Below are 72,089 nucleotides of genomic sequence, written 5' to 3'. Positions count from 1 at the left end.
TCCCGCTGTGTCTAGATGGCCCCGTGCTGCCTCCCGCTGTGTATAGATGGCTACGTGCGGCCCCCCGCTGTTTAGATGGCGCCGTGCCGCCTCCTGCTGTGTCTAGATGGCTAAGTGCGGCCTCCCGCTGTGTATAGATGGCTACGTGCGGCCCCCCGCTGTGTCTAGATGGCGCCGTGCCGCCTCCTGCTGTGTCTAGATGGCTAAGTGCGGCCTCCTGCTGTGTATAGCAGGATTGTGGCAGCTCATATTGTGTGTAGGGTCTCATACTGTATATAGGGGATGTCAGCATACTTAATTGTGCTCAATATTAAGTCATACAATTAATGTAAAAAAAATTATTATAATTAATATATTAATATTGTGGCAAATTAATTTCACGTGAACTATCACATGATCTATCACAGGGGATCATGTGACATGTCACATGATACATCAGTTGTGTGTGTGTGGGGGGAGGTTTCATTTACTTTAAAATGTCTCCATAGTAATGTAGCACTTCTGCATCGTAATCATTGTTAATGGAACCCATTACTGACACGTTCCTTGTCCTGGTGCCAGTGCTTGCAATATTTGCCAGGTTTTACTTCTCATAAGCAGTGAAGCCTGAAAGTGACCAACGCTTGGATCATACAGTATAAAAATCTCATAAAAAAATATAATTACTGATGGATTGTCAACCTACTTCCTATCTTCACAGAAAAGAATAGGGGAGGTTTGCATCCAAATAACCTATGCATATGGTGCCGCTGTGCCCGCCATTGTTTGCCTCACATGTAGTGTTGAGCGATACCTTCCGATATCGGGAAATATCGGATCGGATTGGATCGGACCGATACCGAAAAAGTATCGGATATCGCCGATTCCGATACCGGAAACCAATGCAAGTCAATGGGACATAAATATCGGAATTAAAATAAACCCTTTCTTTCCTTGTAGGTTATTTCTACATGAAGGAAAACAACTAAGAATAATGTAGAATGTATTGGGGGAGGTGGGGGAGACAATAAAGGCATAGAGGTTTAGCCCAGTCAAATGGAATAGCAGGAATTAATATTTTTTTATTATGTTCTGAGTTACGGAAATATTAACTATGTTAAGTATTTTTATATTTTGTCAGATATTTATGTTTCACTACTTCCATGCTCTTCACCTTCTTTTTTACTTCTCCCACACTTTCTCCTTCATCATCCTCAGCATCTTTTTCATCCACTTCTTCTTCACCTTCTTCTTCTTCACCTTCTTCGTATTATTCTTTTTTTTACATTCTTCATATTCTACTTCTTCATCTTCTTCATATTCTTCTTCTTCATCATATTCTTATTTGTGACAGGCATTCCTGTAGTTGTTATCTATAAAAGGTTGGACATTACACCTTTCGTTCTGCCCGTCACAAAAGATTTACAACAGGATTTGTCCGCGTTCAGTTTGGCCTGCAGCAGCAGGTCTTTTCCAGGGGCACCACGAGGAGGAACGGACTCACCCCCATACACTGCTTAGTCATCTTCTGCTTATAATTTAGATATTATCTTTTGCTCTGATTTTTAGTCTTATGCTTAATGTTCTTCCGCTTTTTGTTCTGCAGCTTCTTGTATTTCTGCTTCTTGGTTTTCTGTCTCTTGTTTTTCTGTATCTTGGTGCTTGTCTTCTCTTCTTTGTCTTCTTGGTCAACTTCTTCAGGGTCATCTTCTTGGTCTTCTTCGGGGTGGTCTTCAGGGTCGTCGTCTTCGGGGGTCCTCGTCTTCGGGGTCCTCGTCTTCTTCGGGTTGGTCTTCTGGGTCCTCGTCTTCGGGGTCCTCGTCTTCTTCGGGGTGGTCTTCAGGGTCCTCGTCTTCTTCGGGGTGGTCTTCAGGGTCCTCGTCTTCTTCGGGGTGGTCTTCAGGGTCCTCGTCTTCAGGGTCATTGTCTTCGGGGTCCTCGTCTTCTTAGGGTTGGTCTTCAGGGTCATCGTCTTCAGGGTCCTCGTCAGGGAGATCCAGAGTGATTACCAAGAACCATTTCAAAAAGCTTGAACTTGGAAATGTAGCAGAAGGTACAAGAAAGCTGAGGAACTACCGAGGACCAGCTGACGGTACTGGAACCCGGATGGATAGCAGAAGGTACAAGAGCCAATGGAACTACCGAGGACCAGCTGATGTTACTGGAACTCGGTTACTAAGCAGGAGGTACCTGTGCCAGAAAGCACTACCAAGGACCAGCAGACGTTGGTGGAACTTGGATACCGAGAAGGAGGCACCTAATCCAAAGGCACTGCCGAGAACCAGCTGACGGTACTGGAACCCGGATGGGTAGCAGAAGGTACCCATGTAAAAAAAAAGTTCAAGGCCGCGAGTCGGCCGCAGTTACCAAAACCCACAGTCCTACAGAGGGTGCTTGTCCTATTGGCACTATGGAACCAGCCTTCATTGCCAGATCCCGCAGCCCACATAGGAGTCACCTAAACTGCAGGCACCATAGAGTCGGCTAACCCGACCGCAACACGACAGGACAACGCATTGGAGGCAAAGTGACGTTGACACTACCCGGAAACAGCTGGCGTGCTGGAACCAGGCTGGGCAGGAGGGAGTACCCGTGCCAAAGACACTGCCGAGAACCAGCTGACGGTACTGGAACCCGGATGGGTAGCAGAAGATACAAGAGCAAATGGAACTACCGAGGACCAGCTGACGGTACTGGAACCCGGATGGATAGCAGAAGGTACAAGAGCCAATGGAACTACCGAGGACCAGCTGATGTTACTGGAACTCGGTTACTAAGCAGGAGGTACCTGTGCCAGAAAGCACTACCAAGGACCAGCAGACGTTGGTGGAACTTGGATACCGAGAAGGAGGCACCTAATCCAAAGGCACTGCCGAGAACCAGCTGACGGTACTGGAACCCGGATGGGTAGCAGAAGGTACAAGAGCCAATGGAACTACCGAGGACCAGCTGATGTTACTGGAACCCGGATGGGTAGCAGAAGGTACAAGAGCCAATGGAACTACCGAGGACCAGCTGATGTTACTGGAACTCGGTTACTAAGCAGGAGGTACCTGTGCCAGAAAGCACTACCAAGGACCAGCAGACGTTGGTGTAACTTGGATACCGAGAAGGAGGCACCTAATCCAAAGGCACTGCCGAGAACCAGCTGACGGTACTGGAACCCGGATGGGTAGCAGAAGGTACCCATGTAAAAAAAAAGTTCAAGGCCGCGAGCCGGCCGCAGTTACCAAAACCCACAGTCCTACAGAGGGTGCTTGTCCTATTGGCACTATGGAACCAGCCTTCATTGCCAGATCCCGCAGCCCACATAGGAGTCACCTAAACTGCAGGCACCATAGAGTCGGCTAACCCGACCGCAACACGACAGGACAACGCATTGGAGGCAAAGTGACGTTGACACTACCCGGAAACAGCTGGCGTGCTGGAACCAGGCTGGGCAGGAGGGAGTACCCGTGCCAAAGACACTGCCGAGAACCAGCTGACGGTACTGGAACCCGGATGGGTAGCAGAAGGTACAAGAGCCAATGGAACTACCGAGGACCAGCTGATGTTACTGGAACTCGGTTACCAAGCAGGAGGTACCTGTGCCAGAAAGCACTACCAAGGACCAGCAGACGTTGGTGGAACTTGGATACCGAGAAGGAGGCACCTAATCCAAAGGCACTGCCGAGAACCAGCTGACGGTACTGGAACCCGGATGGGTAGCAGAAGGTACCCATGTAAAAAAAAAGTTCAAGGCCGCGAGCCGGCCGCAGTTACCAAAACCCACAGTCCTACAGAGGGTGCTTGTCCTATTGGCACTATGGAACCAGCCTTCATTGCCAGATCCCGCAGCCCACATAGGAGTCACCTAAACTGCAGGCACCATAGAGTCGGCTAACCCGACCGCAACACGACAGGACAACGCATTGGAGGCAAAGTGACGTTGACACTACCCGGAAACAGCTGGCGTGCTGGAACCAGGCTGGGCAGGAGGGAGTACCCGTGCCAAAGACACTGCCGAGAACCAGCTGACGGTACTGGAACCCGGATGGGTAGCAGAAGATACAAGAGCAAATGGAACTACCGAGGACCAGCTGACGGTACTGGAACCCGGATGGGTAGCAGAAGGTACAAGAGCCAATGGAACTACCGAGGACCAGCTGATGTTACTGGAACTCGGTTACTAAGCAGGAGGTACCTGTGCCAGAAAGCACTACCAAGGACCAGCAGACGTTGGTGGAACTTGGATACCGAGAAGGAGGCACCTAATCCAAAGGCACTGCCGAGAACCAGCTGACGGTACTGGAACCCGGATGGGTAGCAGAAGGTACCCATGTAAAAAAAAAGTTCAAGGCCGCGAGCCGGCCGCAGTTACCAAAACCCACAGTCCTACAGAGGGTGCTTGTCCTATTGGCACTATGGAACCAGCCTTCATTGCCAGATCCCGCAGCCCACATAGGAGTCACCTAAACTGCAGGCACCATAGAGTCGGCTAACCCGACCGCAACACGACAGGACAACGCATTGGAGGCAAAGTGACGTTGACACTACCCGGAAACAGCTGGCGTGCTGGAACCAGGCTGGGCAGGAGGGAGTACCCGTGCCAAAGACACTGCCGAGAACCAGCTGACGGTACTGGAACCCGGATGGGTAGCAGAAGGTACAAGAGCCAATGGAACTGCCGAGAACCAGCTGGCGGTGCTGGAGCCCAGGGTAAATACTAAAAACAGAAGAGCCAGAGGTGTATTTGGAGGAGGTTTTAAATCCGTACTACAGTGGATGTGGACAAAGCAGGAGAATTTGCCGGACACACAGCTGGGGATCAGCTGACGTTACTGAATCCCAATAACACTGGAGCAAGCGTTGACTGTGCAGACGGCACTTCTGAGCAGCAACTAGCGGTATTGGAGCCCAGGGTAAATACTAAAAACGGAGGAGCCAGAGGTGTAATTGGAGCAAGTTTTAAATAAGTAGCACAGTGAATATGGACAGAGCAGGAGAAATTGCCGTGAACACAGCAGGGGAACAGCTGACGTTACCGAACCCCAATAACACCGCAGCAAGTGTTGACTGTGCAGACGGCACTTCCGAGCGCCAACTGGCGGTGCTGGAGCCCAGGGATAAGAATGAAAACAGAGGAGCCAGAGGTGTAATTCGAGCAACTTTAAAATGTGTAGTACAGTGGATGTGGACAAAGCAGGAGAAATTGCCGTCCGCACAGCAGGAGAAACAGCTGACGTTACTGAACCCCAATAACATGGTAGCAAGTGTTGACTGTGCAGACAGCACTTCCGAGCGCCAACTGGCGGTGCTGGAGCCCAGGGATAAGAATGAAAACAGAGGAGCCAGAGGTGTAATTGGAGCAACTTTAAAATCTGTAGTAGTGAGAATGTGGACAGAGCAGGAGAAATTGCCGTCCGCACAGCAGGGGAACAGCTGACGTTACTGAACCCCAATAACATGGTAGCAAGTGTTGACTGTGCAGACAGCACTTCCGAGCGCCAACTGGCGGTGCTGGAGCCCAGGGATAAGAATGAAAACAGAGGAGCCAGAGGTGTAATTGGAGCAACTTTAAAATCTGTAGTAGTGAGAATGTGGACAGAGCAGGAGAAATTTCCGTCCGCACAGCAGGGGAACAGCTGACGTTACTGAACCCCAATAACATGGTAGCAAGTGTTGACTGTGCAGACAGCACTTCCGAGCGCCAACTGGCGGTGCTGGAGCCCAGGGATAAGAATGAAAACAGAGGAGCCAGAGGTGTAATTCGAGCAACTTTAAAATGTGTAGTACAGTGGATGTGGACAAAGCAGGAGAAATTGCCGTCCGCACAGCAGGAGAACAGCTGACGTTACTGAACCCCAATAACACGGCAGCAAGTGTTGACTGTGCAGACAGCACTTCCGAGCGCCAACTGGCGGTGTTGGAGCCCAGGGTAAATACTAAAAACGGAGGAGCCAGAGGTGTAATTGGAGCAAGTTTTAAATAAGTAGCACAGTGAATATGGACAGAGCAGGAGAAATTGCCGTGAACACAGCAGGGGAACAGCTGACGTTACCGAACCCCAATAACACCGCAGCAAGTGTTGACTGTGCAGACGGCACTTCCGAGCGCCAACTGGCGGTGCTGGAGCCCAGGGATAAGAATGAAAACAGAGGAGCCAGAGGTGTAATTCGAGCAACTTTAAAATGTGTAGTACAGTGGATTTGGACAAAGCAGGAGAAATTGCCGTCCGCACAGCAGGGGAACAGCTGACGTTACTGAACCCCAATAACATGGTAGCAAGTGTTGACTGTGCAGACAGCACTTCCGAGCGCCAACTGGCGGTGCTGGAGCCCAGGGATAAGAATGAAAACAGAGGAGCCAGAGGAGTAATTGGAGCAACTTTAAAATGTGTAGTACAGTGGATGTGGACAAATCAGGAGAAATTGCCGTCCGCACAGCAGGAGAACAGCTGACGTTACTGAACCCCAATAACACGGCAGCAAGTGTTGACTGTGCAGACGGCACTTCCGAGCGCCAACTGGCGGTGTTGGAGCTCAGGGATTACAGTTCAGGTGGTAGAAACATGAACAGAACAGGAGACCTGGATACTGTTGCCAACCAATTATTTATTCTGGAAGAGGACTGGCAAATTCATGAGAGATCCAGGCCTTGTTCATTTTGAGAAAAGTAAGCCGGTCAACGTTATCGGAGGATAGTCGCATGCGACGGTCTGTTAGTACACCACCTGCGGCACTAAAGACGCGTTCCGATAATACACTAGCAGCAGGGCAAGCTAGCACCTCCAGTGCATACTGACTAAGCTCTGGCCATGTATCCAGCTTACAGACCCAAAACTTGAAGGGAGAAGAGCCGTCTGGGAGTACACTAAGAGGGCAAGACATGTAGTCTGTCACCATCTGACGGAAACGTTGCCTCCTGCTGACTGGAGCTGTCTGTGATGGTGTAGACATTTGTGGCGGCGGGGACACAAAACTTTGCCACATTTCGGCCATACTGGTCTTGCCTTGTGCTGAGGCGCTGCTTCTGCTCCCTCTTTGTGCAGAGCTTCCTCCACTGCCTCGACGCACTGAGCTGCTTTGTAAAGCACTAGCAGCACTGCTCTCGGTTGGAATGGAGAACATGATGGAATGCACCAGTGCATCTTGGTACTCCCGCATTTTACGCTCCCGGTTCAATGGTGTTATGAGGCTTTGTAAGTTGTCCCGGTAGCGAGGATCTAGGAGGGTGGACACCCAATAATCAGCCGTGTTGAGAATGTGGGCGATGCGGCGGTCGTTTCTGAGGCACTGCAGCATGAAATCAACCATGTGCTGCAGACTGCCAACTGGCCAAGAAACGCTGTCCCCTGCTTGAGGCGTGATCTCTGCCTGCTCTGCATCACCCCACCCTCGCTCTAGATACTGACTACTAGAGCATTGTGTACCTCCCTCCTCTGGACAGATGTCTTCCTCATCCATTGACTCCTCCTCATCCTCCTCACAAAGTGTCCCCTGCCTAGGCCTTTGTGAGGAACCACGTTGCGCAGACTGTAGAGAAGCAGATGGCATTTGTGACTCCTCATCCTCCACCTCTTCCAAAACCTCGTCCCTTAGTGCTTGCAGTGTTTTTTCAAGCAGGCAGATAAGGGGGATAGTCATGCTGACTAGTGCATCATCTGCACTCGCCATCCGCGTGGAATAATCGAAGGCACGCAAAACGTGGCAAATGTCCTTCATAGAGGCCCACTCAGTGGTGGTGAAGTGTGAACGGCGCGCACTGCGACTTGTTTGCGCCTGCTGCAGCTGGTACTCCATTACTGCTGCCTGCTGCTCACACAACCTCTCCAACATATGTAACGTTGAATTCCACCTGGTGGGTAGGTCACATATGATGCGATGTTCCGGAAGACATAATCGGCGCTGCAGAGCTGCAATGCGTGATCTTGCATTGCTGGAACGCCGCAAGTGAGCGCACTCTATGCGGACCTTGTGAAGCAGTGCATCAAGATCCGGATAGTCCCTCAAAAAACTCTGCACGACCAAGTTGAGCACATGTGCCAGACATGGGATGTGAGTGAGGTTGCCTAGGCCCAGAGCTGCCACCAGATTTCGGCCATTGTCACACACTACCATGCCTGGCTGGAGATTCGCTGGCACAAACCACACGTCACTCTGCTGCTTGATGGCATTCCAGAGCTCCTGCGCTGTGTGGCTTCGATTCCCCAAAGAAATTAATTTTAATACGGCCTGTTGACGTTTGGCCACGGCTGTGCTCATATCGGTCATCATAACAGGTAACCGTTCACGGGTCGATGTGGAGGTAGACCGTGACGGCTCCTGCAGCGCTGATTCAGAGGAACTGGAGTATGAGGAGGAGTCAATGTGTACAGACTGGATTCCTGCAATCCTTGGAGTTGGCAGAACACGTACAGCGCCACTCTCAAGATCTGTACCCGGCTCCACAACATTTACCCAATGGGCAGTGAGGGAAAGGTATCGTCCCTGTCCATGCTTACTGGTCCACGCATCAGTGGTCAGGTGGACCTTGCTACTGACGGCGTTTTGTAGCGCATGTTTAATTTTTCCCTCCACATGATGTTGCAGGGCAGGGACGGCTTGCCTGCTGAAATAAAAGCGGCTGGGCACGTTGTATTGTGGGACTGCCAATGCCATAAAGTTACGGAATGTGTCAGTCTCCACCAGCCTGAATGATAGCATTTCAAGGGCCAGTAGTTTAGCAATGCCAGCATTCAGAGCCTGTGCTCGGGGGTGGTTTGCCGAGTATGGGCGCCTTTTCTCCCATGCCTGTGCTAACGATGGCTGTAGACTGGCCTGGGAGTGTGAGGATGACTGGGAAAGTGGTGCTGTGGGTGGAATTACACTGTGTCTCTGTACAACAGTGCCAGAGATTCTTCCATGGCGATCCTGTGAGGAAGCCGAACCAGCTGTGTGTGAGCTGGAGGAAGAGGCTACAACACGAGCTGAAGAGGTGGTAGGTGGCGCTGTAGGTTGGCCTAGGTCTTCAGTGTGTTTGTGTAACTCCACCACGTGCTTGGTCCGCACATGTTTCCACATATTTGTGGTATTGAGGTTGCTGACACTTTTCCCTCTTTTCACCTTCTGATTACACAGCTTGCATTTGACAAAGCAAATGTCATCTGCAACTGTGTCAAAAAAGGACCAGGCACTGCAAGTCTTGGGAGCGCCCGCTTTGGATTTTGGAAGAGCCATGCTCCTAATGGGTGCCGAAGTGGAGGCTACAGGCAACCAAGTCTGCCCCCTCCCTCTCCCTCCTTTTTGGGCCGTTCGGGGAATCTCTTCCTCAGAGCTGCTCCCACCACCTTCCTGTCCCTCACGCCATGATGGGTCAAGGACCTCATCATCTACACCACCCTCTTCAAACAACTGCTTCTCCTGGGTAGTCTCGACAGCACAGTACGCACCAGAAAGTGGCACCTGAGTCTCATCATCAGATGCGTACTGAGGTGTGCTGCTGACCATAGGCACTGGCCCACCCGCCTCTTCAGATTCAGAGAGACAAAACGGTTGCGCATCACTGCATACTACCTCTTCTTCAAATTCTCGAATTCTGCTTGGCTGGCCCCCTCTTTCCAAGCCAAGAGATTCAGAGAACAGAAGTAGAGATGGCTCCTGTCCAGGGCTCTCTGACTGCCTGGGCAATTTGGCAGGTGGTGAAGAGACAGATGGGTGCTCTTCAGTGCTCAGGACCTGAGAGGATCTGGAACTAATTGAAGTCGATGCGTTAGCTGCCATCCATCCGACAACGGCTTCAATTTGGTCCTCGCGCAGCAGTGGGGTACGGCTAGCTCCTACAAAGCTGCGCATAAAGGACTGTTCCCTGGTAAAACTGGGGGATGCTGAGTCACTGGTGCCCGCAGCAGGCACAGAATCCCCACGTCCTCTCCCTGCAGGCACAGAATCCTCACGTCCTCTCCCTGCAGAAACTCCACGCCCACGCCCACGACCACGACCACATGCCTTACTCCCTGCCTTCTTCATCTTGGTAGACTGATAAAGATAGGCAGAAAAGTACTAAGGGCTTAGTGTGCTTATTCCTGAACAGCTGCTAACAGGTATAAGAAACACTAATTTTATAAAGTGTGGACTAGACTTTAATATGAGCTAATGTGGCCTACACAACTGTAAAGTGGAGTGTTTGGTGAACTTTATTTAGGTTTTTTTTGTCACAAAAAGACACTGGATGTGCCTAAAGATGTAATAACGATAGTATCACAAACTTTTTGTAGCTATTACAATGTAGGAAGGTAACCTACAATGCAATAGATGAGGCTGCAAAAAATAGGCTAATACTAATCTGGCTGGGGCTGCAGGGCCCAATGCTGCAGAAAGGCTCCTCTATCTACTCCTATATAGTGTGTTTGGAATCAATTTAGCTGAATATGGATGGAACCACCACACTAATAGGAGATATCAGGAAAAATTATGAATTGGCAATAAAGGACAATGTATGAGGCAGTGACACACACTGAGTGCACTACAACCAGACGGGGTTGAAGCACACACTACAGGGTGAGCTGCACTCACACACCAGACCTTGCAGACAGCGGTGAACAGTACAGATGCAGAGCACTGTGCACTAGTGCTGCAAGACGGAAAAAAAATTCTCTATCTACTCCTATATAGTGTGTTTGGAACCAATTTAGCTGAATACAGATGGAACCACCACACTAATAGGAGATATCAGGAAAAATTATGAATTGGCAATAAAGGACAATGTATGAGGCAGTGACACACACTGAGTGCACTACAACCAGACGGGGTTGAAGCACACACTACAGGGTGAGCTGCACTCACACACCAGACCTTGCAGACAGCGGTGAACAGTACAGATGCAGAGCACTGTGCACTAGTGCTGCAAGACGGAAAAAAATTTCTCTATCTACTCCTATATAGTGTGTTTGGAACCAATTTAGCTGAATACAGATGGAACCACCACACTAATAGGAGATATCAGGAAAAATTATGAATTGGCAAAAAAGGACAATGTATGAGGCAGTGACACACACTGAGTGCACTACAACCAGACTTGGCTGAAGCACACACTACAGGGTGAGCTGCACTCACACACACAGACCTTGCAGATAGCGGTGAACAGCACAGGGAACTGTGCACTAGCACTGCAAGGCACAGTGATTTAGAAAGTAGCTTGGGTAAAGCAGTATAGAGCAAATAGGTAGCTAAAACTGTCCCTCAGAACAACAGCGTCCTATCCCTAACTGAATTCACAGCAGAGTGAGCTCAAAATGGCAGCGGTGGCTTTTATAGTGCATCATGACATCATTTCAGCAGCCAATCACAGCCATGCCATTAGTTAAGATGCCTACATGCCTAACAGGATGTGCCCACACTTCTTAGGATCCTCATTGGCTGAATAAAATGAAAATGTCTCATTGCATTATGGGAACTTCCGATTCCGGTATACGATATTGCAATAGTATCGGAATTAAGTATCGGAATTCCGATACCGCGAATATCGGCCGATACCCGATATTTCAGTATCGGAATGCTCAACACTACTCACATGTTCTTTAAATAATGGCTGCCCCATCAATTTCAAATGTTTTCTTTGCCACAACAAAGTTTCTCTTTCTCTACCTTTATGAAGCACAAGCAATAATTGGCATCAAGTAATGAGACATATTACATTTATATACAAAAGCTTAGGTGAATGTGTTAATGAAATGGTTTTTTTTTGTTACACAAGTTACACATATAGAAGCAAGGAGTAAAGAAACACATTCCTCAAGGTACCTCTTTTTACTCTGATGACAGCTTTACACCCCCTTGTATTCTCTCAAGCAACTTCATCAGGTCGTCACCTGAAATGGCATCGAGCAGCCTTGAAGGCATTCCTAGTGGTGCTAAGCACTTGTTGGCTGCTTAGTCTTCACTCTTCGGCGCAACTCTTCCCAACCCATCTGTCACGGTGTAGGGGGAATGCTGGTGAGGAAAAGGCAGATACGGGCAGGGTGTACAGGGAAAACTAGTCTGTCCCTAGACTGGGAACCATGAATAGCCCTGACCCCAAAGGTATCTCTGATGGTGAGAAGGTTCGGGTCTCCACCCTAAGCTCTAACTCCTCCACAAGCCCTGTGCTAATCCCCCTCATCTCCCTCCACTGAAAAGGTACAGCAACTTCGAAAGGAAAGGACTTCAGCGGCACAAACAAACAGGTCAGCACAGCACGGCATGGCTTCCAGGTATAGAATGAAACTCTATCAGCAGCACCACCTGGTGGAAGGAGAGGCTACTTAAAGGCTAGGGGGAGGAGACTCACACATTAACTCATGCAGTACTAGGGGAAATAACACAGTTAAAGTTAGAGCAGCATCTAGAATAGACCACAGATACTTAGCACTAAACAGCGTGTGACAGTACCCCGTCTTTTAAGAGGCCTCCGGACTCGAAACCGTACACGTCCGGAAAAGGTCCACATTTCCTGAGTGACGAGATATGGAAAACGTTACGGGTTTCCAACACTGGGGGTAGTTCGAGTTGGTATAACACAGGGTTATAAATGGCCGATATCCTAAATGGACCAGTAACCCCGGAGCTAGGACCCCCAGCAGCACGCTTCCACCTGACGTGCTTGGACAACACCCACACATACTCGTTCACTCTAAGGTCTGGAGCTGCACATTTATTTCCACATCTGCGGTTACAGCGAGGGCACACACTCAGAACGGCAAAGAGCAGCAGTGTCCTCTCGGGACCCAGTGCTCCCTCCCCTGGAGAGCACAGTAGGAAGCTCCGTCCCTCCCCGTTCCCTCCTCCTGGAACGACGCCTAGACCCACCATTAATCTGAGGCGCAGTCCGGACTCCACCCCCTTTTCCAGGCTCACTCCCAAACACTTCTGGTAGTGGAGTAGGAGTTGATGCAACCAGTACAGTAGAAATAGTTGTAGCTAGGCAATTACTCACGCAAAAAGCCCCCCAACTTACAACTTTTCTGGCCCTCCAGTCAACCACCGGGTTGTGTTTCTCCAGCCAGGGAAGGCCAAATACAATGGGAGTGGGTAGGTTCTCCAAGAGGTGACAGGACAGGAGCTCCTGGTGGAGAGTTCCTATGCTCAGGTTCACATTATGCACCACTTGGGAGAGGACCTTCTGACTGAGAGGAACTGAGTCGATTGAATCGATGGGAATGGGTCTCACTAAAGCACTGCTGGCGAGACCATGAACCCGAGCAAAACGAGAATCCATCAAATTGACACCCGCTCCGCTATCGACTAGTACTGGTACAGTCTCGGTTTTACCACCCACCACAACCTCGGCAGATAGTGTGAATGGAGACCTAGCGAGGAAGGAAATATAAACCTTCTGGTCGTCTCCTCCTGAACGACCTGAGGTAGGCTGCTTCTGAGACTGCTTGGTTGTCTTGGAGCAAAGTGGACAAAATGTAATAAAATGGTCAGATTTTCCACAGAAAAAACAAGCTCCACCCACTTGAGGAACAGTAGCCACAGGAGGTTTAACACGAGAACCTACTACCCCCAACTGCATGGGTTCATCGGGTATAGTCTCCTCAGCAGGGATAGGAACAGGAGACAAAGTGGGTCTCGGTCTCTCCCTCAGGCGTCTGTCAACCCGTATGACTAGGGACATCGCAGCCTCCAATGACTCAGGTGCAGTGTACTGAACCAGAGTGTCTTGCAGTCTAGCTGACAAACCCAAGCTGAACTGACTCCTGAGGGCTGGGTCGTTCCACTGGGTGTCGGTCGCCCATCTCCGAAACTCCAAGCAGTACTCCTCCACTTCTCGTGTTCCCTGCTTGAGTTTATGGAGATTAGACTCGGCAAAGGTCACCCTATCAGGTTCACCATACACCTGAGCCAGGGCAGCAAGAAACCCGTCCACCGACCGCAGCGATGGTGAGTCGGCCGGAAGGGAGAAGGCCCAGGTCTGGGGGTCCCCCTTAAGAAGAGAGACTATAATCCCCACCCGCTGTTCCTCACAGATGAGCGGGGCCGGAGCCTGACATAAAGCTTACAGGCTTCACGGAAAACAAAAACTTTGTCTCGTTCCCCAGAAAACCTATCTGGAAGAGAGACCTTGGGTTCTGGCACTGCCTGAGCATGAGCCGATGACAGGTAACCCACAATTTACTGCAGCTGTTGCACTACCTGAGTTCGCAGACCAGCTACCTCTTCAGAGATGGTCTGCATCAGGCTAGAAAATGCATCAGCTGAGGCAGTCTGAGCTGAGACATAGTGACTCAAGGAAAATGGTAAGGCTGCTGATAATGTCATGGTGTAGGGGGAATGCTGGTGAGGAAAAGGCAGATACAGGCAGGGTGAGCAGGGAAAACTAGTCTGTCCCTAGACTGGAAACCCTGAATAGCCCTGACCCCGAAGGTATCTCTGATGGTGAGAAGGTTCGGGTCTCCACCCTAAGCCCTAACTCCTCCACAAGCCATGTGCTAATCCCCCTCACCTCCCTCCACTGAAAAGGTACAGCAACTTCAAAGGAACAAACAAACAGGTCAGCACAGCATGGCTTCCAGGTATAGAGTGAAACTATCAGCAGCACCACCTGGTGGAAGAAGAGGCTATGTAAAGGCTAAGGGGAGGAGACTCACACATTAACTCATGCAGTACTAGGGGAAATAACACAGTTAAAGTTACAGCAGCATCAAGAATAGACCGCAGATACTTAGCGCTAGACAGCTCGTGACACCATCTCAGTTGGGTTGAGGTCCGGTGATTTTAGACGCCATGTAATCTGATGCCACACTCCATCCTTCTCCTTCTGGGTCACACAGGACTTACATAGCCTGGTGCTCTGTTTTGGGTCATTGTTTTGTTGCATCACAAATAATGGTCCCTGAGGGCAAACCAGATAGGATGGCATGCTGTTGCAGAATTCCATGGTAGCCATGCTAAGTAAGTGTGCCTTAAGTTTGGAATAAATCACAAACAGTGTCACCAACAAAGCACCGTTACGGTATTACACCTCCTTCTCCATACTTCATGGTGGGCACTACACATGTAGAATCCATCCACTCACATTTTCCGTATCTCAGAAAGACATGGCGGCGGTTACAAAAACATAGTACAAGACCACAGTACAGATTTTCACTGATATAATGTCTAGTCCTTGTGTTGCTTGGCCCAAACACATCTCTTCTTTTTCTTTACAGTCCTTAGTAGTGGCATCTTTGCAGTAATTTTAACAAAAAAGGCTGCATCTCGCAGTCTTCTCCAGACAGTTGATGTTGAAATATGTCTGCTATTTGATTTCTGCATTATTTACGAGGGCTGTTATCTGAGGTACTCTCAATTTTCATTTTCTGAGGTTGGAAACTTTGATGAACTTATCCTCTGCAGCAAAGGTAATTCTTTGGCTTTCTTTTCCTGGGGCAGGCCTCAGGAGAGCCAGTTTAAATGCAGAGATTGACAGTTTTCATGACTGCAACTGAGGATACCTTCAATGTTCTAGCAATATAAAGAATTGAGTGACTTTTATGTCTTAAAGTAATGATAGACTGCCATTTCTTTTACTTGCTTGAGTGGCTCTTGCCACATTCAGTTGTGAAATAGGCTCAGCACTATAAGGCACTGTTTACCAGCAGTGCCTCTGCAAAACACATCTGATGGTTTCCAAAACTTTCCGAAGGCCGGTGATTGCACAAATGAACTCTAGATGAAGCGTATCTGTTCATTGTAAGCCATCCCAGGTGATGACAGGATGATGCTGCTTGAGTGAATTCTAAGAGGGTATAATGTGTCATCAGAGTATAAAGGGTGTACATGAGAAATCTAAAATATAACACATATTCTGGTTTGTTTCTGTAACGGGTCTGGGAGGTGGAACCTCAGTGCAACTATACAAGGGGGCAGTCCTTGTAAGGAAGCGGGTGGCTCCCAGGGAAGACGGGCAGGTAGTCACGGCAAGTGACAGGGACAGTCTCTGGGTAGAGGGGCAGGTAGTCACGGAAAGTGACAGGGACAGTCTCTGGGTAGAGGGGCAGGTAGTCACGGCAAGTGACAGGGACAGTCTCTGGGTAAAAGGACGGGTACTCACGGCAAGTGACAGGGACAGTCTCTGGGTAGAAGGACAGCAGGCAGGTGGCTGGTGAGCGCTCCCAGGTGAGCGGGCGAGAGTCTCTGGACGAGCAGGTGGTCACGGCAAGTGACGGCAGAGCCTCCAGGTAGGCTAGCAGACAGGTAGCAGGTGAGCGCTCCCAGGTGAGCAGGCAAGAGTCTCTGGACAGGCAGGTGGTCACGGCAAGTGACGGCGGAGCCTCCAGGTAGGCTAGCAGGCAGGCAGCAGATGAGCGCTCCCAGGTGAGCGGGCAGGCTGGTCCATAGACAGACTGACAGGTGTCGGAAAGCAGACCGTCGGACCGCAGGCTTGCAAGCAGGTAAACGGATATCAGGCAGGTATCAAGCAGGAATCTGACAGGTAACTGGCAGGTAACAGGCAGGAATCCGGCAGGTGACTGGCAGGTAACAAGTAGGAATCTGGCAGGTAACTGGTAACGGGACCTGAGGGCTGAAGCAGAGTGAAGGCTTTGCAACAACATTGCTCGGGCACCTCCATTTTGGAGGAGGTGCCTTAAATATGGGAGGTCCTCCGGCAATTGGCCGGGGACTCCTTAGGACGGCGCGCGCGGTCCCTTTAAGAGAGGGGGAGCGCGCGCGCGCGCCCTAAGCACACTGCCGGGGAAGGAGCGCGTGCCGGAAGCAGCGGGGAGAGAAGCGCTGGAGGACGCCGCGCCAGGAGCGGGGAGGTGAGAGGGACGGCGTCTCTGCCTAGTACGGGGCAGAGACGCCGATGCTACAGTACCCCCCCCTTTAGGCCCCCTCTTTTTTTGGCCAGAAAGAAATTTTTCAAGGAGAAGCGGGGCGTTGATGTTCTCCCTGGGTTCCCAAGTTCTCTCCTCAGGACCAAACCCCCTCCAATCTACCAGAAAAAAGGTCTTTCCTCTTACCCTCTTGGAGGCCAGAATACTCTCTACCTCAAAGACGTCATCAGCGGAAACCGGAGCAGGAGGGGCACCTGGATTATTGGAAAAAGAGTTAAAGACAACGGGTTTGAGGAGAGATACGTGGAAGGAGTTGGGAATCCGTAGGGTGGCGGGAGTTTTAATTTGTAGGCCACAGGGTTAATTTGCCTGAGGACTTCGAAGGGACCGATGAATCGAGGGCCCAACTTGAAGGAGGGTACTTTGAGCCGCACATGTTTGGACGAGAGCCAAACCTTGTCTCCCGGACGGAATTGAGGCGGATCCAGACGTCTCTTATCAGCATATCTCTTCATCCGCTCAGAGGACAGAAGAAGAGCGGACCTGGTACTCTCCCAAATAGTAGAAAATTCGCCGACAAGAGACTCCGCAGCAGGGTTGTCCACAGAAACGGAGACAGGGAGCGGAATCCGGAGGTGCTGGCCATAGACAATAAAGAACGGGGACTTGGAAGAGGATTCGCTCTCGTGGTTATTATAAGAGAACTCGGCCCAAGGAAGGAGGTCCACCCAATCAGAATGGTGGGCATTAACAAAGTGCCGGAGATAGCTGGTAAGGATCTGATTGATCCGCTCCACTTGACCATTGGACTGAGGGTGGTAAGCGGAGGAGAAGTCCAGGGTGACGTCCAGCAGTTTACATGTGGCTCTCCAGAAGCGTGAGGTAAACTGAACCCCTCGATCCGACACGATGTGGAGGGGTAGGCCATGGAGACGGAAGATATGGCGAATAAAGTCCTTAGCCAGCTCAGGTGCAGACGGAAGACCAGGCAGGGGAATGAAGTGGGCCATTTTAGAGAAGCGGTCCGCGACCACCCAAATGACAGTACACCCGGCAGAGACAGGAAGATCGGTAATGAAGTCCATAGCGATGTGTTGCCACGGTGCAACAGGTATGGGAAGCGGCAGGAGATGACCAGCTGGTAAGTGTCTGGGAATTTTGTTGCGGCCACAAGATGAACAGACGGAGACGAAGTCTACCACATCCTTACGCAGGGTAGACCACCAGTAATGCCAGGAAATGAGTAGGAAGGTCTTCTTTTGGCCGGCATGGCCAGCTAGTTTAGAAGAATGACCCCAGCGAAGAACCCTCTCACGGGCTGGAGGCGCCACGAACGTCTTGCCGGGTGGAAGACGAGTCAAATCCAAGGGGGCCACATTCATCACCTTGGAGGGGTCGATAATGTGCATAGGCTCCTCCTCTTGGTCGGAGGACAGGAAGGATCGGGACAAGGCATCAGCTTTGACATTTTTGTCCGCCGGGCGGAAATGATGGATGAAATCGAAGCGGGCAAAGAACAAAGACCACCGGGCTTGACGTGGATTAAGTCTCTGGGCATTTTGGAGATATGCCAGGTTCTTGTGATCCGTATAGATGATCACCGGGTATAGGGCCCCTTCAAGCAGGTAACGCCACTCCTCCAGCGCCAATTTAACGGCAAGCAGTTCTCGGTCTCCTATGGAGTAATTGCGCTCAGAGGAGGAGAAGATTTTAGAGAAAAAGCCGCAGGTTACCATTCTCCCGGAGGAAGACTTCTGGGTGAGCACCGCTCCGGCTCCAGAGGAGGAGGCATCAACCTCCAGGTAGAACTGTTTGTTGCAGTCCGGGCGGTGCAGCACAGGGGCAGAGGAGAAGGCTTGTTTCAGGGAAAGGAAGGCCTCCTCAGCTTCGGATGACCATACCTTGGGATTTGCTCCCTTACGGGTGAGCGCAGATATGGGCGCAGTCCGTGACGAGAAGTGAGGAATGAAGAGACGATAGTAATTAGCGAAGCCCAGGAATCGCTGTATCGCCTTCAAGCCCTCCGGACGGGGCCACTTTAGGACAGCATAGAGCTTCTCGGGATCCATTCGCAAGCCTGTCTCGGAGATAACATAGCCCAGGAAAGGAAGAGAGGTCTGCTCAAAAAGGCACTTCTCGTATTTAGCATAGAGGTGGTTCTGCCTGAGCCTAAGCAGGACCTGACGAACATCCCTCCGGTGTGTGGGAAGATCCGGAGAGAAGACCAAGATGTCGTCCAGGTATACCACCACGCAGGAGTAAAGAAGGTCACGGAAGATGTCGTTGACCAGTTCTTGGAAGACGGCGGGAGCATTGCAGAGACCGAAGGGCATCACACGGTACTCATAGTGTCCGTCCCGGGTATTAAATGCTGTTTTCCACTCGTCTCCCTGACGGATACGGACCAGGTTATACGCTCCACGTAGATCCAGCTTGGAGAAGATCCTGGCGCCTTTAAGACGATCAAATAACTCAGAGATGAGCGGAAGGGGGTATTTATTTTTAACCGTGATCTGATTGAGTCCTCTATAGTCAATACAGGGGCGTAGCGAGCCGTCATTCTTTTTGACAAAGAAGAATCCGGCTCCAGCCGGGGAGGTAGATTTCTGGATAAATCCCCTAGCCAGATTCTCTTCAATGTACTCAGACATGGCCCGGGTCTCGGCTGCAGACAACGGGTAGGTACGCCCACGGGGAGGAGTGGTGCCAGGTACCAGGTCGATCGTGCAGTCATATGGCCTATGGGGTGGCAACGTCTCTGCTTCCTTCTTACCGAAGACGTCCGCATAGGGCCAGTAAGGAGCCGGGAGACCTGGTAAATTAGCTGGAGTAGGCGGAGGGCGAACTGGGCGGACCGGAACCCATCGGAGTACTTCACCGGATCGCCAGTTCAATACGGGTTCGTGTGTCTGGAGCCAAGGTAGACCTAGCAACAGGGAGTGAGAAAGTCCGGACAACACATGGAATGAGATTTCCTCAGAGTGCAGCATTCCCACCTGCAGGGTTATGGGTTCAGTGACGAGCAGGATGGTCTCCGAGAGAAGTCTTCCATCCACAGAGGCGACTGATAATGGTTCAGCCAGGGACTTGGTGGGAATACGGTATCTCTCTACCAGAGACTGGGAGATGAGGTTTCCAGCAGCTCCAGAATCCAGGTGGGCAAGTTCAAAGTGACGGTTTTCTCCCCAAGCAATAGAGACCGGTAAAGTCAGAGACGGAGAGGGCTTACTTTTGTCTAGGACGACCTCTGCGAGCGATCCTAGACACTGGCGTTTCCCGGCTTCTCCGGGCAGGAACGGATGAAGTGCTCCATACTGCCATAATAGAAACAGCTTCCCTCGGCTCGGCGAGATTCTTGGCGAGATTTGACCATCTTGGTCTGGTCGATCTGCATAGGTTCAGGCGAGGGCGCCCGCGGAGTGACTGATTGAGAGGCAGGTCTCAGGGAAGTAGGAGCAGAGCAAGAAAAGTCTTTCTCCCAGGTAGTCTCTTTGGCACGTTCTTGGAACCGGATGCCAATCCGGGTAGCTAGTGACACCAGGTCATCCAGAGTGGTAGGAATGTCCCGACCAGCTAACTCGTCCTTAATCCGACCGGAAAGACCCTCCCAGAAGACGGACACCAGAGCCTCATTTTCCCAGGCAAGCTCAGAAGCGAGGGTGCGGAACCTTATGGCATATTGGCCCACGGTGAGACTCCCTTGGCGGAGACGTAGCAGTGAGGAGGCAGAAGAGGTTTTCCGTCCAGGTTCATCGAAGACTCTCCGGAAAGCAGCGAGGAAAGATGGCAGGTCGGACACCAGGGGATCCCCTCTCTCCCACAGGGGATTTAGCCATGCCAGTGCCTCCCCAGTAAAATGGGACATGATGAAGGCCACCTTGGCCCGGTCGGAGATGAACTGGTATGCCAATAGCTCAAAGTGCAGGGTGCACTGGTTTATGAAACCCCGAGCTAAAGTAGGTTCGCCGGCAAAGCGTGGAGGTGCCAGAAGCCGAGGTCCATAGTCGGGTACCATGAAGGGACTGGATTGCGGTACCGCAGGAATGGGCACGGCTGGACCAGAGGTAGACATAGACAAGTCACACAATGCGCCTAGATGAGAGTTAACGGACCGTAGATAGGACAGTACCATCTCCTGCTGAGTTTTCTGACGTAAGACTTCCTGGTGCAGATCGGAGATCTGGGGGCCACCGGGTTCCATGGCCTGAGCAAACTGTAACGGGTCTGGGAGGTGGAACCTCAGTGCAACTATACAAGGCGGCAGTCCTTGTAAGGAAGCGGGTGGCTCCCAGGGAAGACGGGCAGGTACTCACGGCAAGTGACAGGGACAGTCTCTGGGTAGAGGGGCAGGTAGTCACGGCAAGTGACAGGGACAGTCTCTGGGTAGAGGGGCAGGTAGTCACGGCAAGTGACAGGGACAGTCTCTGGGTAAAAGGACGGGTACTCACGGCAAGTGACAGGGACAGCCTCTGGGTAGAAGGACAGCAGGCAGGTGGCTGGTGAGCGCTCCCAGGTGAGCGGGCGAGAGTCTCTGGACGGGCAGGTGGTCACGGCAAGTGACGGCAGAGCCTCCAGGTAGACTAGCAGACAGGTAGCAGGTGAGCGCTCCCAGGTGAGCAGGCAAGAGTCTCTGGACAGGCAGGTGGTCACGGCAAGTGACGGCGGAGCCTCCAGGTAGGCTAGCAGGCAGGCAGCAGATGAGCGCTCCCAGGTGAGCGGGCAGGCTGGTCCATAGACTGACAGGTGTCGGAAAGCAGACCGTCGGACCGCAGGCATCAAGCAGGAATCTGGCAGGTAACTGGCAGGTAACAGGCAGGAATCCGGCAGGTGACTGGCAGGTAACAAGCAGGAATCTGGCAGGTGACTGGCAGGTAACTGGTAACGGGACCTGAGGGCTGAAGCAGAGTGAAGGCTTTGCAACAACATTGCTCGGGCACCTCCATTTTGGAGGATGTGCCTTAAATATGGGAGGTCCTCCGGCAATTGGCCGGGGACTCCTTAGGACTGCGCGCGCGGTCCCTTTAAGAGAGGGGGAGCGCGCGCGCGTGCGCCCTAAGCACACTGCCGGGGAAGGAGCGCGTGCCGGAAGCAGCGGGGAGAGAAGCGCTGGAGGACGCCGCGCCAGGAGCGGGGAGGTGAGAGGTAAAGAAGGTACTAGGCAGAGATGCCGATGCTACAGTTTCACAGGTGTTTCTTTACCTCTTGTTTCCACATGTGTTCCTTCGTGATCTTGCTGCCTTCAGTCTGAGTCTACAATGTGCACATTCCAATGAGAACGAGGAAAACCATTGAATGAACAAGTGATACTGTAATTAAAAAAATGCTTCATGCCCTATTGACAATAAGCTGGAAAAATGCAGCAGTGAAAGTCATAAAATATCTGCATTATGGTTTATCATATAAGCAATTGTTGGATCAATTCTTACAGCAGCCTCTTCGACAAAAATAGTATGATTTTGCAATGGGTTTTACTGATGAAGTAACACTTACTAACTCTCGGAGAACATCCAGGAGATTCCCAAAATAAGGGAAATCTTTCCTGAAAAGTCAGCAAATTTCTTGAGTCCCACTGAACATGCCTCAAACCCCATGAAAACCAACTATTCTGGGAGGTATCCTCATTCATGGAATAAGATGCGGAGAGAAGGAGAACAGGGCATGGAGAGGCAGGGGCAGTGGGTAAGGTCCCTTTACCACCTACACACAACGCACATGGACACTACTCTCAGATACTTGCTGTCAGAAGTTATCAAGTATGTGATGTAGTGGTGTACACATACTTGTATGTATGTAGTGGTATACACATACTTGTACACATACCAGCCACCCCAGTACTGTTGAGTGTTAATATACCTTTATGGTTATTTTGAGCAGGATTAGAAAACTTTCCTGTAGAGTTACAAACATGAGGAACAGCAGCTGGCCTCATCCACTTGAGTGGGAACTTGCTGCCAGAGGTCTGCTGTGCCGGGAAAACAGCGAGGTGGACACAACACTACACTGGCATTGCGCCCCTTTAGTGTAAGGATCATGTGGGGTCCTCCAATGATCACAAAGTGATGACAAATACTTGCTATATATCATCACTTCATAACCGTTAAATTCTCATAGATCTGTAGAAGAATTGATATCTCCTGTGGTTCTCCTGGTCTCCTTGTCAACCTCAAGCCTGTGTGATTTCATCAGTATGTTCCCTGAATTTTAATGTCCCCTTATCGCATGTCTCTTTTGGTACCTGTGAGTGCCATACTATTATCACGCTCCTTCTGGGAACAATGAGCTATGTAGAGCCTGTGTATGACCAAAGACAAGGGTACAAGAATAGTCATGTCTGGCTGGGCACCAAGGGGGATTGGAAGCCTGTATTTGTAATGGCCTCGGTTTATGGCCATTTTGACTATGTTATTATCTCTGTCTGTCATGTATGACTTTTTGCTAGTTCACATGAAAGTTTTTTCCACCTGGACCAACAGACTTTGTTAGAAGAAAATTCTGTAGGTGCTAATCTTCCTTTTCTGAATGAAACTCGCCTCTAGATTTCAATGGGTGAGCAAAAACAAAAAGTAATGCTATATGGATCAATTCTAAATGGGAAATTCTTACATGGGAAATTGTACTAGGCTTTTTATTATTTAATTGTGAATATAAAATACAGATGTCGTACAGGTATCATATGGATGACACAGGGACCACCATACAGATGGTAAGACTCGATGATTTTTCCTACGCTCATGTAAACTTAGCCTTATAGAAGAGAGAGGCAGTCTGATGTGTCCCCAGTTTCCCCCTTCCTGTGTAGCTAACTTTGCAGTTCCAGTAATGAGATATATATCACTGCTAGGTTAATGCCACCTTTTGGGAAAAGGTATTTAAAGAGGTATTCTTAAGTTGTCTCTTGAGCAGCTCAGAGTAATGCAGTCTCCATTCTTCCTGGTTTCTGTCAGGGTGGGCTCTCCTCCTTGAGTGACAGTTCTGGTGAATAGCACTGCTGTAGTGTTAGTGGAACTTCTGCTGTAACACATTCAGCTGTCAGTGTTTGTTCTGGAAAGTATACTGCTATCATCATATATACATATAGAGATAACAGGGCATTGGAACAATCACACAGCTCAGGACAGTGAGAGCCCAATGCCCTGATTAGTAGACCTGCTTTTAAAGCTGCCGAGCTGGTGATTTTGCACGATTGATAACTGCAGCTCATCAGGAGCGGAGAAATAGGGGGAGGAAGGTAAGCAGCTAACTGATGTATAGAAATCGGTGGGCTGGAGAGAAGTTGCTGGGATATTAGGAGTTAACCCTTCTCCTGAAGTGAAATTACTGTACACCCTCAGAAAGGGTCTGGGCAGGCATTAGTGGCTGAGCTCCATAGAAACCAGCTGTACACTAGGAAAGATAAAAACTGTCATTGCAGGAGAATTTCAGCAGATAGAAAAAGCAAGTCAATTGCAAACGTGCTTATTTTCATGAAGTCTAACTAATTAAAGCAATTTAATAACTTGAGAATGCTTCTTTAATGGATACCCTCTGGGGTTTTCTTTCTGTTTTAATTAACACATATCCTTACTTTGGAGGTTTCTTGTGATAATTTCATAACCTGTGCTATGGCTACCATGACGTCTGCTTCCATAGATATCTGTGACTTACCTGTGCTGCACACGCATTTTGAAACACGATCAAGTCCAAGGATTATGAATGAAACATGAGGGATAGAGTCCAATGTTACCTCTAAACAATACTCTATATTCCTCTGGTCTTCTTTATGCATTTTTCATACAGTCTTTAAAGGACTCATATTTCCTGTGTTTTGCACGTACTTTGCTTGTAAGGTACTTGGACTAACAGAGTCTCAGCATGTTGAAGGTGTCCACAAAACGACATTTTAGTTTGCATTTTACAATTCTAAAGGGGTTGTCCCCTTTCCTCTGGGCCTCCTGTGCGTTTGCACAGGTTGCACCAATGATATGCCCCTGTGATGAATATTCCCTGCGGGGAACAAGGTACAGAATGCGGGGCAGTGGTGTCGGTTCCATGGGTAAGTATGTGTTGTTTTTTTATGTAACCACCACCCAGTACTCTTTAGCGGATTTATCAAATGTAGTGGACAACAATTTTAAATAAAAAATGATGAATATTCAACATAATTTAATAAATTATAATAAAATATTTTTATGATTTTTTTTTTTATTAATGGTGGGGGTAACCACAGATTAGCCTAACTGACCTGCACTGGAGACCTAGTCGGGGAAGTGATAATCTCTTGCTGTTAAACACTGATGATATTGAAACTACAACACACAGCCGAATAAGTGACACATCCCTGGAATCAGGGTCTCAAGCTCTATAGTATGCTGATCTCAGATTAAATAGCAAAAACCTGCTGACAGATTCCCTTTAAGGGAGCATTCACATTACATTCTCCTCCCCGCTCAACACTCTGTCAGGCTTTTGTCTGAATAGCCAAAAAAAGAGTACTTAGAGAGTCCCTTGAATGAGGCTGTTATGTCTCACCTGGCGAAGCTGGATTCTTAAAGCCTTTGGTCCGGATGAACAGTTGCTATACAGCACAAATAGATTATGCTGATGCAGCAGAGAGATCCAGTTGGTAGAACGGTAGGCAGAAAAGAAAGAGGAGGAGTAAAATGCAAACATGGGATCCAATGAAATAGAGTTGACTCAGTGATGGAGCAGTGCTAAGTTTGTCACAGAGTCCGATGCAGAGCTGAGTTTGTTACAGAGTGCAAGAGTTTCAGATATGATTTTTACCTTGATTGGAAAATCAGTAGGGGCATCTGTCTGGTAAATCAAGGTTTTAGAGCTTATGGGGATGCTATTTTCTGCCCCCATTGGGTCAGTAGTGCTCAAATTTGTCTCTCTTGCTTTCCATCAGCTATATGTCAGCCAGAAATAGACTCATTGTCTGATTATACAGTGGGTGAAATAAGTATTGAACACGTCACCAAATATTTCTAAAGGTGCTAATAACATGAAATTCTCACCAGATGTTGGTAACAACCCATCCAATCCACACAGGCTAAGAAATCAAACCATAGATGTCCATAAATTAAGTTATGTTAATAATGAAAAATGAAACAGGGAAAAAGTATTGGACACATGAAGAAAGAGAGGTACAAAAAGCCATGGAAAGTCCTGACAGCAGCTGAAATTTATCAGTAATTTGAAAGCAATCCTGCCACTTAGTGAAAAATATTATCAGCTGGTTCAACTGATGGCCGATAAAAAGGTGTCTCATTACCAAGGTGTCACACAAGAAACATCTCATGATGGTAAAACCAGAGAGCTGTCTCAAGACCTACGCAACATTATTGTTGCAAAACATACTGATGGCATTGGTTACAGAAGAATTTATAAACTACTGAAGATTCCAGTGAGCACTGTTGGGACCATAACCTGGAAGTGGAAGGGACATCATTTCACCATAAACCGGCAACAACCTGGTGCTCCCTGCAAGATTTCCGGAGTAAAAAGAATTATCAGAAGAGTTGTCCAAGACTAAAGCCAAGGATCACCTGTGGAGAGCTACAGAAAGACCTGGAATCAGCAGGTACAATTGTTTCAAAGAAAAGTAATGCACTTAACCTCCACGACCTGTATGTGTTAGAACCCTCCTGTTTGTTTTTTCATCTTGTGTTTTGCAGTCACGTGACCATCTGCCTTTATATTCCAGCTCCGCCCTTGTGGCTGTGCTGGACTTCAGTGTTTGACTGTTTCTCTAGCCAGGTGCTTCGGTGCCTTTCTCTGTCAAGTTCGCTTGGTCCTCTGGGACCTCTAGTACATTTTGTCAGTTTGTCTTTTTGTGTTCTGCAACAACTTCTGTTTAGGAGGTGTCCCATTTTTGTCCCAGTCCTTAGTTCTTTTAGGGACCCCTCCCTTAATTCTATAGGTCTTCGTTCAGACTAGCCGAGGACAAAGACGGGTCTGTTCGCTAGGAACAGGCAGCCCGCTACATCGTAGGGATTCAGCTTAGCCTTACTGTAGGGACAGATTTCCCCTATCTTTCCTTAGTTCATGTTGCTGATCATAACAGTATGCACACTCACCACGCTAGACTCCATTGCTTAACAAAAAACATATTCAAGTCTCAACTGCACCCTGGAGGACCCAACTCCCTCGCAGAAGGTGAACAGATGACATGGGCACTCACTTACTTAATGTATCTGGCACAAATTTTAGTTGAGACCCCTGGATTAAAGCAACCTTTAAACTAATTGTAGAATGTATCCCCATTGTGAAATGGGAAGAAGTTTCCTTCTTGGGCTCTGATCACGAGTCACATACGGCACCGAAATGGTGTATGGGGGATCACTGGATATTGGAGCCTGTACCAGTCTAATCTTGCCCATTCCCAATTCTTTGTTTATGGCACACTGCGTTCTAAAAATCACTTCCACAACCGGCTAAGTCTATAGCCTTCTAGTTCTAGGACTCTATAGTTATTTCTATGATGTGCTTGTAGACTCATTTTCACCATCACACTTTTTGTAAAATATATGACTTTGCCAGGAAGGACACACAGAACTTGGAATACAGTGGTGTTCAGGAAAGGTATCTCCACTGGGAGCTGAAACACGAAAACCCTATAAATAATAATTAGTCCGATGCCCTTACTGGTTCCTTCATCCAAATCTGCTGCTCCAAGCACGTTCATATATAACTTCCTGGAGGCTGACCTAATGGCCGGCCCAGGAGACAGAGGTTAAAGTTTCCGGGAGATTCTAAGTGCAAATGAGACTTTTTTCATTTACTGAACTGATGTTAAAGAATAAAGTGTAATTTCATCTTGGAAAACTTTTGACGTCAAAATGCTAAACCAAAGGTGCTCAGCCTTTACGTTTAAGGTATGGGATGAGCAGGTTGTTGGAATGGTGCACAAGGAGAAACATTACCCCTTAGACCTCAGTCCAGAGCCTCTCATCTAGCCAAATTAGTTCTCATACTTTGCACTGACGAAGGGCAATACCCCGAAACACCATGTCTGCAAATTGAGATTCTGATTTGGTTTTTATCCTAAGTCATATTGCAAGACTTGTTAAAGGGTTGATAATTACTTGTAGGATCGCTGCTTCCAACAGGTGGCGCTATAGAGTTCTAGTCTTCTTTATCTCTGAAGAGGCAATTTGTATATGGAATGGTGCAGAAATCACTGGCAGGCAAAGGAATGTTTCCAAAAAGTTCAGGTGCCCACGCGATGTGGTTTATTTAACATATTTCTTCTGATTGTCTGCCTCTCTTTCGTTGTGACGTCAGCGCCGCAGCCAATGATAGACACCGGGAGCAGTGACACAATCTCGCCGGTGGTCTTGGTAAAGGTGAGTTCAGTGCAGTTTGCTATTTTTTAACAAACTGCAGCTGGGGACGAACATTGAAAGGGGACAACCCCTCTAAGAGCTCATTCAGACACCATTTTTTTTTTGCCAGTTGTCTTCAGTAAGCTGAATCCAATGTTCATCCAATTGTTGATGTGTCCGGTTTTTGACCATCAGTGTGGCTTGTTTTCTCACCTGCAAAACCTGCCAAAATAGTAAAAAATGGGCATCACTGAGATGGCACCCGTGTGCTGTCGTTTTCTTCCACAGAACCATTGATTTGAATTCACAAATTGGAGGAAAATCGGACATGTCTCCGATCTCATTAACAACTCCATAGACGATAATGGGTACTGGGTGTTCTATGGACGTATAAATGAGGCCTTATAGGAAGACCCCTTTAATAATATTATTACCAGATAAGTGACCCCAGCTGGGAAGAAGTGGCTTCTTCTATGCAATTTTTTTAAAAAATGCAAATTATCCAATGTGTGCAAAAGTCTCCTGTTGTATCTATCCATTGTTGGGCTTGCTCCCTTCATTACTGATTGATGCTCTGCCAGACAGGATTCTGCTGACAGATCTGCACACACAGAGCAATAATCACTGATGTTATGCCACATAGCTGGCAGCAGGGGGAGCCCCTGCACACGATCACTGTCATCGCTGAAGCTTGGCTCTTCATTATACCAGTGCATTTTATGCCAGGTTTGATGCTGAAGAGGTTCTGCAGCAGCGGGATAGGCACCAGGAGCTGCTGTAGCTGGCACTGACGCGCACAGTGTGATGTGTGCTGGCAGCTGACTGTCCCTTTAACAGCTCAGGAAGGGGCAGCACTGGCGGAGGAGGAGGGAGCTGCCTCTGTCTGGCTGTTTGCAGACGGATCTGCTGTGCACTCGATCTCCCAGAGCCTGATGATCGCTGGACATGTAAGCGCTGCCTGGCTGCACAGACATGGAGCGGACCAGCCTGCCCGGGGGCGGCCGGGGGGACCCGGCACAGCTCATCCATAGATCCCTGGACTTCAAGAGCCAAGGGGCGCAGTGCTACAAGGACAAGAAGTACCGGGAGGCCATCGGCAAGTACCACCGGGCGCTGCTGGAGCTGAAGGGGCTGCCCGGGGAGCAGGACAGTGCCGGGGACGGGCAGCAGCAAGTCCGGCTAACGGAGGAGCAGAGGAGGGCGGTGGAGGGCATCGAGGTGGACTGCTACAACAGCCTGGCAGGTGGGTGCTGACATGTCACATCACAGGTGTCACACAACAAAGAATACTGTGCCCTGTGCAGGGAGCTGGTGATGCCTCTCCTGCAGAGCTCCGGCATGCCCTGTAAGAAGGGGTGGACCCAGATGCCCTGTCATGGGGCAGAAATTGCTGGCTGTGATGCCCAACCTGCTCACTGTCTGTCTGTTGTATCCTCTTGGCATAAATGGATGGTTGCAATTCACCCCCTGGGCACGTGGTGGCTGGCAGTGATGTGCCCCCTGGGCAAGTAGTGGCTGGCAGTGATGCCCCCCCCGGGCACGTGGTGGCTGGCAGTGATGCCCCCCTCCGGGCACGTGGTGGCTGGCAGTGATGCCCCCCCCCCCCGGACACGTGGTGGCCAGCGGTGATGCCCCTCCCCCGGGCACATGGTGGCTGGCAGTGATGCGCCCCCTGGGCAAGTAGTGCTTGACTGTATCCACACTCCCTACGCAAGTAGAAGTCGCACCCTTTGGGGAAATAGTGACGCACGACCTAGACAAGTAGAGGATTCACCCCCCACCGGCCATGAAGTGACTGGCAAAGACCTAGGCAAGCAATAGGTGCTCCCCCCTGGGCAAGTAGTGGTTGGCAGTGACGAACCCCCTCAGCAAGTAGTGGTTGATTGTGACACATGCCCTAGGCAAGTAGTGGATGCACCCCTGGGGTATGTAGTGGCTAGTCATGATGCACGCCCTGGGCAAATAGTGGTTGGCAGCAGGGCTGTGGAGTCGGTATAAAATGGACCAACTCCGACTCCTAAAATATATAATAAATTGGGTACAGTAATTCAATGCAGTTTGTGGGGAATATTTTTTTTCATAAGAATTTGGGAAAGTTATGAAATGTCCTATTCCTGATCTAAGGGTCTAAACTTTTACTGAGATGAATCTGTGCTCCAGTAAATTTATCACTTAAACATGAGCCGTGTATGAGAGAGTCGGAGTCATGGAGTTGGAGTCATGGAAATTGAGGAGTTGGAGGTTTGGCTTACCGACACCACAGCCCTGGTTGGCTGTGATGCACCCCTTGGTCAAGTAGTGGCTGACAGTAACTCACCCTCTGGGCAAGTGGTGGTTGACTGTGTTGCACTCTCTAGTCAAGTATTGGATGCACCCCCTGGGCAAATAGTGGCTGGCAGTGATGCACGCCCTGGGCAGATAGTGGCTGGCAGTGATGCACGCCCTGGGCAGATAGTGGCTGGCAGTGAGGCACGCCCTGGGCAGATAGTGGCTGGCAGTGAGGCACGCCCTGGGCAGATAGTGGCTGGCAGTGAGGCACGCCCTGGGCAGATAGTGGCTGGCAGTGAGGCACGCCCTGGGCAGATAGTGGCTGGCAGTGAGGCACGCCCTGGGCAGATAGTGGCTGGCAGTGAGGCACGCCCTGGGCAGATAGTGGCTGGCAGTGAGGCACGCCCTGGGCAGATAGTGGCTGGCAGTGAGGCACGCCCTGGGCAGATAGTGGCTGGCAGTGAGGCACGCCCTGGGCAGATAGTGGCTGGCAGTGAGGCACGCCCTGGGGATATATAAATATATTTTGTGTGTTGGAATCAGAGGTGTATATGTCATACGCTCACTGTTAGTTCCCAAATAACCGGCCTAGCAGTGGAAGCATCCGCGGTCTCATCCATCACTCGTCAGCCAATTGCTTAATTGTCCTGACGATTGGAGGCAGCGGAGTTCCATGACATATTGGTGGCATCGGTGAGATCTGTGTGATCTTTCCGGTGTCATCTGTGACAAAGTGATAACAGTGGTGGGTTCTGCGTGACCCTCCCCCAGCTGTTAGCCATGACAAATGCCATGGGCAAGTCATTCCTGTCAGTGACTCCACATCCTGTACAAGTAGTGTTTCACTGTGTTGCACACCCCTAGATAAGTAGTTGATGTTCACCCCCTTGGCAAGTAGTGGTTGTCACTGTTGCACACCCTGGGCAAGTAGTGACTGGCAGTGATACATGCCCTGGGCAAGTAGTGGTTAACTGTGATACATGTCCTAGGCAAGTAGCGGATGCATCCCCTGGGCAAGTTGTGGTTGGCATGACGCACTCCCCAGGCAGCTGGCCGTAATGCCTTTTCAGGGGAAGTGATGGCTGGCTGTGATGTACTCCATTGGAAACAAGTTACTGGCTGTTATTCTGGGCCCTATGACCCGAGCAATAATGGCTGGCTGTTACACCTCAACCCCAGGTGAAAAATCTTCTGACTGTGATGCTCTTTGGGTTAAAGCAGTCTGCTGCAATCTGACCTAGTCTGACCTGTCTCTTGTGCAGCATTGCCGTGATGCCCAGGTTGAGAAAATGAAAGATTGGCAGCGGAGTTTGTGCAGAAGGAACTTCCACCACTCAGATACCTGCCCAATGTTGTAGGATAATAGTGGATGTAGTATAGTACCATAGATGACGTTCTCTCTGGATGGCATTGGTCAGCCGCCCATAATTTGGGTATTTGAGGCTGATGATAAATAGGGGTCTTGTTTGAGGAATTTCCTACTTCTACATAGCCTTAAGAGTTGTGTCGGCTACTTTGTTTTCCCAATAACAGCCCCCTGCTTGTCCACAGGTTGTGTATGGTTTTGCAACCCCATTAGAGTTGACCATAAGCAAACCTATAAACCAATCTGGCCCTGTTCCTGTAAAAGCAGCCATGTATTTCGAATACTTTACAACCCCTTTAACGGTGGCGCATATTAATGTCAATATTACACCACCAATATCCAAACTATGGTGGTGTTCATTCAGTAGAACCATGGTAGGTCCTCTTACTGAGGCCACAGTTCTGGCACTAAAATGTGTCTATGTTATGGCCATCTTGAAGCAGCTCCCGATGGCAGGGTCGGTGAATTCCTCGGAGCTAATTAGAAAATAACCCAAAAACTAAAGCTCCAGCAGCAAATTGAAAGTTCTTATTTCTGGGCTACTAAGGAAAAATCAAACTGGCTTATGATTGGGCATGTTGTCGAAAGATCTTTAAGTGGCACAAAAAAGTATTTGATCCATGGATCACATCTTCACTGGTGGAGCTGCTGGACTTCTGATGGGAAAGCTTCTTTAGTGGGCGCCAACGGGCATTGTGCATGTTCACCAAACACTAACCTCATTAATGAACAAAATGGCTTTACTTGTCCCTAAACTGGCATTCTTATTAGTAGCCGGGCACCATGCCTATTGTGCTATGAACAAATGGGCATGGATTCGTTTTGCCGTTCCATGCCTGCAGCTGTGACTGAGGGGGCAGCTGTTGTAGGTGCCCAGGCCGACAGCTCGGCACCTGATCTGCGATCCAGACGCTCTTCTCATTCTCTGAACAGCTGTTCTTGGCTGCAGACATGGAGGCCGGGCACAGGATGGCTCTGCTGCACCAGTTGGTCAGTTTTTGCTGTAGATGAACAAGATTCTTCCACTATTTGTACAATTTCCTATTTTTGGAGGGACAGCTGCTCCTTGTCAGCTCCATGGTAATATTAGGACTATACTTGGTGGCCATATGGCTACGCACAGAGACGTGGTATTCAGAGAGCAGCAAGGAGATGGTATATTCTGGCCAGAATGCTTGTCAGTATATACACTGCTCAAAAAAATAAAGGGAACACTCAAATAACACATCCTAGATGTGAATGAATGAAATATTCTCATTGAATACTTTAATCTGTACAAAGTTGAATGTGCTGACAACAAAATCACACACAAATCATCAATGGAAATCAAATTTATTAACCAATGGAGGCCTGGATTTGGAGTCACCCCCAAAAAACACGCTACAGGCTGATCCAACTTTGATGTAATGTCCTTTAAAACAAGTCAGAATGAAGCTCAGTATTGTGTGTGGCCTCCACGTGCTGGTATGACCTCCCTACAACGCCTGGGCATGCTCCTGATGAGGTTGCGGATGGTCTCCTGTGGGATCTCCTCCCAGACATGGACTAAAGCAGCCGCCAACTCCTGGACAGTCTGTGGTGCAACGTGACGTTGGTGGATGGAGTGAGACATGATGTCCCAGATGTGCTCAATCGGATTCAGGTCTAGGGAATGGACGGGCCAGTCCATAGCTTCAATGCCTTCATCTTGCAGGAACTGCTGACACACTCCAGCCACATGAGGTCTGGCATTGTCCTGCATTAGGAGGAACCCAGGGCCAACCGCACCTGCATATGGTCTCACAAGGGGTCTGAGGATCTCATCTCGGTACCTAATGGCAGTCAGGCTACCTCTGGTGAGCACATGGAGGGCTGTGCGACCCTCCAAAGAAATGCCACCCCACACCATTACTGACCCACTGCCAAACCGGTCATGCTGAAGAATGTTGCAGGCAGCAGATCGCTCTCCACGGCGTCTCCTGACTCTGTCACGTCTGTCACATGTGCTCAGTGTAAACCTGCTTTCATCTGTGAAGAGCACAGGGCGCCAGTGGTGACTTTGCCAATCCTGGTGTTCTGTGGCAAATGCCAGGCGTCCTGCACGGTGTTGGGCTGTGAGCACAACCCCCATCTGTGGACGTCGGGCCCTCATACCACCCTCATGGAGTCGGTTTCTAACAGTTTGTGCAGACACATGCACATTTGTGGCCTGCTGGAGGTCATTTTGCACGGCTCTGGCAGTGCTTCTCCTGTTCCTCCTTGCACAAAGGCGGAGGTAGCGGTCCTTCTGCTGGATTGTTGTCCTCCTACGGCCCCCTCCACGTCTCCTGGTGTACTGGCCTGTCTCCTGGTAGCGCCTTCAGCCTCTGGACACTAAGCTGACAGACACAGCAAACCTTCTTGCCACAGCTCACATTGATGTGCCATCCTGGATGAGCTGCACTACCTGAGCAACTTCTGTGGGTTGTAGAGTCCGTCTCATGCTACCATGAGTGTGAAACCACAACCAACATTCAAAAGTGACCAAAACATCAGCCAGAAAGCATTGGTACTGAGATGTGGTCTGTGGTCTCCACCTGCAGAACCACTCCTTTATTGAGGGTGTCTTGATAATTGCCAATAATTTCCACTATTGTCTATTCCATTTGCACAACAGCATGTGAAATTGATTGTCAATCAGTGTTGCTTCCTAAGTGGGCAGTTTGATTTCACAGAAGTTTGATTCACTTGGAGTTATATTCTGTTGTTTAAGTGTTCCCTTTATTTTTTTGAGCAGTGTATATATTATAATTTATGAGGTTCACTAACTTTTTAGGAATATACATGATCTGCTTTGACGTCTTCACCCCAAGTATTGATCCCAGGGACCACAGCCTGCATTTTAGATGGACATGATTACTGTGTCTTTATATTCTGTTTTTCAAGTTTTCTATAGAATTTCATTAGAAAATGTCATGTATTCTATGGCGTGACTTTTTGCTCGTAAAAAGAATAAAAAATAGAAGACAAAAATAAAGAGCATTTTTTTTAAGATTATTTCCATCTTCAAGATCCTATCCCAATATGTAGTATGTGTAATAATAATTAATATAATAATAACAATAATAACAAATACCTCCAATTAGAAATGTAGTATAGTTCTTCTGATTCGCTTTGTCTCTTCCCTCATGACCACTAACAACTAGCTAACTATCACTATATCAGTGTTTTGTAACCATGGATACCTAAGGTCCTGCAATGCCTGCACATGAGGAAAGAGACATAGCGAATCAGAAAAACTATACTACATTTCTAATTGGAGGTATTTGCTAATATTATTATTATTACACCTACTACATATTTAGGATCTTGGAGATGGGAATACCCCTTTAATTGTTGAGTTTTAACAAATACCACAAGACAAGAAAAGTGACTTGACCCCATGGCCCCAAATAGTTAATCTCGCTTTTAGACTTCTAAAGTGGTTGTATAGGGTTAGAAAAAAGTCTTTATTTCAAAAACAGCGCCACAACAGGTGGCGTGTGGTATTGCAGATTAGCCTTTTCACTTTACTAGTCCAGAATTACATTTTATTTTTTCTTAGATTGGTATAACAGAGGTGTACTCCTTTTCGGTCACCCCTGTGGATCCAGCACAAGCTGTTGCGGTGGCCGGTAGGAATGGCGCATCATTGTTTATTTTTTGGCTGCTTCAGTCTCCTGACCGCTTCAGACAATCATGGGCTTCACAGGTCATGTGACAGCCGGGAAGTGCAGTAATCGTATCATGACCACTGTAGTGGTCTGTGCTGGATCCATGTGGGGCGACAGGAGGTAGGTAATCCTCCTTATAACAGTCCGTGGCTAAGGAAGATTTAGGAAACTGTCTTCAAGAAAAATTCTCTTTGTTGCCTATAGCAACCAATCACAGTGCAGCTTTCATTTTGTATTTTGCCTTTGAAAAATGAAAGCTGTGCAGTAATTGGTTGCTATGGGCAAAAAAAGACGGCTCATACGTCTACCCCTTAGATCTCAGGCAGTCAGAGGGTTATAACACATCAAGAAAGGACCAAGGGTCTGATTCATCATTTATGGGGGTATTTTTTTTATTTTTATGTGTTGTGAATTTCATTGACTTTTGCGTAAAATCAAAAGTATTCTTTAATTTTTGTCTTTATCCTTTTTTTTTTTTATATATTATTATTTTGTAACATTTTTAGCTGAATCTGTTCCTTTTTGCTTTAAAAGTTTCATGTTCTGCTAATACATACATGGTGCGACTTACGAATAAATGAACTCCAATATTGCAAACGTTAAAAACATAAGATACTTAGCGTTTTTTGATCAAAGAGCGTAAAAGTCACCAACCACTTCAAGGTGTCCTTTTAATATGGATGGTCCCTAACCACTATATGTCCTACCTTTCCATGAAAACCAGAAAATTTAACACCTTTGAATACATTTGCAACTTTATCGTGGTAGGCTGCAAAACCATAGAAAATCATTAGATGCAATGTTGCATTATGACATTGTATTCTCAATTTCATGTGACATGTTAGTGTGTAGCCCTAGCCTAAAGCTCTCTGCACACTGCTTCCGAGACTTCTGTTTGGCACAATTGGACTGTAAAAGTTCCCAGCAATATATTTATAAGGGTACATTTGCTTGATAGAGATCAAGAGTGATTCTTTGGCCACTGTTGGGGTAAGTATGGGTATCCCTTTTTTTTCTTATCCCCCACAACTGTACAGCAAAGTGCAACACACGGCTTCTTCCTATACAAGGTGCCACCACAAAAATGTTCCCAACATAAACCACCAATGACAGACTCTGACTCAATGTGCTCAAAGCCTTAAGCCCCCATACACATTAGACTGTCGGCTTCACCCGACTTTATCAGCGATGGGTTCCGCCATCACCTAATATGTATTTGAGCCCTACATAGTTGCTTGTCGGGGGAGATAGGAATCCAGTATGTCCTATTTTAGTCTGCTGATGTCTGACAGTGGAGCTTAGTGCACTCGACTCAGTGACACTCCTGTGTATAATAGCCCTACATAACTGTTTGTCGGGTGAGATAAGGATCCAGTATGTCTGTTTTTTGGACTGCTGATCTTTTTGTTCTCCCTGAGATAAGCCACCGCCAGAAATATCTGACAGTGGGTTTCTCGAAGGGAACACAAGAGCTCTCAGCTGAGCGAACCCCCCGTGTATGGGAGAGTCAGGCGAGATATAGCTGCTGGGCGAACGATCAACAATCATCCAATGAGTATAGTGTGCTGTATAATTCTGCATCTCATTGTTATAGATCTGCTCATCACAGTGTAAATTGCTAATTTATGTAACTGCAAGTCCCATGTCTGGCATGTATGTCCAGTGTTGTGACCTGAATACATATATTCTGGCTGCCGATCATCCCGCCACCCTTTTCCTGCAGCAGTTACTACTTTATGTTCTATCTCGCTGTGGTAGGATGTTATTTGCGCAGTGTTTCTATGTAACACTTTCTTCTATTTCACATCACAAGATACACTGCAGTGTAGTCTGCCATCTACTTTACACGTTACCAGCAGGATTAGACAAATCCCGGGACACCGATGGCCCCCAAACCTGCTGCTGGATCCTGCCTTTTTGATATTATTTCCATTGATGTCTATTAAAGGTCTTAATGTGGGGCCATCTCCAAACTATAGTGTTCTGTCCGTATCCACCGAGCAGCCGTGTATGAGGCTTATTCACATAAATAAAACGTAATAGCAAGGGTAGATCAATAAAACATAACCTTTAATAAAGTATCATCTGAAAAGCCTCCTGGCTATAAAAAGATAGACACATAAACACAGAATTTCGGCAAAGATTTCTAATAGGTAACCTACAGTATAATGGTAATATTGGTTAGTGCAGATGCAAAAAAACAGAAAAACTAACTGATCAACAAAGTGAATACACTGGGACAATCTCATCCACAGGTCTAGGTGATCCTCCATATAAATGAGGAGACACCTATTAATACTTCCACACATTACCCCAATAGGGATCAGCTGACCCCAAATGCTCCCAATCTCTCCCGACGCGTTTCTTCATGTAGAGTCATCAGGGGAGCTTTATAGCATTCCTGGACTCTGGATGCCATACAGCTTTTCCCAGCCATTTAGGCTGTCTCTTTATGCCACCAAAGAAAGTCCCCTTGAATTTTTTAAAGAATTATATTAAAATTAAAATAAACATCCAAATAATTTCCATGTAGGAAACACAATCGCGTTTCTGGCTCGTATAGCACAATTATTCATGGTGCATAGGACACACATAGAGTGCACTTAAATACCGTTCCAACCCATGGGACCCCGACCAATCCTAAGAATGATGGGGATGCAGCGCTTGTGTAACTTCCTGCAGGTAACTGTGGCCACATTCACTTTAATGAGGCCGCACTGCCGTTTCCTGCACAGCCTGGTGGCCTATATGAAGGGCTGCAGTGCCCATGGTCAATACGGGTTCCAGAGGTCTAACCCCACCAATTATAACATGATGGCATATCCCAATGATATGCCATCACTTTATGAGATGGAAAAATTCTCTGGGTACAGTTGTCACTAGTCCCAGGATTGGATTAATCTTAAATCCTCCCCTACCTTGACTGATAACCTGAAAAAATTATTTCTGAAAGCAGTAATATAATGGGCTATGCCTAGTATTACAGCAGAGTACCATTGAAGAACACGGTAGCTGAACTGCGATACCACACACAACCTGCGTACACGAGTGGTGCTGTTTCTGGAGGTAATCGGCCATTCTCTTTTAGCCCCTTGAATATCCCCGTCTGATTTATGTGGGGATTTCATTAGTAAAATCATGTTTAATTGTGATTTCTATTGCTAGAAAAACCATATTACTCAGCAACACACAATCTGAGAGTTTTATTCCATTGTGCTTTTTGTAATGTGCCACACTACTTCTGTGTTACATAGACATAACACCTTGGAGGCTATCCTCCCGGGTTACAGCATCTGCAACACCTTGGAGGCTATCCTGCTGGATTATATCATCTGCAACACCTTGGAGGCTATCTTGCTGGATTACAGCATACGCAATACCTTAGAGGCTATCCTCCCAGGTTACAGCATACGCAACACCTTGGAGGCTATCCTGCTGGATTACAGCATACGCAACACCTTGGAGGTTATCCTGCTGGATTACAGCATACGCAACACCTTGGAGGCTATCCTGCTGGATTACAGCATACGCAACACCTTGGAGGTTATCCTGCTGGATTACAGCATACGCAACACCTTGGAGGCTATCCTGCTGGATTACAGCATACGTAATACCTTAGAGGCTATCCTCCCGGGTTACAGCATACACAACACCTTGGAGGCTATCCTGCTGGATTACAGCATACGCAACACCTTGGAGGCTATCCTGCTGGATTACAGCATACGCAACACCTTGGAGGCTATCCTGCTGGATTACAGCATACGCAATACCTTAGAGGCTATCCTCCCGGGTTACAGCATACGCAACACCTTGAAGGCTATCCTCCCGGGTTACAGCATCCGCAACACCTTGGAGGCTATCCTCCCGGGTTACAGCATCCGCAACACCTTGGAGGCTATCCTCCCGGGTTACAGCATCCGCAACACCTTGGAGGCTATCCTCCCGGGTTACAGCAACCGCAACACCTTGGAGGCTATCCTCCCGGGTTACAGCATCCGCAACACCTTGGAGGCTATCCTCCCGGGTTACAGCATCCGCAACACCTTGGAGGCTATCCTCCCGGGTTACAGCATCCGCAACACCTTGGAGGCTATCCTCCAATGTTTTTTAGTTGTTCCTTAAAGGGTTATTCCCATCTCCAAGATAGTATCCCAATATGTAGTAGGTATGATAATATTAGCAAATACCTCCAATTAGAAATGCATGCAATACAGGACCTTGGGTATCCATGGATACGACCAGCTAGCTAACTAACTATCACTTTATCAGTGGTCGTAACCATGACTGCCTAAGGTCCTGCAACGCCCTGCACATGAGGAAAGAGACATAGCGAATCAAAAATACTATACTACATTTCTAATTGGAGGTATTTGCTAATATTATTATTATTACACCTACTACATATTGGGATAGGATCTTGGAGATGGGAATACTCCATTAAAGATTTCTTCATTGTATTAATGGATGGAGGTGTAGGTGGGTCATCACTTAGGATATCCTGTAACCGGTCTAGACGCGTGATACATTTTGTGAATGGCTTTACTGTATAAATAAATGTAAACAATGCAGTAGAGATGTATCCTGTCCTTCCCTGTGTTGTAATGTACTCCCTCACATTTCCTGCTTGTCCGGATGCCTCCAGGACAAATAACACAGCAAAGTCATTCCTGCACAGTCTGCAGCTGTTTCTAGCAGTCATGAGAAGTCTCACCTGCTTCCTCATTTTTCCATTGAGACCATCATTTTTTTTAGATAGAAGTTGCATCGTTGTATAGACATAATGTCAAATTTCTGGACATGTTAATAACAACACAGTGAAGCTGCACAAAAGAGATTTTGGATGTTTGGTCTCTCCGATCAGTGACCCCTGAGTGTTGTTCCTAATGTTGACAATACAGCTCAGGTTCACCCTGGACTTGGACACAATTTCGTCATATGTGTAAACTCTACAAGATGTCCACAAATGGCTTAAACATCTCCAATTAGGAATCGCCAGTGTAAAAAGTCCAATTTGCAACTGATGAGATTAAATATTTCCTGCCCACGATTATAACTATACATTTTCCTTCTTCAAAGGGAGAACAGAAGTGTTGGTGGTGCGTCACCAATAATTGCCACCCATGTTCCTTATGGAGTAATGGATAACTGTGCTGGATATCTGGTCTCCAAAGGAACAGAGAGATACAATGTGGTCATCTATTGGCCAAAGCAATAATTGCTAGAAAACATTTTGGACACCGGCCACCAAAACCCGCAAGTGACGACTGTCACTTTCCATAGATGTCCCTTTGCGGGGCCTGTCTGCTGTGCTTCTTTTGGCTGTAGTAGTTCTTCTGCATCACAGTGCTATCCTAATCAAACTTCCATTTGTTAAAGAAGCCAATGGTACTAATTGCTCTAAAGTAATGTGTGGAGGACCTAGGTTTTACAAGGAATGTTCCTCCACCACTATGAGGTGGAGCAACAACATCCATTTGGTTCTGGTTCTGAGCTAAGGTTTTTAATTTTTTATTCTTTTGTTACCAACCCAAATTTATATTTGACTATCTTGTCTGCTGCCCACCCCAACCTCTGCCTGTCGACCTTTGTTGACTGTAGCTTCCACTAATTAAATGTCCTGCTTGGCACCACAACTTGGTGTCTTTGGTTTGGCTACATGTCAGCTATGGCTAACTGTGACCTGTCTCCAGGGGTACAGAGCTGGGAATTCACAATGGAAGATAATGATGGGTGAAAAACCTGCAATTTTTGGGGCTCGGCTCATTGTTTTAGCCTTAAGCAAAACCCATTAGCAGCTTGGGTGGGTCCTCATCTCCAAAGGGCTTCATTACAACCTTTTTATTCTTTTGGTGTCACGTTGTTTCTTATTCAATAGCCAGCACTGTGTTCTACATAGTTCATGTTCTGCCATTCCTGATTGTTGGTCTGTCACTGTCTTCGGCAGACATGGCACCCTAAGTGGTTAAACTTGTCATCTCCTTAAGATGTTTGGGAGCAATCAGAAATCTAACTAGGTGAGCTCAGATATTTGGGGGTGTAGTTTCATAATTCTTGAGCCAACTTCTGTGTGATGGCAGCAGCTTTGTGTTCAATTCGCACTCCACCACTGGCAGATAACTTCCTATCGACCAAAACCTGGTAGGTGCTCCATGTACACAAGATATCTACAAAGGCTTCTATCTTTTTTGTCTGCCTGGATCCTCCTTTGAACAACATTCAGATCCTAAACTACAGCTGACTAGTCGTCCTATTCATTGCAGAAATATCCTGTCTCAAATCGGGTAACTATTTTATTGTTGGGCACTTTTGGTGGGAACCATCTCTACTTTTTGAAGACTAGTTGAGTATGGAATCTTATTGGCAGTGTCTTCTCTCTTCTTCTTATAGGAAAGGAAAATATACAGAGTAGCTACCTCTACTAGACAAGTCAATATAATTTTTTAATTTTGTCTTTTTCCTTTCTTCCATTTTGCGGAACAGGAAGTTCATCCCAACTCTACATTTTCTTCTTGAAGATCTCTAATCTGATCAGTACGTGTCAGAAAATCGAATGTTTCTTAATGTTGTCCTCTCCTACTGGTGGTCATAGCCAAGATTGCCTGTTGTCCAAAATATGCTTAAGTCTTATAAAATTAGATTTGTTAGGACCCTGGAGAGCTTCCACAACAATGAATAGGCTCTAACAGCTCACTGTTCCTTCTATTGCCCATTTCACTGCCACAGCAAATAGGATAAAATGGTCACAATCCACCAGCGGTGTCCAATCTTCAAGGTAATGCCATTTATCCTATTATGCTCTTTAAATTCCAGATTGAATTTGCAAAGCTGCATCTGACTTAAAAGCTCATTGAACGCCACTGATGTTCGTTACCCGCTGCAGAACTCTGCCAGGATTTATAGGAAAGCATCGGACGTGCACATTAAGGACTGCAGATCAAAGTTGCGATCATTTCATTGCAGTTGTAGGCATTGCTTTTGTTTAAGTAATCAGATATGCGAGAGAATATGAAAGCTGCTCTCCTTAACCATTTATATCAATGACCTACTATTATTTAATATATATAATACATTACACTTACTGTAGATACACGATATATGTAGGCTGTCACATATTACAAAGGTAGCAGAGGAATCCCTGCAGATCTGAGCTACGGTGCTATAGGCACTCTGAATACTGCTGTTTGTAATATGGTACAGTATGAAGAATCAAAGATATTCTCCTCTTGAAGAGGTGCCTTTTAGGTGAAAATAACTCAAAGATCTGGATCCAATGGATCATAAATAATCTCACAGGGGAATGCTCTGTAGGAATTTGGATTCTGGAAGAATATAAAGACAAAGAAAGACCCTATCATGGCCTTTAAAGGTGAACTGTCACCAGGTAAAATATGGCCAATATTTGCTCTTATATTATTCCCGCTGCTCCTCTGAGTATTACAGTTTTTGTTTTTTTAAAATCTGCCAAACGTTTACAGAGATATGGGCCTTTTTATCTGGTGATACTTTTTACCAAGGGAGCATTGCTCACTGGGTAATATTGCAGAGCAGCCTAAAGACACGCCCCCAGAGTATCCTGTAAACCACACCCCCTTGTAAAGACTATAAAATTAGGTACTAAACAAAAAGCTCTATATCTCTGAACCTGTATGACGGATTTAAAAAAAACAAAAAGCGGCATACTCAGGGGAGCAGTGGGAATACAAGAAGAGCAAAAACAGGATAATTTTGATCTGGTGCCAATTGCCCTTTAAGGTTGCACAGAGCCATAGTATAGCAGTGTGCAGACATGTAAGGAAAACTGCTGTGCATAAATCTGCAAAATGATCCATAATATAGGTTATTCTATTATCTGAGTTAGCAAGGTATTTTGCTTGATCGGAAGAGTAGTGGTACATTGGCACTGGTCAGAAGTGTTGGGATTTTACCTATGGATTTGCACAGGTATAATCAGCACTAGTTTACAGTATATGTCCCCTACATACAGCTGCTCATGAATTTGCCGGATTCCTACTTCATAACACTCTCAGCGCATTGCAAGGAATACGGTTAGTTTAGCTAGAATGCGGTATATATTTTTCCCCAGCGAGGCGGCATACTCGTGCTGTCAGGTTCCCTTTAATACTTGTACATCATGGAAAGTGCTACTACATTTTCTTGATCATTACAGCACAAAATTTGGATGTGGTATCACTGTGTATAAAATGTTCATGTATATTTTAATGTAACACTTCTACATTATAAAATATTCATGTGGTTGATCGGCTTCCATTGCAATAATTTCCCTAAAACATTAAATGATTCACAGAGCATTGTGAGGCGTTAGAAGCCATCCCAACCTCCCTCATCTGCACAAAAATGAGAGAAAAATGTCACTTATCAGGTTATTTAGCTCCAAGCAAAAGATGTTTCTTGCCTTATAAGTTTGTACTTTGGTCCTATGCAGCCACCATGAAGGCAGCTCAGTATCTACACAATGCATGAAGCAGCTCTCTCCCCCCTCTCCCAGCAGGAAATCTTAGCATCCTCTCCCAAGGAACTGTGAATTATATCCAGGCTGTTAGTTGCATAAATGGGCCCTTAGTCTCTGTTCACATTTGCATTTGGGGGCTTCTGTTCATTACCGAAGCCCCAACACTGTGCTGGATCCATCACACAATGGACCCAAAAAGTGCCCAGTACAGCGCCAAAGGCCGCTGTGAGCACACCATGTTTTGTTCAGAGGTGAGGAGGGGTGTCCCTACTTTTTGCTCATGAATAAAGGGTTGGAAGAAAAATGTCTCAAGGAGCAGAATTTGGATCATCTTCTGATATTTTGGGTTATGGAAGGGAAAGAATTGTTCTTGGCCAATTCAGGTGTCACGTGGGTTCTTATCCTAGACTTAATTTTCTGGGATTTTTTTGGAATTAAGCAGGACTGACATTCAGGGCTGTAACAGAGCTGGGTGACAACTCTGCAGGAGCAGTGATGGTAGCCATATTGCTTGTCACCCGCAGCCATATTGACAGTTTGCCTTGTAACGGTCAGTGCGATTTTCTTCCATTACTTTGTGTTCTTGCAGAACAGACGTTACTTGCTGTGGTCAGTGCGCATCTTTCCAGATGATGGGAGAAATCGCCGGCTGCTTGTAAAATGTCATGGCCGCCTGTAATAGCAGGTTTGGATTCCTGCTTGTAGTGGTGTGTAATTCAACCTCACTTTCCCAAGATAGATTACAGAGTATTTCCTCCAAAATAATGGTGGTTTTGAAATTGCTTTTGTCCAGGTAGGCAGGTTGTGGCCGATGTATTCTCCACTGGGGTCGCTGATGGGCATACCGAAATCACAGGGGACCACTGCTCCACCCTGTCACATCTAAGTTTGTGAATCTGACATATACATACACACACATTTTGTAGCGATGACCTTAGGCTATGTTCACACGTTGCGTTTTGCTTCGGTGTTTTTTTTATGCAAATTAAAAGCTGCTTTTTACAGCATCAGCAAAAGCTATGAGATTTCAGAAATCTCATGCACACAGTTTTTTTTCCTGACTGAATTGGAAAACAGCAGCGTGTCACTTCTTTCAGCGTTTTTGCTGCGTTTTTCACCAGCAAAATGTAAGTGCAAAGAATGTTTTTGCTGCGTTTTTAGTGAAAAAAGCAGGTACAGCAGTTAAGTGAAACACATTTATGTTTGTGATTGTCTCAATCTTAAATCATAATGTCTTGGTCTCCTCACCTGAGATGGCAGTTAGTTTAATTAAATTAGTGATGTATGTTAAAGTAAACATTGCCTGGCAAACGCGTGAGATTGACCAATACCCGACCAACTCAAGGGCTGACCAAAGTGTGAAAGTAAACCGTGTCCTACAAACTCAATGCCCTGCCCATGTGTAGGTAAACTATTCCCGACCAATTCAACTACCCTCTGTTTTTATACTTGTAATTGTGTATTTTTTCATGAACTTTTTTGTTCAGAATAGTCACTATTTTTTTTTTCAGACATAAAAATCTTTTTCCACTAAATAATTTGATCAAATTGCCTTTTTCTTCCAAAAATGGTTTTATGGTTTCACATACGTCTTGCATTGGTGACCTAACAACTTGCATTGTTCATGTTTCTATGGTGGAAGCAAAGCTGAACTTTGGGATCCAGTAAAAAACGCAGCAAAACCTGCTTTTTGTCTGAAGCTTTTTTTTTTTTTTTTTTTCTTTTACTGCCAAGAGATTTGTTTTTGCTTTGTTGGTGCTTTTTTTTCTGCAGCAATGTGTGAACATAGCCTAAGTGTTCTCTCTCCTTAGGCTAGGGAGCATGGCTTCTTGTCTTCATGTAATCTGATGACCAGGAGGGTTTGGATTTTTTTTTTTTTGCACAAAATAATGCAGAGGAGGATGACCACCCCTAGGCATGTAGGACTTAAAGGGGATGTCCGGTGATTGGCTGGGGGTCCAAAAGCTGGGATCTGCACTAATTGGCAGAACAGGGAACTCTTATCTCCATTAGAATGGAGTGACAGTGCACATTCTCATCCTACGCTCATTTCATTGTCTATGGAGCAGCTGTTTTTTTCCCAGCAGCCCAATAGAGAATGATTGGAGCAGTGATAGGGCATTCAACCTGCCCCACCATTCTGTAAAGGTGCTAAAAAATTCCCAATTTACCAATCAGTGCTGTGTCCCCAGCGCATGGACCCCACCGATCAGTATGTTATCACCTATGATATATATTACAACTACGTATGCAGTACCATGTACAGCCTTCTAGACAACAGAAGCGCTGTCTTTGAAAAAAAAGTTCAAGAAACTTTACAACCCCTCTTAACAATGGTTGAACATGGCAGATTTCTTGTTCTTTTTGTTACTAAGGAAAAGGATCGGAGTGACACTAGGAGGGACTGTATTTAGTGGATTAGGCACAGTGGCCTTTTACTACACTTTATTTTCATACATGCAGGTTCTCATGATCTGTCGCTATTAATGGTTCAGCAGATAATGCGCCTATGAAATAAGGTGAGAGGCCCCATGTTCCATCTGCATCTCACAGCAGAGGCACAGACGCACCCCACTCAGGAATTCACCCCGAAGTTGTGTGTCCTGGTTTATCTCTTGTGTAAGTGAGATGATAAATAGTTTGGTGACTGCAGAACCCCATCATGTCTCTGGGGGGAATTTATCAAGGTGTTTGTGCCAAATAGTCACAAGTTGTGCTGTACATTGATTTAGCTAAAACATTTCCGACTTTTGCACCTCTCAACACTTTTATAATGTGGGTGGGAACGTGGCACACATCTCAGACGATACATGCGGTACTTTATTTTTTTATAGGAATGAGGGAGTTTTGTTTTTTACTCTTTATAAAGTAGTTCTGCAACAGCCGAGGTAATGCTGAGATCCATGACCTGCATAGAAATGACTAGAACTTGATGGCTGCTAATGTTTTTAAAGGGAATATGTCACCAGTAAGGATGAGAGGACCCGTGGAAGTTCGGGTTTTGGTACCCAATCAAACTTTAGTCCAAAGCAGAACTTTACCCGTACTTGAACATTATATCCTAACCCCATTGAAATCTATGGGAATCTGTCTCCCGCTCCCCCTGTCTCCCGCTCCCCCTGTCTCCCTCTTTTTTTTTTTTTTTTTCCTCTCCTCCTAAACTTTCCAACATTGAAAGAAACTTCTGGGAGAAGTCCATGTTCGGAGTTCAGCACTGGGCACCAAGTATCCTGTACGAACCCTGAACGTTAAAGTTCGGGTTCGCTAATCTTTAGTTACCGGGATTTTCCTACTACTGAGAACTACTGAGAGCAGCATAATGTAGGATTAAAGACCCTGATTCCAGCCATGTGCCACTTACTGGGCTGCTTGCTGCAGTTTTGATAAAATTACTGTTTTCTTTGTTCTGGTGTTGAAAATTGTAAAATCTGCAGGAGGTCCATTTATTTTCTCCGGCACATGTGCATGACATTTCTTAAAATTGAATTCCCAAAACTGCTACTGTAACTGTGAATTCACACGTTGCAGATTTTGATGCCGAAATTTCTGCAACTCAAAGTTGGTTCTGTCCATGTAAATGGGATAATTGCTGAACGTTCTGCATCAGTCTGCACCGTGTGTATGCACCGCGTGTATATACCCTTCTTGTACCGGCGGTGTGCACAGTTTCTCTGAAATGTATGACTGGTTGCTGCCAATCTGGATGATAATTTCATATGATGAGTGATATATACTACGTCCAGAGCTTCACGAGAATAAAAATGGGAGCAAATGAGGAACAACTATGGGAACCTTATCAACAACAGCTTTCCCCCATGAGAATATGGATGAGCAGCCTCTGATAAGCTCTGTCATCAGAGCCCTTTTTTTCACGGCTGGGTGTAGGAAACAGTGTCGATCGGTCAGCCCCCCCAAGTATGTAGTGTATTAAAATGTTATTGTCACCTTCATAATTAGTTGTTGTGGGATAGTAAAAATTTTGCAATTTTCTGCTTATTAAAATTTGTAGCCGTTCTTGAGATATTAACCCTTAACTGTTATATACAGCTCGTGGCCTAGGAGACCGACCACCGCTGCTGTTGAGTTTGTAAACACTGCTCTGAAAATAACTGGGATTATTAGGTAACCATACGCTCCTGCAATCCCGTACAGCTTCTTTACTGTGCTTACAAGCTTTATAGAAATAAAGCTTGTAAGCGCTGAACATGTTCAGCTATGTAGCAGTAGTGGTCGGTCTCCAAGGCAACAAGCTGTAAACAATACATAAGTGTTAATATCTCAAGAACGGTTGAAAAATTTTAATAAGTGGTAAATTGAAAAATTCCTTGTCTTTACGGATTATGTTTCTTTGAGACTCTGGCCGAGGACACAGAAACTCTATTATTCTGTATATTAATGATTAATTACCAATTAGAAACAATTTCTACTATTAATTATGCCATGTACAATGTATCATATCGTGTTTTTCACGGTAAAGTCCTCCAGAGCGACTGGGGTCCTGGTAATGACCATTAAAGAAGTGGAGAAATTGAGACAGTCTAATTTTATTACTTTCGGTGAAGATAAACCGCCTTCAGTGTCACGTCCAGTACTTGTGCTCTTCTAGTACATTACTGGAACATCATTTCTTTTTATGAAATGCTAGAAGGCTCCACAATGTTACCTTCAGCATTTGATGACTTGTATTGCTAATATTGGAGCATTGGTGTTAGAGAAGTTCAGACTCGTTCCCAAGTTTTAAAGGGGATCTGTCAGCAAGTTATTGCTATGGATTGTGAGAGCAGCATGATGTAGGGACAGACACCCTGATTCCAGCGATGTGTCACTTACTTGGCTGCTTGGTACAGTTTTGACACAATCCCTGTTTTCTCTTCGGTGAGCTGTGTATAACCCCGCCCACACCACTGATTGGCAGATTCCTGTGTACCTTGTCAGCAATCAGTGGTGTGGGCGGGGTTACACAGATTAGCTGGATTTGCCTGCACATGGCACCTAGCCCTGCAGTGATAATCTCCTGCTGATAAAACACTGATTGTATTGAAACTACAGCAAGCTGCTGAGCAAGTGAAGCATCCCTGGAATCAGGCTCTCTGCCCCTACATTTTGCTGCTCTCAGACTAAATAGCAAAAGCCTGTTGACAAATTCTTTAAGTATTTTTCATAAAGTGAAGTTTTTCACATCTTCCCAAAAATTAGCATTTGTCAGGCTTCCTCACATTCTGTGTCTGGTCGTTTCTTCACAGCGTGTCTTCTACAAGCTGAGCTGGTGAACTATGAGCGGGTTAAGGAATACTGCTTGAAAGTTCTCAAGAAGGAAGGAGAGAACTTCAAGGCCCTGTACAGATCTGGAGTCGCCTTCTACCACCTGGGAGACTATGACAAAGCACTGTTCTACTTGAAGGAAGCCAAGAGCCGGCAGCCAACAGGTACAATAACTACAAGATCGAGCAGCGTAAATGATGAACTGGTGTAGTACCATGTTTCTGAGGTCTAAATTACTCCTGATAAGACGGGTGGAAAGAGGTCTTTATTTGGAAATGAGTGAAGGGGTGGAATGGATACTGATAACCTTGCACAACTCTCCCCTCCCCCATATTTGGTTTATGACCTTTAGGCCCATTCCTTCTTGCCATATTTGATATCTTTGTGGGTCCGGTGAAAGTAGAGGGCCCAGGACAGTTACTTGGGATGATGGAGGCTTTCAGCCTTCTGTGAGGCTGTAGTCATAAGCAGTGACTCTGCCAAGTCATTGAAAATGCCGTTTTCCTGCCATCCTGTGATGGATGTTCTGCTTTGCTATTTCCATCCTTTATGTCCCGTTAACTGTTCTCCAGCCACAAAGCGTTACACGTGAGTCAGAAAGTTGTGCAGATCTCCTCCATCTGCTCCCACTGACAATATAGTATATAGTTTATGCTTCTGGATTAAACTCCACTGATGCAAATGGTCTTTTTAGATGAGCATTGCGGCTGAAAAGTCTCCTCACCTTGGCATGCCAGGCTTGACATGTCACTCTCCACAAGGAGAAATGTTACCCCTTGGATCCCAGACTCCACTGATCAAACATTAAAGGTTTTTTTTTTTCCAAGATCAACAAATATTTTGCTTTACTTACCAGAACCAGTGTTACTCTACCATTCCGATGCTCCCCACCAGTATCAGCAGCCAATCACTGGCCTCAGCCTTGACAGATGATTGGCTGCCGAGAAGTAAATAAAGATTGTGGGTGGTAGCGCTGTAGGGTTCATCAGATAAGTAAGAGTTATTTTGTGGCAACTCCACCTTCAGTCAATTTTTTTTTGTTGGTCCCGATAAACTCCTTTAGTGGCTTATCCTTCGGCCAGGTTCGGACAGCCATATTGAAAAACGGACCAGTCATGTCTGCAAATTGCAAACGAGACTGGTTTTGTGTGCTCATCCCCATTGCGGACCGGTGCCAGTACTGCCCTTATGTTGCAGGCACTAATGGTGCATCCTGGCTTCACTGGGTCTGTGTGCGGTATGTGCTGTCTGAGGGGTAAGGTTTCTCCTTGTGGAGAATGACATGCCAGGTCTGGCACACCAGCATGAGGAGACTTAAACACACACCCTGCATGCTCCTCTGGGAAATTATATGCAAATTGTCTCTTCAGAGAGGAAGAAGACCTAGAACTTTAGTGCTACCTATTGGAAGTAGCGATCATACAAGTCATTATCGACCCTTTAACGAGCCTTGGAATATGACTTAAGATGGAGAATGACATGTCAAGACTCGTTAAAGGGTCGATAATGACTTGTAGGATTGCTACTTCAAATAGGTGGCACTAGACTTCAAGTCCTCTTCCTCTCTGAAGAGACAATTTGCGTATTTAATTACCCAGAGGAGCATGCAAGACGTTTAAAGCGGTATTCCCATCTCCAAGATCATATCCCAATATGTAGTAGGTGTAATAATAATAATAATATTAGCAAATACCTCCAATTAGAAATGTAGTATAGTATTTTTGATTAGCTATGTCTCTTTCCTCATGTGCAGGCATCGCAGGACCTTAGGTATCCATGGTTACGTCCACTAGCAACTAGCTAACTAACTGTAACTTTATCAGTGGACATAACCATGGATACCTAAGGTCCTGTGATGCCTGCACATGAGGAAAGCGAGATAGCGAATCAGAAAAAATATACTACATTTCTAATTGGAGATATTTGCTATTATTATTATTACACCTACTACATATTGGGATAGGATCTTGGAGATGGGAATACCCCTTTAAGTCTCCTCATACTGGCCTGCCAGACCTGGCATGTCACTCAACACAAGGAGAAACCTTAGCCCTTAGATCCCAGTGTTAGCCTCTCACCCAGCCAAATCAGATCTCATACCAGCACACATCTGATCTATGTGAAAAAAAATCTGCAGCACTTCTTTGGTCCATTTCTAGTGCAACGAAACGCAGCTCCATCACCTTTCTGCAGTGCGGAGCTACACGCCGCTGAGCCTGTCACGTCCACAATTTGCATTTGCGACTGGCCCAAAGTCAGCTGGATCTATGGAGTAGGTGGTCATCTCTATGGCCAACTTTAGGCTAGGTCGTCCATCTTTGACTCCTGGAAAACTCCATGATGCTGGGTGCACTCATAATGGGAGTGTGCTCTACCGTCATTTATCGCACATTTTACCATAGCTTTGTGATTAGGTGTTTGGCTGCGCTGTTTTTACAGGTAAACCGTGCCAACGAATGGGTTTCACATGCAGAAGAACGTGCAGATAAAAAGGACATTGCAAAACTTGTACGCCCCGCTACAGATGACTATATATGAATCCACCCCTGCCTAAGGTTACTTTTTTTTTTTAGAACTACTGAATGATTAACTGTCGAGCTGCAGCCCAAAATTACGAGTTGTAGGTGACATATCCAGGAGCACTACAAAAAGACTGCACTTGAAACAATCGCAAGAAATGTGGAAACATGAGAGGGTCCTGCAGCAGCTAACGCATACGTCATGGCACCCTTGGGTCTCAGCTTCACACACTTGTTTGGTGGAACACAATGAACAGAGCATATGTGGGTCTCCTGACCCAACCTTGACAGCCTCCTAGGCATATACAGCACTGTACATGGCTCCGAATCCCATTTTGTGGGGGGAGGGTCGGACGCAAGCCCTGACGAGACCCACTAGATGCAATGTGAAAGCACCCTAAGGCCGTTGTGCAAAAAATGCTGCACAGTAAGAAAGCTTTCCAGTATAGAAGACTTAAAGGGGTATTCCCATCTCCAAGATCCTATCCTGATATGTAGTAGGAGTAATAATACACTGCTCAAAAAAATAAGGGGAACACTCAAATAACACATCCTAGATCTGAATGGATGAAATATTCTCATTGAATACTTTGTTCTGTACAAAGTTGAATGTGCTGACAACAAAATCACACAAAAATCATCAATGGAAATCAAATTTATTAACCAATGGAGGCCTGGATTTGGAGTCGCCCCCAAAACTAAAGTGGAAAAACACACTACAGGCTGATCCAACTTTGATGTAATGTCCTTAAAACAAGTCAAAATGAGGCTCAGTATTGTGTGTGGCCTCCACGTGCCTGTATGACCTCCCTACAACGCCTGGGCATGATCCTGATGAGGTTGCGGATGGTCTCCTGTGGGATCTCCTCCCAGACCTGGACTAAAGCATCCGCCAACTCCTGGACAGTCTGTGGTGCAATGTGACGTTGGTGGATGGAGCGAGACATGATGTCCCAGATGTGCTCAATCGGATTCAGGTCTGGGGAACGGGCGGGCCAGTCCATAGCTTCAATGCCTTCATCTTGCAGGAACTGCTGACACACTCCAGCCACATGAGGTCTGGCATTGTCCTGCATTAGGAGGAACCCAGGGCCAACCGCACCAGCATATGGTCTCAGGGGGTCTGAGGATCTCCTCTCGGTACCTAGTGGCAGTCAGGCTACCTCTGGCGAGCACATGGAGGGCTGTGCGGCCCTCCAAACAAATGCCACCCCACACCATTACTGACCCACTGCCAAACCGGTCATGCTGAAGGATGTTGCAGGCAGCAGATCGCTCTCCAAGGCGTCTCCAGACTCTGTCACATGTGCTCAGTGTGAACCTTCTTTCATCTGTGAGGAGCACAGGGCGCCAGTGGCGGCTTTGCCAATCCTGGTGTTCTGTGGCAAATGCCAAGCTTCCTGCACTGTGTTGGGCTGTGAGCACAACCCCCATCTGTTGACGTCAGGCCCTCATACCACCCTCATGGAGTCTGTTTCTAATCGTTTGTGCAGACACATGCACATTTGTGACCTGGTGGAGGTCATTTTGCAGGGCTCTGGCGGTGCTCCTCCTATTCTTCCTTGCACAAAGGCGGAGGTAGCGGTCCTGCTGCTGGGTTGTTGCCCTCCTACGGCCCCCTCCACGTCTCCTGGTGTACTGGCCTGTCTCCTGGTAGCGCCTCCAGCCTCTGGACACTACGCTGACAGACACAGCAAACCTTCTTGCAACAGCTCGCATTGATGCAGCTCATCCAGGATGGCACACTACCAGAGCAACTTCTGTGGGTTGTAGAGTCCGTCTCATGCTACCACGAGGGTGAAAGCACAACCAACATTCAAAAGTGACCAAAACTTCAGCCAGAAAGCATTGGTACTGAGATGTGGTCTGTGATCCCCACCTGCAGAACCACTCCTTTATTGAGGGTGTCTTGATAATTGCCAATAATTTCCATCTATTGTCTATTCCATTTGCACAACAGCATGTGAAATTGATTGTCAATCAGTGTTGCTTCCTAAGTGGACAGTTTGATTTCACAGAAGTTTGATTTACTTGGAGTTATATTCTGTGGTAAGTGTTCCCTTTATTTTTTTGAACAGTGTAATAATATTAGCAAATACCTCCAATTAGTAATGTAGTTTATTTCTTCTGATGCGCTATGTCTTTTTCCTCATGTGCAGGCATTGTAGGACCTTAGGTAACCATGGTTACGACCACTAGCAACTAGCTGTCACTATATCAATGGTCATAACCATGGATACCTAAGGTCCTGCAATACCTACACATAAGGAAAGAGACATAGCAAATAGTGATGAGCGCGTATGTTCTGTTAACCCTTTGGGCGAGTATGCTCGGGCCGAGCACCGAGTAGTTACAGCTGCTCGGTGTTATGTTTGAATCGCTCCTGTGTGCATGATTTGCAACTGTTTGACAGCTTTATTACATGTAAAGAATGTGTAAGTAATAGACATTCCTCACATGTATTAAAGCTGTCAAACAGTCGTAAATCATGTACACGGCAGCGATTCAAACATAACACCGAGCAGCTGTAACTACTCGGAGCTTGGCCCGAGCATACTCGCCGAAAGGGTTAACAGAACATACTCGCTTATCACTAATAGCGAATCAGAAAAACTATACTACATTTCTAATAGGAGGTATTTGCTAATATTATACTTACTACATATCACGATAGGATTTTGGAGATGGGAATAACCCTGTAACTGTATTTTGTTTTATCAATTAAGTGAATGAATAAAAGAGAAATCTAAATCATATTGATATTTGATGTGCCTGCCCTCTTCCTTCATCAAAGCATCAGTTCTTCTAGGTACTTACACTCAGTTTTTGAAGGAACTTGGCTCGGAGGTTTTTCCAAACATCTTGCAGATCTAATCACAGATCTTTTGCAGATGTCGCTTGTGGAACTCCTTCTGTCTCTTTATTGTATGCCACACAGACTGGATGATGATGAGAACAGGGCTCTGTCGGGCCATATCATCACTTCGAGGACTCCTTGTTCTTTCATTTTTGATAGTTTTTCATGACGCTGGCTGTGTGTTTTGGGTTGTCGTCCCCAGAAGGATTTGCACAAGTGTCATCGACAGAAGATTTGTGGTTAGTTATTCAAGATGTTTGGAACAACCTTCCTGCCGAATTCTTTCAAAAACTGCAGGGAAGGCAGAGAAAGCAGGGTCCCAACCAGGGCGTATGGTAAAGGGTTGTCCTGGCGAAACAACACTAACCAAGCATATGTTTACCTTAAATAACATTTTTGGGAATTGAGTAAATAGCAGTTCCCTAATAGAATATTGTTTTTGCAGCTTTACTTGTGGAGACTCTTCTGTCCTCCATGATTTAGAGCATCCTGGCAGTGGACTCCTAGCTATGACACAAACCCTTCAGTGTCTGCTCACACATCGGGGGACATTACTGGGGTATTTCACATTCCCCTTCAGCCTGTATGTAATAGTCTTATCTGCACTGAAGCTATTCTGATGTCAGGATAGTCAGTAATTGCTATGTAAGGTCTAGAAGTGACTGCTCCGCACTTTCTGCATCCTTCAGCATATCCTGAGTCGCTCATGCAGGATATTCTTTTTGTTGTTTAGCCTCCAAGTAGTCCAGGATAATCAGAACCCTACACAGTAATCCAAGCCATAACTGGTTAAAAGATGAATGACAAGAGCTGGAGTAATGCAGATCTGTGCCCTCCCCACCCCAAGCATCACATATTTCCACCATGTCATCGCTATCCCACAAGGGTTGGTTTATAGTGAAGCAGGTAATCTCTAGGCCCCCGGAGCCCTGTCACTATGGATGGTGGAATAGGAAAGTCTAATCCTAGAAGACTGTATGGGGAAAATATGAAATCATTGCATCCTATTACTGTAGATGATGGTATGTTAACCAGGAGGAGGATCATGTCCTAAAGATTTCACTCCGCTCATCACCAAATCATTCCCAAGTGTTAACTTGTTTTTACCGGACATCACCTGTCCATGGAATAGGCGATAACTTGCTGATCAATGGGGTCCTACTGCTGGGTCCTGCGCCGATTGTCAGATCAAGGACTTTTTATCCTCGTTACAAGATGGAGCAACAGGTTGGATGCCCAACTGCTGCTCTATTCGTTCTCGATGGAGTTATCAGAAAAAGCAGAGCTCAGCACTGGTAAGCCCCACAGAGAATGAATGGAGCACCAGGGTGGATGCAGAGCGAAGCACTGGTAAGCCCCACAGAGAATGAATGGAGCACCAGGGTGGATGCAGAGTGCAGTACTGGTAAGCCCCACAGAGAATGAATGGAGCACCAGGGTGGATGCAGAGCGAAGCACTGGTAAGCCCCACAGAGAATGAATGGAGCACCAGGGTGGATGCAGAGTGCAGTACTGGTAAACCCCACAGAGAATGAATGGAGCATCAGGGTGGATGCAGAGTGCAGTACTGGTACACCCCACAGAGAATGAATGGAGCATCATGGTGGATGCAGAGTGCAGTACTGGTAAGCCCCACAGAGAATGAATGGAGCATCATGGTGGATGCAGAGTGCAGTACCTGTAAGCCCCACAGAGAATGAATGGAGCACCAGGGTGGATGCAGAGTGCAGTACTGGTAAGCCCCACAGAGAATGAATGGAGCGGCAGGTTGGATGCAGAGCGAAGCACTGGTAAGCCCCACAGAGAATGAATGGAGCATCAGGGTGGATGAAGAGCGCAGCACTGGTAAGCCCCACAGAGAATGAATGGAGTGGCAGGTTGGATGCAGAGCGAAGCACTGGTAAGCCCCACAGAGAATGAATGGAGCACCAGGGTGGATGCAGAGCGCAGCACTGGTAAGCCCCACAGAGAATGAATGGAGCACCAGGGTGGATGCAGAGTGCAGTACTGGTAAGCCCCACAGAGAATGAATGGAGCACCAGGGTGGATGCAGAGTGCAGTACTGGTAAGCCCCACAGAGAATGAATGGAGCATCATGGTGGATGCAGAGTGCAGTACTGGTAAGCCCCACAGAGAATGAATGGAGCACCAGGGTGGATGCAGAGCGAAGCACTGGTAAGCCCCACAGAGAATGAATGCATCCACCCTGGTGCTCCATTCATTCTCTGTGGGGTTTACCAGTACTGCACTCTGCATCCACCCTGGTGCTCCAGAGTGCAGTACTGGTAAACCCCACAGAGAATGAATGGAGCATCAGGGTGGATGCAGAGTGCAGTACTGGTAAACCCCACAGAGAATGAATGGAGCATCATGGTGGATGCAGAGTGCAGTACCTGTAAGCCCCACAGAGAATGAATGGGTGCATCAGGGTGGATGCAGAGCGCAGCACTGGTAAGCCCCACAGAGAATGAATGGAGCACCAGGGTGGATGCAGAGCGCAGTACTGGTAAGCCCCACAGAGAATGAATGGAGCACCAGGGTGGATGAAGAGCGCAGTACTGGTAAGCCCCACAGAGAATGAATGGAGCACCAGGGTGGATGCAGAGTGCAGTACTGGTAAGCCCCACAGAGAATGAATGGAGCGGCAGGTTGGATGCAGAGCGAAGCACTGGTAAGCCCCACAGAGAATGAATGGAGTGGCAGGGTGGATGCAGAGCGAAGCACTGGTAAGCCCCACAGAGAATGAATGGAGCACCAGGGTGGATGCAGAGCGCAGCACTGGTAAGCCCCACAGAGAATGAATGGGGCACCAGGGTGGATGCGGAGTGCAGTACTGGTAAGCCCCACAGAGAATGAATGGAGCACCAGGGTGGATGCAGAGTGCAGTACTGGTAAGCCCCACAGAGAATGAATGGAGCACCAGGGTGGATGCAGAGCGAAGCACTGGTAAGCCCCACAGAGAATGAATGGAGCACCAGAGTGGATGCAGAGTGCAGTACTGGTAAACCCCACAGAGAATGAATGGAGCATCAGGGTGGATGCAGAGTGCAGTACTGGTAAACCCCACAGAGAATGAATGGAGCATCATGGTGGATGCAGAGTGCAGTACCTGTAAGCCCCACAGAGAATGAATGGGTGCATCAGGGTGGATGCAGAGCGCAGCACTGGTAAGCCCCACAGAGAATGAATGGAGCACCAGGGTGGATGCAGAGTGCAGTACTGGTAAGCCCCACAGAGAATGAATGGAGCACCAGGGTGGATGCAGAGTGCAGTACTGGTAAGCCCCACAGAGAATGAATGGAGCGGCAGGTTGGATGCAGAGCGAAGCACTGGTAAGCCCCACAGAGAATGAATGGAGTGGCAGGGTGGATGCAGAGCGAAGCACTGGTAAGCCCCACAGAGAATGAATGAAGCACCAGGGTGGATGCAGAGCGCAGCACTGGTAAGCCCCACAGAGAATGAATGGGGCACCAGGGTGGATGCGGAGTGCAGTACTGGTAAGCCCCACAGAGAATGAATGGAGCGGCAGGTTGGATGCAGAGCGAAGCACTGGTAAGCCCCACAGAGAATGAATGGAGTGGCAGGGTGGATGCAGAGCGAAGCACTGGTAAGCCCCACAGAGAATGAATGGAGCACCAGGGTGGATGCAGAGCGCAGCACTGGTAAGCCCCACAGAGAATGAATGGGGCACCAGGGTGGATGCGGAGTGCAGTACTGGTAAGCCCCACAGAGAATGAATGGAGCACCAGGGTGGATGCAGAGTGCAGTACTGGTAAGCCCCACAGAGAATGAATGGAGCACCAGGGTGGATGCAGAGCGAAGCACTGGTAAGCCCCACAGAGAATGAATGGAGCACCAGGGTGGATGCAGAGTGCAGTACTGGTAAACCCCACAGAGAATGAATGGAGCATCAGGGTGGATGCAGAGTGCAGTACTGGTAAACCCCACAGAGAATGAATGGAGCATCATGGTGGATGCAGAGTGCAGTACTGGTAAGCCCCACAGAGAATGAATGGAGCACCAGGGTGGATGCAGAGCGAAGCACTGGTAAGCCCCACAGAGAATGAATGGAGCACCAGGGTGGATGCAGAGTGCAGTACTGGTAAACCCCACAGAGAATGAATGGAGCATCAGGGTGGATGCAGAGTGCAGTACTGGTAAACCCCACAGAGAATGAATGGAGCATCATGGTGGATGCAGAGTGCAGTACCTGTAAGCCCCACAGAGAATGAATGGGTGCATCAGGGTGGATGCAGAGCGCAGCACTGGTAAGCCCCACAGAGAATGAATGGAGCACCAGGGTGGATGCAGAGTGCAGTACTGGTAAGCCCCACAGAGAATGAATGGAGCACCAGGGTGGATGCAGAGTGCAGTACTGGTAAGCCCCACAGAGAATGAATGGAGCGGCAGGTTGGATGCAGAGCGAAGCACTGGTAAGCCCCACAGAGAATGAATGGAGTGGCAGGGTGGATGCAGAGCGAAGCACTGGTAAGCCCCACAGAGAATGAATGAAGCACCAGGGTGGATGCAGAGCGCAGCACTGGTAAACCCCACAGAGAATGAATGGGGCACCAGGGTGGATGCGGAGTGCAGTACTGGTAAGCCCCACAGAGAATGAATGGAGCACCAGGGTGGATGCAGAGTGCAGTACTGGTAAGCCCCACAGAGAATGAATGGAGCACCAGGGTGGATGCAGAGCGAAGCACTGGTAAGCCCCACAGAGAATGAATGGAGCACCAGGGTGGATGCAGAGTGCAGTACTGGTAAACCCCACAGAGAATGAATGGAGCATCAGGGTGGATGCAGAGTGCAGTACTGGTAAACCCCACAGAGAATGAATGGAGCATCATGGTGGATGCAGAGTGCAGTACCTGTAAGCCCCACAGAGAATGAATGGGTGCATCAGGGTGGATGCAGAGCGCAGCACTGGTAAGCCTCACAGAGAATGAATGGGGCACCAGGGTGGATGCAGAGCGCAGCACTGGTAAGCCCCACAGAGAATGAATGAAGCACCAGGGTGGATGCAGAGCGCAGCACTGGTAAACCCCACAGAGAATGAATGGAGTGGCAGGTTGGATGCAGAGTGCAGTACTGGTAAGCCCCACAGAGAATGAATGGAGCACCAGGGTGGATGCAGAGCGCAGCACTGGTAAGCCTCACAGAGAATGAATGGGGCACCAGGGTGGATGCGGAGTGCAGTACTGGTAAGCCCCACAGAGAATGAATGGAGCACCAGGGTGGATGCAGAGTGCAGTACTGGTAAGCCCCACAGAGAATGAATGGAGCACCAGGGTGGATGCAGAGTGCAGTACTGGTAAGCCCCACAGAGAATGAATGGGGCATCAGGGTGGATGCAGAGCGCAGCACTGGTAAACCCCACAGAGAATGAATGGAGCACCAGGGTGGATGCAGAGTGCAGTACTGGTAAGCCCCACAGAGAATGAATGGAGCACCAGGGTGGATGCAGAGTGCAGTACTGGTAAGCCCCACAGAGAATGAATGGAGTGGCAGGTTGGATGCAGAGCGAAGCACTGGTAAGCCCCACAGAGAATGAATGGAGCACCAGGGTGGATGCAGAGCGCAGCACTGGTAAGCCCCACAGAGAATGAATGGGGCACCAGGGTGGATGCGGAGTGCAGTACTGGTAAGCCCCACAGAGAATGAATGGAGCACCAGGGTGGATGCAGAGTGCAGTACTGGTAAGCCCCACAGAGAATGAATGGAGCACCAGGGTGGATGCAGAGCGAAGCACTGGTAAGCCCCACAGAGAATGAATGGAGCACCAGGGTGGATGCAGAGTGCAGTACTGGTAAACCCCACAGAGAATGAATGGAGCATCAGGGTGGATGCAGAGTGCAGTACTGGTAAACCCCACAGAGAATGAATGGAGCATCATGGTGGATGCAGAGTGCAGTACTGGTAAGCCCCACAGAGAATGAATGGAGCACCAGGGTGGATGCAGAGCGAAGCACTGGTAAGCCCCACAGAGAATGAATGGAGCACCAGGGTGGATGCAGAGTGCAGTACTGGTAAACCCCACAGAGAATGAATGGAGCATCAGGGTGGATGCAGAGTGCAGTACTGGTAAACCCCACAGAGAATGAATGGAGCATCATGGTGGATGCAGAGTGCAGTACCTGTAAGCCCCACAGAGAATGAATGGGTGCATCAGGGTGGATGCAGAGCGCAGCACTGGTAAGCCCCACAGAGAATGAATGGAGCACCAGGGTGGATGCAGAGTGCAGTACTGGTAAGCCCCACAGAGAATGAATGGAGCACCAGGGTGGATGCAGAGTGCAGTACTGGTAAGCCCCACAGAGAATGAATGGAGCGGCAGGTTGGATGCAGAGCGAAGCACTGGTAAGCCCCACAGAGAATGAATGGAGTGGCAGGGTGGATGCAGAGCGAAGCACTGGTAAGCCCCACAGAGAATGAATGAAGCACCAGGGTGGATGCAGAGCGCAGCACTGGTAAACCCCACAGAGAATGAATGGGGCACCAGGGTGGATGCGGAGTGCAGTACTGGTAAGCCCCACAGAGAATGAATGGAGCACCAGGGTGGATGCAGAGTGCAGTACTGGTAAGCCCCACAGAGAATGAATGGAGCACCAGGGTGGATGCAGAGTGCAGTACTGGTAAGCCCCACAGAGAATGAATGGAGCACCAGGGTGGATGCAGAGCGAAGCACTGGTAAGCCCCACAGAGAATGAATGGAGCACCAGGGTGGATGCAGAGTGCAGTACTGGTAAACCCCACAGAGAATGAATGGAGCATCAGGGTGGATGCAGAGTGCAGTACTGGTAAACCCCACAGAGAATGAATGGAGCATCATGGTGGATGCAGAGTGCAGTACCTGTAAGCCCCACAGAGAATGAATGGGTGCATCAGGGTGGATGCAGAGCGCAGCACTGGTAAGCCTCACAGAGAATGAATGGGGCACCAGGGTGGATGCAGAGCGCAGCACTGGTAAGCCCCACAGAGAATGAATGAAGCACCAGGGTGGATGCAGAGCGCAGCACTGGTAAACCCCACAGAGAATGAATGGAGTGGCAGGTTGGATGCAGAGTGCAGTACTGGTAAGCCCCACAGAGAATGAATGGAGCACCAGGGTGGATGCAGAGCGCAGCACTGGTAAGCCTCACAGAGAATGAATGGGGCACCAGGGTGGATGCGGAGTGCAGTACTGGTAAGCCCCACAGAGAATGAATGGAGCACCAGGGTGGATGCAGAGTGCAGTACTGGTAAGCCCCACAGAGAATGAATGGAGCACCAGGGTGGATGCAGAGTGCAGTACTGGTAAGCCCCACAGAGAATGAATGGGGCATCAGGGTGGATGCAGAGCGCAGCACTGGTAAACCCCACAGAGAATGAATGGAGCACCAGGGTGGATGCAGAGTGCAGTACTGGTAAGCCCCACAGAGAATGAATGGAGCACCAGGGTGGATGCAGAGTGCAGTACTGGTAAGCCCCACAGAGAATGAATGGAGTGGCAGGTTGGATGCAGAGCGAAGCACTGGTAAGCCCCACAGAGAATGAATGGAGCACCAGGGTGGATGCAGAGCGCAGCACTGGTAAGCCCCACAGAGAATGAATGGGGCACCAGGGTGGATGCGGAGTGCAGTACTGGTAAGCCCCACAGAGAATGAATGGAGCACCAGGGTGGATGCAGAGTGCAGTACTGGTAAGCCCCACAGAGAATGAATGGAGCACCAGGGTGGATGCAGAGTGCAGTACTGGTAAACCCCACAGAGAATGAATGGAGCACCAGGGTGGATGCAGAGTGCAGTACTGGTAAACCCCACAGAGAATGAATGGAGCACCAGGGTGGATGCAGAGCGCAGCACTGGTAAACCCCACAGAGAATGAATGGAGCACCAGGGTGGATGCAGAGTGCAGTACTGGTAAGCCCCACAGAGAATGAATGGAGCACCAGGGTGGATGCAGAGTGCAGTACTGGTAAACCCCACAGAGAATGAATGGAGCACCAGGGTGGATGCAGAGTGCAGTACTGGTAAGCCCCACAGAGAATGAATGGAGCACCAGGGTGGATGCAGAGTGCAGTACTGGTAAGCCCCACAGAGAATGAATGGAGCACCAGGGTGGATGCAGAGTGCAGCACTGGTAAACCCCACAGAGAATGAATGGAGCACCAGGGTGGATGCAGAGTGCAGTACTGGTAAGCCCCACAGAGAATGAATGGAGCACCAGGGTGGATGCAGAGTGCAGTACTGGTAAACCCCACAGAGAATGAATGGAGCACCAGGGTGGATGCAGAGCGCAGCATTGGTAAACCCCACAGAGAATGAATGGAGCACCAGGGTGGATGCAGAGTGCAGTACTGGTAAACCCCACAGAGAATGAATGGAGCACCAGGGTGGATGCAGAGTGCAGTACTGGTAAGCCCCACAGAGAATGAATGGAGTGGCAGGTTGGATGCAGAGCGAAGCACTGGTAAGCCCCACAGAGAATGAATGGAGCACCAGGGTGGATGCAGAGCGCAGCACTGGTAAGCCCCACAGAGAATGAATGGGGCATCAGGGTGGATGCAGAGCGCAGCACTGGTAAGCCCCACAGAGAATGAATGGACGGCAGGTTGGATGTCTGCCTGATTGCCCCTCCGTTTATTCTGCAGGAAAAAGTGGAACGCAGCACTCGGCAGCCCCATAGGGAATGAATGGAGCGTTGGTTGTGGATGTGCTCTGCTGCTAATTGACAAACAACCATTTATAAGAACGTCTGTTCCTATCATCATGTAAACATGCTACCAATCAGCTAAACCCTGCTTTATCCATTGACCATACACTTTTAGTAGCTGGCAGCCATTCCTCATGCCTCCCCACATACATATGCATGCTCGGTGCAGTGGAGTGTGCACGTGTAGTCATTGAAGAGTGAAACTGAACAGGTCTTAGTCTTTATTCCCCCAAAATTTGTGAGCAGAACATCATATACATCAGAATTGTGCCCGAAATCAGCAGGTTCATAAATCTAAATCTTGTGTCTGATGGACGCCTGCATATGGTGCCACTGTCTGATGGGGTAAAATGTGTCACATATCGCTACTATGCAGAAACCAGGCTGCAGAAACGCGGGTCAGAAAGCCACCATCATGTACGGTTAGAGAATTTACTAAGTCCGTGAGAAGCAATATGACATTATTGAAAGGGTTAAAAAAGCACAGCTACATTGTGGCATGTAGGCTGAATGGCATTGAACTGCAGTACCACTCACATCCCATGAACAGAAGTGGCGCTGTTTCAGGCAGAAAGTATTTGATAGAATCGTCTGCACGTACAGTTTTCCATATTCTTGTTACTAATATATGTGTAATCATTATTCATCATCACCAACATGTACATTATGTGCACATTTATTATTTAGAGGAAAACACAGATTTGACCCAATAATAATGGAAGCTAGTGTGTAAATTGTCATTTTTTTCAGATCCCATAATTTGTCACCACCCGATCCACCAGGATCAGCTCCCGTTGTATATGTGGGTACAGGCGGTAACAGATGCCTTACCATCTGTTTTGGCAATGCATACAGACCTCATGGAGGCCAAAAGAACAATCTTGTAGCCTCCATCTGACTAATAGACCTCCATGAGCACATGTCCTATAAACGTAGGGACCCGAATCTGAAAGAAAACTACCATTGCGGAAAAACAGACACTGGGCGTCTTTGTACAGCAATGGTGGCTGTGGAATAACTCCGACTCTCCACATGTCCTGAGCACAGCAGCCTCTCCAGGCATAATGGACCCCGCTGATTAGAGAGCCGCTGTAGTGTGAGCATAAGCCCCCCAGACACAGGCGAACGTCTGACGATATTGATGGGTTTGGCCGATTGTCCAACTGTCAGGACAGCTAAGGATCAGACGTGTCCGATTTTAGACTGCCGATCCTTTTGTTCTCCAAGTGGTAAGATTTTTGGCAGAATCTCTCTGAGAACACAGTTTGTCAAAGTTTGAAGCAACTTCCTTGTTGTGTTTTGTTTTTTTCTTATATATATATATAATGCGCTAAAAACTTTGGGGAAAAAAAATTCAGACAACACAGGACATACCAGTAGATCCTATGTCTGTAAGGGTTTAAATTGTTTGGCCAATATCTCGTGTATATACAGTGTCTTCTTTATTTTACATAACTATTGGCAGCAGGTGCCGGCTGTATACTACAGCCAGGATCAGAAATTATTTAGATCCCAGCTCCCCTGCCTCAAATGCCATGAGCACTATTAAGTGGTCAGAGAGAGGTGAGGGGCATCCTATTTATTAACCCTTGTCATTCCTGTATTTTACAGGTTAACCCTTTTGTGTGCAAGGTTGATATATACCACAACATGAATGAGATACTGGCTGCACGATTTCAATCAGGTATATTATTTTCTGAAACACTCCAGGGTTTCAGAGATCATAAACTTTAAGGATCCGGCTCTTCCCAGCTCTGCTAGAGGTGATTGACAGGTCTCCCTATGGAAGAGACTTATCAATTGCCCGCAGGGGGGTGTTAAAGAAATGGTTAAAATCTGTTTTTCAGAATATATTTGTTATCATCCGTGTCTCCATAGGCGTTCTTGTTCTCCTAAAATTGAGCAACGATTGACCTTGACCTGGGAGAAGCCGACCAGGAACTGCGCCAGACTAGTCTTGACTATTCCTATGGTCCCTGGCGAGATCTTTAAAGTATAATTTCTGGGGAAAATAATCTGTTCCCATTGGAAAGATCAATGACCGTGGTCAATAGACTGTGGGATATTTGAGAATCATTGCATAGGACAATGGATGACCACATTGACTGCTAGTCTTTTGGTTGATGCTACATCCATGTCATGGTAGATCTGATCCATCAGTCCGGATTTCTGATTTGTTTCTCGTCTTTCTACAGATACCAACGTCATCCGATACATCCAGTTGGCAGAAATGAAGCTCAGTAGATGTTCCCAAAGAGAAAAGGAGCGGTCCTAAATCCAATTTCCATTTGCCATTGGGATCACATGACTGTTTCATCACCGCGAGCTGTTCGGGTCGGGTGTCCTCCAGCACTGACCAGTACCACTGCTTTTTATCGTTTTTTGTTGTCTAGGGGGTACCCAGCTGGATGCATCTTTGCTTAAGTACCCTGAAACCTTACTGCCAAGAAGGCCAGGAGCTGCTGTAAAGGACCTGGAAACGTGATCTACTCTGTAATTCTGCCGTGCACCCTGCATCCGCTGTGTAGAAAAGGGAAGGGGGTTGATGTTACCGGGGTGCAAATTTCACATTAAACCTGCATATATTTTTTAAATCTGCTTATGGTTCCACCTGTTGATGTTCATAAGGTCTCCTGCACCGTGCAAAACCTTCTCACCACAGCTCGATTCCTCCTTCACTTTACAGTCCAGAGCCTCTCACCGAGCCAAATCAGATTTCATACTTTGCACTGACAAGGGGCAATACCCTGAAACACCATGTCTGCAAATTGGGATTCTGATTTGTCTTTTATCCTAAGTCATATTGCAAGGCTCGTTAAAGGGTCAATAGTGACTTATAGGATCGCTATTTCCAACAAGTGGTGCTATAGAGTTCTAGTCCTCTTTCTCTCTGAAGAGGCAATTTGCATCCTTCACTTTAGACACAGCTAGATCTGTAATTGTTAGAAACGCGTCTACTAATGGAGAAAGCTCCATACCAATTAAGGCTATGTGCGCACGTTCAACAATTGCTTGCAGAAATTTCTGCAGCGTTTTTGCACCTCTTGGCAGCAGAAATGCTGCCGAAAATCCGCAGCGTTTTTGATGTGTGTTTTGTGCGTTTTTGCCTGCGGATTTGCCATGCGTTTTTCCAATGCATTCTATAGGCAAAAACGCATGCTTAAATGCACAAAGAATGGACATGCTGCATTTTTTTCCACGCCGGAAAATTCCTGATCATGTGCACAGAACTTGCAAAATGTCATTGCAATTCATGGGATAAGGTATGCAATGCGTTTTTGGCCCATTTCCGCGCTGGAAAAGCGCACCAAAAATGCACTGTGTGCACATAACCTAAGTCTGGAGACAAAAACCGTGCAGGACGGGGGAAGGAAATGGGCACCTTGTAATCAAGAGGAGAGTGCAACCATTAAGAATAAATCCATGCGTGCAAATTGTCGTCTGGACCAGGCCACATTCCAGTTATCAGTGCACTCACCGTCACGCGCTGATTACGGGGTACAGCCCTGGTTATCAGTACAGTACACTGCAGCCTATAGAGATGGCAACTTCTTCATTAGTAAAACCAGTTTTGTAGCTGAATCTAGATCGTTTCTGGTAATTGGGAAAGAGCTTGTTACATTTCATGGCCGGGCCGCTCCTGAGACTGACCCAGGACACATTCCTGACACCCGGCCTTTTTATGTCCGGTCATACAGTTTATGGCTGCGGTAGGTCCCGCTGGGTTCATTAACTTGAATGAAAGTGGTTCTCTCCATATAGCAGAGTCCGAGGTACGTTTTTTTGGTCTGACCTGCACCAGATTACGTAAGATTTTGTATTGCTGAGTATCTATCTTTGGACTTGTGCTTATGTCTAGTACAAGCTAAAAGTTGCTGTATACTTTTTGTTGGCCGCTATTCCTCCATATACATGCATGGCGGGCAACGGCGAGAGGGAAATAACCTGTTGTCAGACGACTCTGGCATAGGCTCATCTCGGCAGCCGTAAATTTGTGCCACTTTTTTTTTTTGCCTATGATAAATAATTGTAAAGGTATCTGACAGTGTTACTACGCCTGTTTCTATCACCCATTTTTAAATGTGCGATTTTTTTTTTTTTCTTTTTATTTTTTTTTATCAAAATCAGGAGTTAAATGCTGGATACAAAATGTGGTGTAAAGTTATCCCAAGTGACCAAGTCTACTCCAGTCCATCTTGCGCTTAGTTTTGTCAGCTATATCAATGTACTTCTAGAAATTCCCTTTAAAAGGAGAATTGTCACGTGTAAAATACGTGCAAATTGTAATTAAAGGGTTATTCCCTTCTTCATCTATGTATATTGGCGCACTGTGCTTGTATAGACAAGCAGTTCTGCAATTTACTGCTTGTTAAAATGTTCAGCCGTTCTTGTGATATTAACACTTTTGTTTACAGCTCGTCTCCTTGGGAGACCGACCACCGCTTCTAGACAGAAATAGAGCTTGTAAGCACTGTCTTGAAGCTGGCTAGGATCACTAGAGCCCGCTGTTCACTTCTAATCCCGGATAGTCTCCTAGGCAATGACATGTAAACAAAAGAAAAAAGTGTTAATAGCTCAAAAACGGCTGGACACTTAAATAATAAAGTGAACACAGACTTGGGTCTTGCTGCCAGTGAATCTTTTCTTATTTTTGTTACAAGGAAACACACGCCCATACCTTTCCCATATCCAATCCTTTCATTTCGAGGTTTGTTATGTGTCATTTGTGTCTTTGTCAGTGGTTTTCATTCATTTTCTTTCTGGTTGGTTTTGTGGTTTTCCCTTTTGTTAGAGACTGTGACTGGTCCTGAAAGGTCGGCTCTTTGATTTCTTTTTACCTCATTTTTGATTTTGTTTAACAGTGAACAAAACAGAAGACAAAAAAGTAGATCAGTATTAGAAGAGTAAAGTGAATGGGGGCCACCTCCTGCCATGTTAGTTTAAGAAAATAACTATTCTAAATAATGTAACCATTCTGGATCCGCTTTTCTCCTACCTTTTGTGTTGTGCTCCTCCTCCCGTTACTCGGGGGGGGGGGGGGGCTGTTTCCTCCTCCTGTCACTCCGGGGGTGGGGGGGTGGGCGTGTTCCTCCTCCCGTTACTCGGGGGGGGCGGGCGTGTTCCTCCTCCCGTTACTCGGGGGGGGGGGCCGGCGTGTTCCTTCTCCCGCTACTAGAGGGGACGTGTTCCTCCTCCCATTACTCGGGGGGGGGGGACGTGTTCCTCCTCCCATTACTCGGGGAGACGTGTTCCTCCTCCCATTACTCGGGGGGACGTGTTCCTCCTCCCATTACTCGGGGGGAGGCAGTTTCCTCCTCTCGTTACTCGGGGGGGCACGTGTTCCTCCTCCCGCAACTCGAGGGGGGGGGGGCGCGTGCTCCTCCTCCCGCTACTTGGCGGGCGCGTGCTCCTCTCGCTACTCGGGGAGGAGTGTTCCTCCTCCCGCTACTCGGGGGGGGCAGAGGTCTGTACCTCCTCCCGCTACTCGGGGGGGGGGGGGCGGCAGAGGCCTGTACCTCCTCCCGCTACTCGGGGGGGGGGGGGGGGGGCAGAGGTCTGTACCTCCTCCCGCTACTCGGGGGGGGGGGGGAGCAGTTTCCTCCTCCCGCTACTCGGGGGGGGGGGGGCAGAGGTCTGTACCTCCTCCCGCTACTCGGGGGGGGCGGCAGAGGCCTGTACCTCCTCCCGCTACTCGGGGGGGGGGGGGGGGGCGGCAGAGGCCTGTACCTCCTCCCGCTACTCGGGGGGGGGGGGGCAGAGGCCTGTACCTCCTCCCGCTACTGGGGGGGGGGGGGGGCAGAGGCCAGTACCTCCTCCCGCTACTGGGGGGTGGGGGTAGAGGCCTGTACCTCCTCCCGCTACTGGGGGGGGAGGGGCAGAGGCCTGTACCTCCTCCCGCTACTCGGGGGGATGAGGGGCAGAGGCCTGTACCTCCTCCCGCTACTCGGGGGGACGAGGGGCAGAGGCCTGTACCTCCTCCCGCTACTCGGGGGGACGAGGGGCAGAGGCCTGTACCTCCTCCCGCTACTCGGGGGGGGGGGGGGGCAGAGGTCTGTACCTCCTCCCGCTACTCGGGGGGGGGGGGGGGGGCGGCAGAGGTCTGTACCTCCTCCCGCTACTGGGGGGTGGGGGCAGAGGCCTGTACCTCCTCCCGCTACTGGGGGGTGGGGGCAGAGGCCTGTACCTCCTCCCGCTACTGGGGGGTGGGGGCAGAGGCCTGTACCTCCTCCCGCTACTGGGGGGGGGGCAGAGGCCTGTGCCTCCTCCCGCTACTGGGGGGTGGGGGCAGAGGCCTGTACCTCCTCCCGCTACTGGGGGGTGGGGGCAGAGGCCTGTACCTCCTCCCGCTACTGGGGGGGGGGGGGCAGAGGCCTGTACCTCCTCCCGCTACTGGGGGGGGGAGGGGCAGAGGCCTGTACCTCCTCCCGCTACTCGGGGGGACGTGTTCCTCCCATTACTCGGAGGGGACGTGTTCCTCCTCCCATTACTCGGGGGAGACCATGTAGGGACGTGCTCCTTTGACAATGCAAATGGTGACTGCCAGTTGTAAATTTGTTCATATTTCTAGGAAAAATAAGAGGAATGGAACACCGAGGTATGGGACAAGATGATTCAGAATTACTGGTTAATAAATAAAATATCACCTTCATCCATTATTGTAACCCATTTATATCTATTGCCTTGCGGGAAAAAAAAGATACCCCCATGTACTTGCTGGGCCAGACACCTTCATGATTAGCTTTTTTGCATTCTGTATGACCACTTCCATCCACATCTGACTTTGTATACTGTACAATATGGCTAATACTTACACATATGTTATTCTAAGAAACTGCTTGTCAGGGAGGAAAACATACGAGAAGCTAAAACCATAACCTGCTGCAAATTTTACTGGGAACTTCTTTACAGCGTCTGTATGCTGGTTGAGAACTGATTGTGATACATAGATGTAAGGTGGACCCAGCCTTATTAGCGAGAAGGACTGTAGGCATCGCTTTACAGCATGCTGCGTTTCTGGAGGGCCGTACTAAATCAATGGATGACCACATTTTTTTTCTTATTACAATTGTTTTGTACAAACTGACATTTCAACTCTACTAATAAAGTTTAATATTTTCTTCCACCTTAAAGGAATCTATAAATAACTAATTTCTTAAAGGGATGGTCCCATTAACAACATTTACTCTGCAGATGAGTGATAAATGTATGATGCTGGTCGTTCCAAAGTCCCCTGTGTGAATGGAGTCGTATTGTGTATGGGTAACCAGAGCTTCATACACTTCTATTAAACTGGAGGAAAAAGCCATAGATATTGCTTTACCTATTCACAAAGGGGACTTTAGGACACCCCTTCTTGGGGAAAGGTGGGGTCCTAGCAGTTAGACACCCAGTAATCATACATTTATCACCTAACGTGTAATATATTGATTAGGATAGAAACCCTACAGGAGGTAAGAATTGTGAATATTAAAAAGGGTATTCTATAGTTAGCAGATGGTGCCACCACTGTGGTCAGGAATGATTAACACCCAAGTCAATAAAGAAAGACCATGTGAGATGGCAGCCAGTCTGTTACTACTATTTGTCATAGAGGAAAAATTAAAATCCATAAAGACATCTCCAGAGAGGGGCCATATCACCCTCACATTAAACAGATGGGATTAATTGTGGCTGGGGAAGAGAGAAACTAATTATATCTGGGGAAGTGAGAGAGAGCTGACCCTTTCATCTCCATTGATGTAGGGACCTCCTGCAGTGACCAGATAATTACCACAGGAGATTTGTTTTGACAAGGCCACCATGTTTATGGGAGATCTGTTCGTCCCTTCACTACAATGCTGAAAATAATGCATTCACTCACATCACCGTAAGGCCATTCTAGCCTCTACAACTTAATAACGAACCAATGGATGATGCTATCCATGCCATGTTTCATCTGTATAAACATTTAAAATCGCGATAAGAAACATGACGAAAATATCTACTGCCGCGGACCTCCAGGGGTGAAGATATCCTGTAGGTTGGGGGGGGGAGGAGGGGGGGGGGGATCTCCTAAAATTCTGAAAGACCTAGCACATCCCACAATCAGCCCCCGTGTGAGCTCACCAAGGGGAGGTATGTGGGCACAACCTTGATCTAATAAAAAGAATTTGTTAAAGGCATCCAAAAACTAGAAAAAAATACATGAAACAACACATAGGTTGTCAGTTTGCAGCATTTCAGCGTTATTTTGGAAACAACCAGAGAACACAGGAGGTAGTTTCCTGCTGATATCTTCCATTTTCTGCTTGGGACCAGTAAGAAGGGATTGTCCTAATGCTTAAAGGGGGAGGCTCCTGCTGCAGACAGCTCTGTAGTAAGTCACATAACAGACATGGCTGAGTCACACAAAACATAATAAACATGTACCCCAATAAAAATGTCAGCTCAGCACACAAAAAACAAGTGTTCACGTAGCTCCATTGAATTACAGGTCTCAGAATATAGCAACAGAAAGAAAATTTTTTTTTTTATAGAAATTTCAGAATTTTGTTTTTATTACAATAAAATAAATTTAGACAAGTTTGGGCAGCCTTATCGCCAAGGCTGATGCACAATGCTGGAATCCTCTCCTGCAAATACTCCAATCTAAGTCTACTTCAGAGACGTGAATGCAGACATCACTGGAGAGGAGCCATAAGACTCTAGGGTAGAGAGACCGGCTACGTACAGTGAAGCCCATCATCCATGTTACAAGCGGATAATCTGCAGAAAAGCCGCCACCCGATGCTGCAGTGAGACGTGTAACATCATTGGCTTTTAGCTGCTACATTTCTATTTTCCGCTGTTCCCATGAAATCATCTAGAAGGATTACCAGGTGTCGTGCGTATAGGCTGTGAGTCATCCAAAAGAAAGTGATTGTTGCTTTATGCCTTGCAGCTAATTACTTCCCGGTCTTCT

The 72,089-nt window shown here is 47.6% G+C and overlaps 1 protein-coding gene across 2 annotated transcripts; it reads left to right on the top strand.

Annotated features, from left to right (window-relative positions):
• Positions 1-28,699: 28,699 nt before the first annotated feature.
• Positions 28,700-65,745, top strand: TTC9 (tetratricopeptide repeat domain 9). Of its 2 annotated transcripts, XR_012247352.1 has the most exons (4): positions 28,700-29,284; positions 49,060-49,242; positions 64,760-64,832; positions 65,344-65,745. XR_012247352.1 is itself a non-coding variant. In XM_073638897.1 (3 exons), the coding sequence occupies exons 1-3, from the start codon at positions 29,014-29,016 to the stop codon at positions 65,421-65,423; spliced, it is 534 nt and encodes a 177-aa protein (XP_073494998.1). In that variant the 5' UTR covers positions 28,701-29,013; the 3' UTR covers positions 65,424-65,745. The 2 variants fall into 2 exon arrangements, 1 of the variants encoding a protein (XP_073494998.1); XM_073638897.1 differs by lacking the exon at positions 64,760-64,832 and having other exon boundaries at positions 28,701-29,284.
• The last annotated feature ends 6,344 nt before the right edge of the window (positions 65,746-72,089 follow it).

This window comes from Phyllobates terribilis, unplaced genomic scaffold, assembly GCF_046119375.1.
Source record: "Phyllobates terribilis strain yellow unplaced genomic scaffold, ASM4611937v1 Scaffold_7__3_contigs__length_470593459, whole genome shotgun sequence".
Classification (NCBI taxonomy): domain Eukaryota; kingdom Metazoa; phylum Chordata; class Amphibia; order Anura; family Dendrobatidae; genus Phyllobates; species Phyllobates terribilis.
This window is presented reverse-complemented; position numbering and strand designations above follow the sequence as displayed.

Excerpts from the sequence above, each read along its gene's own strand:
- TTC9 (XM_073638897.1), top strand. The coding sequence starts at position 29,014 with ATGGAGCGGACCAGCCTGCCCGGGGGCGGCCGGGGGGACCCGGCACAG. Across the intron at positions 29,285-49,059 it reads CTGCTACAACAGCCTGGCAG|CGTGTCTTCTACAAGCTGAG; the intron begins GTGGGTGCTGAC and ends GTTTCTTCACAG. Across the intron at positions 49,243-65,343 it reads CAAGAGCCGGCAGCCAACAG|ATACCAACGTCATCCGATAC; the intron begins GTACAATAACTA and ends GTCTTTCTACAG.